Source organism: Arachis hypogaea, chromosome 16, assembly GCF_003086295.3.
Source record: "Arachis hypogaea cultivar Tifrunner chromosome 16, arahy.Tifrunner.gnm2.J5K5, whole genome shotgun sequence".
Classification (NCBI taxonomy): Eukaryota; Viridiplantae; Streptophyta; class Magnoliopsida; order Fabales; family Fabaceae; genus Arachis; species Arachis hypogaea.
In genome coordinates, this window is record NC_092051.1 from 92,865,927 (window position 1) to 92,938,015 (window position 72,089).

The 72,089-nt window shown below is 38.5% G+C and overlaps 1 non-coding gene across 1 annotated transcript; it reads left to right on the forward strand.

The window, feature by feature from the left end:
* Positions 1-29,307: 29,307 nt before the first annotated feature.
* LOC112761471 (small nucleolar RNA R71) lies at positions 29,308-29,411 on the forward strand. Its single transcript, XR_003181866.1, has one exon. It is a non-coding gene; the product is annotated as a small nucleolar RNA R71 (small nucleolar RNA).
* The last annotated feature ends 42,678 nt before the right edge of the window (positions 29,412-72,089 follow it).

Sequence of the window (72,089 nt, forward strand, 5' to 3'; positions counted from 1 at the left end):
TATGTAATGCCGAGTACTCATGAGACGGATATCCCAGCTGCTATGATCACCCTCCTATGGTATGTGATGGAGGGTAAGGACCTTTATCTGCCACGCTTTATCCGGCATTATATGGCCAGGGTCCACGTCCGAGGCACCCTCCCTTTTCCGTATCTGGTTACACAGCTAGGTCGTCGAGCTGACGTGCCATGGGAGGATGCCGATGAGAGACCACCAGCGGCAGACTGCAGGAAGATCATTCCTCATAGTAGGAACTTCCTAGCTTTGGGCTACATACCACCACCCTTCCCTGCTACTGATGAGACAGCCCCACCGTCTGCTGGACCCTCTTCATCCACGGCTGCACCTACTGCCCCTGCTGCCAACACTGCACCTCCACCTTCCTCTGAGCCTGTATACCGCCTCGTGCACCGCCTATTCCGACAGCTTGATCAGATGGAGTGTTGTAACCGGCGCCGGTATGAGAGATTGGAGCGTCGCAGCCAGCGACGCTATTCACATCTGAAGCTGATGATCCGACAGGGTGGTGACATCCCCTCCGAGCCCGATACACCATCAGAGCCTTCAGAAGAGGAGGAGGATGAGCCCCAGGAGGAGACCCATCCGCAGGCAGGCACAGAGCAGGCTGCACCACATCAGGAGGTTACGCATCAGATCGAGGCTGCAGATCCGGAGATCCCGATCCAGTCAGCACCGCCTCTACAGCAGCCAAACCCTCAGCCCACCATCACCACAAAGCCTCTAGCTACCATCCCTACCAGTGATGACTCCCCTTCACACCCGGCTTGACTAAGCATCAGGGATGATGCTTCATTTTAAGTGTGGGGAGGTCGCCATCTCTGGCGTTTTATTTTGGTGAACCACTACATCTCTTTTTTCTTTTATTTTGGATATTTTTTTTTGTATTTTTCTTTTTACTGTTATTTTCTGAGTACTTATACATTGCTACTTTTGTGTATTTTTACTCTATTTCTGCATTTTGCATTTTTAGTTCATATTTTTAATTATTTAGTTTAGTTTTCAATTCTGACTTATTAGTGGATTAATTAGTATAGTTTACCCTTTTTAGCATAAGATAGCATAGTTTAAATTGAAAAATATAAAAAGGAAGTAAGCTAGGAAATTGAACATAAAAGATTTAAATCCATAAACCTTGTATATATAGCATTACATCATATAGTTAAGTGGTGCACGAAATTGTGATCTCCAGGCTCGAACAAATCCTGGTAATGGCTCCAAAGCTTGGTGCTCTGATCTTAATTCATGATTGTCACAACTTCGATACAACTAACCAGCAAGTGCACTGGGTCGTCCAAGTAATACCTTACGTGAGTAAGGGTCGAAACCCACGGAGATTGTTGGTATGAAGCAAGCTATGGTCACCTTGCAAATCTCAGTCAGGCAGATATAAAGTGATAATGGTGTTTTCGAATATTATATAATAAAATAGGGATAGAGATACTTATGTAATTCATTGGTAGGAATTTCAGATAAGCGAATGGAGATGCTTTTCGTCGCTCTGAACCTCTGCTTTCCTGCTATCTTCACCCAGTCAGTCTTACTCCTTTCCATGGCTGGCCTTATGTGATACATCACCACTGTCAATGGCTACTTTCGGTCATCTCTCGGGAAAATGATCCAATGCCCTGTCACGGCACGGCTAATCGTCTGGAGGCATCACCCTTGTCAATGGCTTCATCTTATCCTCTCAGTGAATAATATGCTCACGCACCCTGTCACGGCACGGCTATTCATCTGTCGGTTCTCGATCATGCTAGAATAGGATTTACTATCCTTTTGCGTCTGTCACTAACGCCCTGCAATCGCGAGTTAGGAGCTCGTCACAGTCATTCAATCATTGTATCCTACTCGGAATACCACATACAAGGTTTAGACCTTCCGGATTCTCTTGAATGCCGCCATCATTCTAGCTTACGCCACGAAGATTCTGGTTAGGAGATCTAAGAGATACTCATTCTAGCTTATTTCATGTAGAACAGAAGTGTTTGTCAGACACGCGTTCATAAGGGAGAAGGATGATGAGCGTCACACATAATCATCACCTTCATCACGTTCTTGGGTGCGAATGGATATCTTAGAAGCGAAATAAGAAGGATTGAATAGAAAACAGTAGTACTTTGCATTAATCTTTGAGGGACAGCAGAGCTCCACACCTTAATCTATGGAGTGTAGAAACTCTACCGTTAAAAATACATAAGTGAAGGTCCAGGCATGGCCGAGATGGCCAGCCCCCTAAAATGTGATCAAAGGATCATAAGGTAATCCAAAGATGCCTAATACAATAGTAAGAGGTCCTATTTATAATAAACTAGTCACTAGGGTTTACATGAGTAAGTAATTGATGCATAAATCCACTTCCGGGGCCCACCTGGTGTGTGTTTGGGCTGAGCTTAAGTGTAGCACGTGCAGAGGCCATTTGTGGAGTTGAACGCCAGTTTTTGTGCCAGTTTGGGCGTTCAACTCTGGTTTTGGATCCTTTTCTGGCGCTGGACGCCAGATTTGGGCAGAGAGCTGGCGTTGAACGCCAGTTTACGTCGTCTATTCTTGGAAAGCCCTGGATGTCTACTTTCCAACGCAATTGGAAGCGCGCCATTTTGAGTTTTGTAGCTCCAGAAAATCCACTTTGAGTGCAGGGAGGTCAGAATCCAACATCATTAGCAGTCCTTCTTCAACCTCTGAATCTGATTTTTGCTCAAGTCCCTCAATTTCAGCCAGAAAATACCTGAAATCACAGAAAAACACACAAACTCATAGTAAAGTCCAGAAATGTGAATTTAACATAAAATCTATTAAAAACATCCCTAAAAGTAACTAGATTCTACTAAAAATATACTAAAAACAATGCCAAAAAGCATATAAATTATCCGCTCATCACAACACCAAACTTAAATTGTTGCTTGTCCCCAAGCAACTGAAAATCAAAATAGGATAAAAAGAATAGAATATACTATAAATTCCAAACTATCAATGAAACATAGCTGCAATCATATGAGCGGGACTTATAGCTTTTTGCCTCTTGAATAGTTTTGGCATCTCACTTTATCCATTGAAGTTTAGAATGATTGGCATCTATAGGAACTTCAGATTTCGAATAGTGTTATTGACTCTCCTAGTTCAGTATGATGATTTTTGAACACAGCTTCTTTATGAGTCTTGGCCGTGGCCCTAAGCACTTTGTTTTCCAGTATTACCACCGGATACATAAATGCCACAGACACATAATTGGGTGAACCTTTTCAGATTGTGACTCAGCTTTGCTAAAGTCCCCAATTAGAGGTGTCCAGGGTTCTTAAGCACACTCTTTTTTTGCTTTGGACCTTGACTTTAACCGCTCAGTCTCAAGTTTTCACTTGACACCTACACGCCACAAGCACATGGTTAGGGACAGCTTGGTTTAGCCGCTTAGACCAGGATTTTATTCCTTTAGGTCCTCCTATCCACTGATGCTCAAAGCCTTGGGATCCTTTTTATTTGCCCTTGCCTTTTGGTTTTAAGGGTTATTGGCTTTTTGCTCTTGCCTCTTGGTTTTAAGAGCTTTTGGCTTTTTCTGCTTGCTTTTTCTTCTTCTTTCTATTTTTTTTTTCGCCTAATTTTTTTTTCTTCTTTTTTTTTTTTCTGCAAGCTTTGTTTTTTACTGCTTTTTCTTGCTTCAAAAATCATTTTTATGATTTTTCAGATTATCAAATAACATGTCTCCTAGTCATCATTCTTTTAAGAGCCAACATATTTAACATTCTTAAACAACAACTTCAAAAGACATATGCACTGTTCAAGCATACATTCAGAAAACAAGAAGCATTGTCACCACATCAATATAATTAAGCTAAGTTCAAGGATAAATTCGAAACTCATGTACTTCTTGTTCTTTTGAATTAAAACATTTTTCATTTAAGAGAGGTGATGGATTCATAGGACATTCATAGCTTTAAGACATAGTTATTACTACTAATGATCATGTAATAAAGACACAAACATAGATAAGCACATAACATAGAAAACGAAAAACAGAAGAAATAAGAACAAGGAATGAATCCACCTTAGTGATGTCCTTGAGCTCTTCTATGTCTCTTCCTTGTCTTTGCTGCTCCTCCTTCATTGCTTTTAGATCTTCTCTAATTTCATGAAGGATGATGGAGTGCTCTTGATGTTCCACCCTTAGTTGCTTCCAATAATTGTGTGGAAGAAAATGTATCCCCTGAGGTATCTCAGGGATCTCTTGATTTGCAGTCAAATGTTCTACCACTGAGCTATAGACCCTTGATGGAAGCTTTTGTCTTCCCTTTCCTCTTTCTAGAGGTTTCTCTGGCCTTAGGTGCCATCAATGGTTATGGAAAAAACAAAAAAGCTATGCTTTTACCACACCAAACTTAGAATGTTGCTCGCCCTCAAGCAAAAGAAGAAAGAATAGAAGAATAAGAAGAAGATATGGAGGAGATGGATGGGAATGTGTATTCGGCCATATGGGTGGGATTGGGTGGGAGAGAGATGTTGAATTTTGAAGGTAGTGGGTGTATGGATGTGAGTGGTAAATGGAAAGTAGAAGGGATGATCATGAATGGGAAGAGAGATGATGAGGTAGGTGGGGATACTGTGGGGTCCACAGATCCTGAGGTGTCAAGGCATTTACATCCCTGCACCAATTTAGGCATGTAAAATCCCCTTGCACACAACTCTGGGCGTTCAGTGCCAGGTTGGTGCCCTTTTTGGGCGTTCAACGCCCCTTTGCTGCCATTTCTGGCGTTGAACGCCAGAACCATGCTTGTTCTGGGCGTTCAGCGCCAGGATGCTGCCCATTCTGGGCGTTCAGCACCAGAACCATGCTCTGTTCTGGCGTTTGAACGCCAGACAGATGCTCCTCCAGGGTGTGATTTTTCTTCTGCTGTTTTTGATTTCGTTTTCAATTTTTATATTTATTTTGTGACTCCACATGATCATGAACCTAAGAAAACATGAAAAACAATAAAAATAAGAATTAGATAAACATTGGGTTGCCTCCCAACAAGCGCTTCTTTAATGTCAATAGCTTGACAGTGGGATCTCATGGAGCCTCACAGATGTGCAGAGCTTTGTTGAGACTCTCCAACACCAAACTTAGAGTTTGGATATGGGAGTTCAACACCAAACTTAGAGTTTGGTTGTGGCCTCCCAACACCAAACTTAGAGTTTGACTGTGGGGGCTCTGGTTGACTCTGCTTTGAGAGAAGCTTTTCATGCTTCCTCTTCATGGTTGCAGAGGGAGATCCTTGAGTTTTAAACACAAGGGAGTCCTCATTCCATTGAAGGACTATTTCACCTCTGTCAACATCAATCACAGCTCTTGCAGTGGCCAGGAAAGGTCTTCCTAGGATGATGGATTCATCATCTTCCTTTCTAGTATCCAGGACTATGAAATCAGTAGGTATGTAAAGGCCCTCAACCTTTACTAATACATCTTCTACTTGTCCATAAGCCTGTTTTCTTGAGCTGTCTGCCATCTCTAGTGAGATTTTAGCAGCTTGCACCCCATAGATTCCCAGTTTCTCTATTACAGAGAGGGGCATGAGGTTTATTCCTAAACCAAGGTCACACAGAGCCTTAAAGATCATGGTGCCTATGGTACAAGGTATTATGAACTTTCCAGGATCCTGTCTCTTCTGAGGCAATGTCAGTTGATCCAGATCACTTAGTTCATTGATGAACAAGGGAGGTTCAACTTCCCAAGCATCAATGCCAAATAATTTGGCATTCAGCTTCATGATTGCACCAAGAAACTTGGCAGTTTGCTCTTCAGTAACATCCTCATTCTCTTCAGAAGAGGAATACTCATCAGAGCTCATGAAGGGCATAAGGAGGTTCAATGGAATCTCTATGGTCTCTAGATGAGTCTCAGATTCCTTTGGTTCCTCAGAGGGAAGCTCCTTATTGACCACTGGACGTCCCAGGGGGTCTTCCTCCTTGGGATTCATGTCCTCTCCTCTCCTCACAGGTTCGGTCATGGCGCTTATGTCAATGGCCTTGCACTCTCCTTTTGGATTCTCTTCTGTATTACTTGGGAGAGTACTAGGAGGGATTTCAGTGATCCTTTTACTCAGCTGGCCCACTTGTGCTTCCAGATTTCTAATGGAAGACCTTGTTTCATTCATGAAACTTACAGTGGCCTTAGATAGATCAGAGACTGGATTTGCTAAATTAGAAGCATTTTGTTCAGAGTTCTCTGTCTGTTGCTGAGTTGATGATGGAAAAGGTTTATTATTGTTAAACCTGTTTCTTCCACCATTATTAAAGCCTTGTTGGGGCTTTTGATCCTTCCATGAGAAATTTGGATGATTTCTCCATGTTGAGTTATAGGTGTTTCCATAAGGTTCACCTAAGTAATTTACCTCTGCTATTGCAGGGTTCTCAGGATCATAAGCTTCTTCTTCAGAAGATGCTTCTTGAGTACTGTTGGATGTAGCTTGCATTCCATGCAGACTCTGAGAAATCATATTGACTTGCTGAGTCAATATTTTGTTCTGAGCCAATATGGCATTCAGAGTATTAACTTCAAGAACTCCCTTCTTCATAGGCATCCCATTACTCACAGGATTCCTTTCAGAAGTGTACATGAACTGGTTATTAGCAACCATGTCAATGAGTTCTTGAGCTTCTGCAGGCGTTTTCTTTAGGTGAATGGATCCACCTGCAGAAGTGTCCAGTAACATTTTTGATAGCTCAGATAAACCATCATAGAATATATCCAGGATGGTCCATTCTGAAAGCATGTCAGAAGGACACTTTTTGGTCAACTGTTTTTATCTTTCCCAAGCTTCATAGAGGGATTCACCTTCTTTCTGTCTGAAGGTTTGAACATCAGCTCTATGCTTGCTCAGCTTTTGAGGAGGAAATTACTTGGCTAAGAAAGCCGTGACCAGCTTATCCCAAGAGTTCAGGCTGTCTTTGGGTTGAGAATCCAACCATAATCTAGCTCTGTCTCTTACAGCAAAAGGGAAAAGCATGAGCCTGTAGACTTCAGGATCTACTCCATTAGTCTTAACAGTATCACATATTTGCAAGAATTCAGTTAAGAACTGAAAAGGATCTTCAGATGGAAGTCCATGAAACTTGCAGTTCTGCTGCATCAGAGAAACTAATTGAGGTTTCAGCTCAAAGTTGTTTGCTCCAATGGCAGGAATGGAGATGCTTCTTCCATGTAAATTGGAATTAGGTGCAGTAAAGTCACCAAGCATCTTCCTTACATTATTATTATTTTCGGTTGCCATCTCCTTTTCCTGTTCGAAAATTTCTGAAAGGTTATCTCTGGATTGTTGTATTTTAGCTTCTCTTAATTTTCTCTTCAGAGTCCTTTCAGGTTCTGGATCTGCTTCCACAAGAATGTTCTTATCCTTGCTCCTGTTCATATGACAAAGAAGAAGGCACAGAAAAATAATAATAATAATGGAGATCCTTTATACCACAGTATAGGGATTCCTGTGTGAGTGGAAGAAGAGGGGAGACAAAGAATGTAATATAATGGAAGAAACACAACTGTGAGGATGGAAGAGAGGTGAGATGAGATGTTAGGATATGAATGAATAAATAGAATGAGATGGGGGAGGGATAATTTTCGAAAATTATTTTGAAAAAGAGTTAGTGATTTTCGAAAATGGTTTTTGAAAAATGTTAGTAATTTTTCGAAAATTTTTGAAATCAAAAATGAAAAATAAAAATAATTAGTTAATTAAAAAGAAATTTTTGAAAAAGATAAAAGATATTTTCGAAAATGAGAGAGAGAGAGAGTTAGTTAGGTGGTTTTGAAAAAGTTAAGAAACAAACAAAAAGTTAGTTAGTTAGTTGAAACAAATTTTGAAAAGATAAGAAGTTAGGAAGTTAGAAAAGATATTTGAAAAGATATTTTTGAAAAAGATAAGATAAGAAGATATTTTTGAAAAGATATGATTGAAATTAGTTTTTGAAAAAAGAGTTGATTTTTAAAATCACAATTAATGACTTGATTCACAAGAAATCACAAGATATGATTCTAGAACTCAAAGTTTGAATCTTTCTTAACAAGCAAGTAACAAACTTCAAATTTTTGAATCAAAACATTAATTGATTATGTTATTTTCGAAAATTTGGTATAAAAAATAAGAAAAAGATTTTTGAAAAATATTTATGGAATTTTCGAAAAAAACTAAGAATTTTGAAAAAGATTTGATTTTTGAAAAAGATTTTGAAAAAGATAAGATTTTCAATTTGAAAATTTGATTTGACTCATAAGAAACAACTTGATTTTTAAAAATTTTTGAAAAAGTCAACTCAAATTTTCGAATTTGATGAGAGAAAAAGGGAAAGATATTTTTTTTTTGAATTTTGAAACTTTTATGAAAAACATGAAAATTATGCAATGCATGAAATTTTTAGATCAAAACATGTGATGCATGCAAGAATGCTATGAATGTCAAGATGAACACCAAGAACACTTTGAATGCCAAGATGAACATCATAGACACAATTTTGAAAAACTTTTAATGCAAAGAAAACATGCAAGACACCAAACTTAGAATTCTTTAATGCTTACGCACTAAGAATTCAAGAATGCATATGATAAACATGAAAAGACACAAAACAAAAAATCATCAAGATCAAACAAGAAGACTTACCAAGAACAACTTGAAGATCATGAAGAACACTATGAATGCATGATATTTTCGAAAAATGCAAGATGCATATGCAAGTGACACCAAACTTATGATATGACTCAAGACTCAAACAAGAAACACAAAAATATTTTTGATTTTTATGATTTTCTAAATTTTTTTTGGATTTTTATTTTATATTTTTCGAAAAAATCTTTTGAAAAAGAAAATAAGGATTCCAAAATTTTTAATATGAATTCCAGGAATCTTATACTCTAAAGCTCCAATCAAAGGGTCAGGCATGGCTTAATAGCCAGCCAAGCTTTAGTATGTAACTCAGACATGACACGCCTGACATTCCTTACATTCAACAGCCAATTGGCTAAGAAAGATAAAGAAGCTCTTCTCTTGAGTATAAGAATTGAGACATGGCTTTACAGCCAGCCAGGCTTCAACATGCTCCATGAAACACTAGAATTCAGTCTTAAAAATTCTGAAAAGAAAATATATTTTTGAAAATATTTTTATTTTAAAACCCTCTCTTTTTTTTTTTTTCGAAAACAGGTGAGAAAATTTTGAAATATTTTTGAAAAATTTTTGAAAAGAAAATAAAAAGAAAATTACCTAATCTGAGCAACAAGATGAACCGTCAGTTGTCCAAACTCAAACAATCCCCGGCAACGGCGCCAAAAACTTGGTGCACGAAATTGTGATCTCCAGGCTCGAACAAATCCTGGTAATGGCTCCAAAGCTTGGTGCTCTGATCTTAATTCATGATTGTCACAACTTCGATACAACTAACCAGCAAGTGCACTGGGTCGTCCAAGTAATACCTTACGTGAGTAAGGGTCGAATCCCACGGAGATTGTTAGTATGAAGCAAGCTATGGTCACCTTGCAAATCTCAGTCAGGCAGATATAAAGTGATAATGGTGTTTTCGAATATTATATAATAAAATAGGGATAGAGATACTTATGTAATTCATTGGTAGGAATTTCAGATAAGCGAATGGAGATGCTTTTCGTCCCTCTGAACCTCTGCTTTCCTGCTATCTTCACCCAGTCAGTCTTACTCCTTTCCATGGCTGGCTTTATGTGATACATCACCACTGTCAATGGCTACTTTCGGTCATCTCTCGGGAAAATGATCCAATGCCCTGTCACGGCACGGCTAATCGTCTGGAGGCATCACCCTTGTCAATGGCTTCATCTTATCCTCTCAGTGAATAATATGCTCACGCACCCTGTCACGGCACGGCTATTCATCTGTCGGTTCTCGATCATGCTAGAATAGGATTTACTATCCTTTTGCGTCTGTCACTAACGCCCTGCAATCGCGAGTTAGGAGCTCGTCACAGTCATTCAATCATTGAATCCTACTCGGAATACCACATACAAGGTTTAGACCTTCCGGATTCTCTTGAATGCCGCCATCATTCTAGCTTACGCCACGAAGATTCTGGTTAGGAGATCTAAGAGATACTCATTCTAGCTTATTTCATGTAGAACAGAAGTGTTTGTCAGACACGCGTTCATAAGGGAGAAGGATGATGAGCGTCACACATAATCATCACCTTCATCACGTTCTTGGGTGCGAATGGATATCTTAGAAGCGAAATAAGAAGGATTGAATAGAAAACAGTAGTACTTTGCATTAATCTTTGAGGGACAGCAGAGCTCCACACCTTAATCTATGGAGTGTAGAAACTCTACCGTTAAAAATACATAAGTGAAGGTCCAGGCATGGCCGAGATGGCCAGCCCCCTAAAACGTGATCAAAGGATCATAAGGTAATCCAAAGATGCCTAATACAATAGTAAGGGGTCCTATTTATAATAAACTAGTCACTAGGGTTTACATGAGTAAGTAATTGATGCATAAATCCACTTCCGGGGCCCACTTGGTGTGTGTTTGGGCTGAGCTTAAGTGTAGCACGTGCAGAGGCCATTTGTGGAGTTGAACGCCAGTTTTTGTGCCAGTTTGGGCGTTCAACTCTGGTTTTGGATCCTTTTCTGGCGCTGGACGCCAGATTTGGGCAGAGAGCTGGCGTTGAACGCCAGTTTACGTCATCTAGTCTTGGCCAAAGTATGGACTATTATATATTGCTGGAAAGCCCTGGATGTCGACTTTCCAACTCAATTGGAAGCGTGCCATTTCGAGTTCTGTAGCTCCAGGAAATCCACTTTGAGTGCAGGGAGGTCAGAATCCAACAGCATCAGCAGTCCTTCTTCAACCTCTGAATTTGATTTTTGCTCAAGTCCCTCAATTTCAGCCAGAAAATACCTGAAATCACAGAAAAACACAAAAACTCATAGTAAAGTCCAGAAATGTGAATTTAACATAAAATCTATTAAAAACATCCCTAAAAGTAACTAGATTCTACTAAAAATATACTAAAAACAATGCCAAAAAGCGTATAAATTATCCGCTCATCATTAAGTTGACAACATTTCATCAAGGAGGAACATTAAAACTTTAAAGGCTACCCTAAATAATTTTTTTATGAGAATAATGGGAATTTTTAACTAAACCTGCATAACATATATGAATGATATATGATGCTTGAGTTAGAGAACACACAACGTGTGAGTCTTGAGCTTAATTGTATGGTTGCATTCAAACCATAATTTCATTCCTGTGTGTTTCGCTTCTTTTTATTCTGATGTTCTTTACTTTGCTTTAATCTATATGTCCAATTATAGAATATAGATACATGCCAAAAGAATGATTGAGGCCATCATTTGATTTTAGCTCACTTACCCCAAAATAACTTACCTTTCACATCACCCTTGTTAGCCCCCTTGAGCCTTTAAAACCCCTTTTATACTATTTAGCCACACTACTAGCCTTAAGCAGAAAAACAAAATAAAATCCCAAGTTGAATCCTTGGTTAGCTTAAGATAGAAAATTATGAATAGATTAAAATGTGGGAAACCTATTGGGAACATGGATGATAGACACAAAAGGTAGAAAAGTTAAAAGAAATAAAATAAAAATTTGGGAAGCATGCTCATGAGAAATCAAAGTGATTCAATTACCATGTGCAAAAAAAAAAGTTATTTTTCAGCATTTAATAAAAGGGGATACAAAAGAATTCCCCAATGCAAAATAAAAGCAATGCACATGGGATAAAAATAAAATTAAAACATGAGCATGTAACAACAAGTGGGATAATGTGGGAAAATTGGTAAAGAAGCTTGTTCCACTAAATATGTATGTTAGGTGAGATCTTAGTCTAATTAAGGATTCACTTATTAGCTCACTTAGCCCTATACATATATCCTTACCTTTACCTTGGCCCCATTACAACCTTAATTAAAGACCTCCTGACTTTTGGTATGACTGTACTCTATAATTGTTGATTGGTTAGATGAAGAACAAAGTTATAGAAAGTAAGAATAAAAGGAAAAGTAGAGTGAATAAACCCAATAAACACTGAGTGACTAGAGGGTAAACACAAAATTCAGTGAGGGTTCAATAACTCATCAACATATATCTGTGCTTAATTTACTAATTGTTTTGCAAGTTTGTACAATATTTTTATTTCCCATCTCATTTGCTAAAATGATTTATTATTTAAGGGTTGGCTATATATATATATATATATATATGACTCCTTGAGAATGTGAATTAATTTGACTACATGTAAGCTTTATATATGAGTGGATAAATTGGAATTGCATGACTCATTTAAGTAGATGCATTTAGAATAGGTTGCATTGCATAACATTCCACCACTTTAACCTTACTCTTTACCATGGATTTAGCATGAGGACATGCTATTGTTTAAGTGTGGGGAGGTTGATAAACCCATATTTTATGATATATTTTGTGCTTAATTTGAGTGATTTATTCAATCCTTCACCCACTTATTCATATTAATTGCATGGTTTTACTTTCCCTTCCTTATTATGTGATGTATGTGAAAAACATGTTTCCTATGCTTTAATATTAATTATTTTAATTACCTTTATTTCCATTCGATGCCGTGATTAGTGTGTTGAGTAGTTTCAGATCTTCTAAGGTAGGAATGACTTAAATGATGGAAAGGAAACATACAAAAATGGAAGGAAAGCACAAAACGGAGCTTCTGAAGAAACTGGCATCCATGCGATCGCATGGACGAAGCGATCGCGTGCCAAGCGCGAATCAGCAGCGACGCGGCCGCATGACTGACGTGACCGCGCGCCTTAAGCAGAACGCACATGACGTGGTTGCATGACTGATGCGACCGTGTGGCAAGAAAAGCTCCGAATGACGCGATCGCGTGACCCACGCAGACACGTGACAGGGGCCACGCACCAGAAATTACAGAAAATGCTCATAGCAAATTCTGAAGCCCTTTTTGGCCCAAATCCAAGTCCAGAAGGCATAGACCAGAGGTTATAAAGTGGGGGAATGCATCCATTCAAAGGGGAGCTCGCATTTTTTATTACTTTCCATGATTTAGATTTAGTTTGAGAGAGGTTCTCTCCTCTCTCTCTTAGGATTAGGATTTAGGACTTCTCTTAGTTTTTAAGAGTGACTCTCGATCCAGATTTAATATTTACTTTAATTTATGTTTCTATGCTACTTTTACTTTAATGCCTTTATTCGTATCTACAGATGTTGCCCAATTGGCTTATGAACCCCTTTCCATGTTATGATTTGAATTAATGATTATTTGAGGTATTTCAGTAATTGATTGCTTTCTCTTTAATTTGTGTTGCCATTGCTTTCCATCTAAGGACATTTTTATTCCAACAATTTTACTTTTTCCCCTTTTGGTATTGGTTAAGAAATCAGTAACTCAACATTATCAAACTCAACATAACTGATAATTGCTATCTTGCTAATTGAACTGAACTTCAATTATCCCAACTTTTTCTTAGGAAATAAATAGGATTCGAAGGTCAAACTAATTAGTCCCTTGACTTTCCTTTGCTTTAGTAAAGGTTAACTAAGTGGAATTTAGATTCAACTTTCATTATTGTTGAGAGAGATAATTAAGTTGGACTTCCAATTTCTCTTACCTTGCCAGAAGTTTGCTTTACAGTATTTATTTATTTTAATTGCCATCTACTTTACTTGTCATTTAAATCACTTGCTTCTCACCTTCTAAACCCCGATTAAATTCTTTATAGCCAATAATAAGAACATACTTCCTTGCAGTTCCTTGAGAAGACGACCCGAGGTTTGAATACTCGGTTAACAATTTTTAAAGGGGTTTGTTACATGTGAGACCCAAAACATTTGTATGAAAGGACTTTTGAAGGTTTAGAAACTATACTTGCAACGAGGATTTATCCGCAAATTTCTAGACCACGCAAAGTTCTCTCATCACTAACATTGCATGATTCCTGGAATTCTTATTAAAAGTTTTGATTCTCTTTATTTTATTTTCTATATAATTTTCGAAAATCACAAAAAAATTTATAAAACCATAAAAATCAAAAATATTTTATGTTTCTTGTTTGAGTCTAGTATTAATTTTTAAGTTTGGTGTCAATTGCATGACTTTCTTCTTCTTGCATTTTTCGAATTTATACATATTGTTCTTCATTAATCTTCAAGTTATTCTTGATGATTTCATTGCTTTGATCTTTAAATTCTCTTGTTTAGTGTGTTTTGTTGTTTTTCATATGCATTTTTACATTGTTATAGTCCTTAGTATACAAACATTTAAGTTTGGTGTCTTGCATGCATTGTTTACTTGATCTTAGTTGCATTTTTATTATTTCTCATCATCAAAAATTCAAAAAATATTTTTTCACTATGTCTTTTCAAGTCAATAATACAGAGAATTGAAGATTCAAAACATTCAGCAGAGGAATCAAACAGAAAAAGCTGGGTGTTCAAAACGCCCAGTGAAGAAGGAAAACTGGCGTTTAAACGCCCCTGGCTGGGCGTTTAACGCCCAAAAAGGTAGAGATTTGGGCGTTAAACGCCAGAATGGGCACCATTTTAATGCCAGGATGACACTGGAGGGAAGATTTTGTTTTTAATTCACATTTTTTTCAAGTTTTCATAATTTTTTGAAATCAAATCTTTTTCAAATCATATATTTTCAATCATATCTCTTTCAAAATCAATTTCTTTCTATTTTATATTTATTTTTACCATTTTCAAAAATCCTTGCTTCAATTAAAGATTTACTTCAAAACTTTCAAGTTGTTACTTGCCTATTAAGAAAGGATCAAACTTTAAATTTTAGAATCATATCTTTTAATTTCTTGTTAGTCAAGTAATCAACTTTAATTTTAAAAATTTTTCTTTTTCTAAATTGATTTTCAATCATATCTTTTCAAACATATCTTTTCAATCACATCTTTTTTAAAATTAATTTTTTTCAATCATATCTTTTTCTAATTTCAAAATCTTTTTCAAAAATCACTTTATTTCTTTCCCAATCTTAGTTTTCGAAAATCTCAATCAAATTTTCAAATTTCTTTTTAAAATCTTTTAATTAATTTTTGAAAATTCTTCCCCTCTTTTCACATCCTTTTATTTAAGGGACTAAGACTCTTCATCAAGGTGCAATTCGAACTCTGTCCCTCTTGATAAGTTCGAATTCCCTCTTCTCCACCTCCTCCTTCTATTCTTCTTTTCCTTTGACACCTCAACGAATCTCTATACTGTGACATAGAGGATTCCCTACTTTCTTGTTCTCTTCTCTTTCATATGAGAAGGAACAAAGATAAAGGCATACTTGTTCAAGCTGATCCTTAACCTGAAAGGACCTTGAAGAGAAAGCTAAGAAAAGCTAAAGAACAATTCTATTTAGAGGGCCTAACAGAACTCTTCAAAGAAGAAGAAACCATGGCAGCCGAAAACAACAACATTGCCAACAATACAAGGAAGGTGATTGGTGACTTTACTGCACCTACTCCTGATTTCTATGGGAGAAGCATCTCAATCCTTGCACCTACTCCGTGGGATCGACCCTTACTCACATAAGGTTTATTACTTGGACGACCCAGTGCACTTGCTGGTTAGTTGTGCGGAATTGTGACAAAGTGTGATTCACGTTTGAGAGCTCCAAGTCTTTAGCGCCATTGTTGATGATCACAATTTCGTGCAGCAGAAACCTAGCGCAGTCGCGCACCCCTCTTCTCTCTCTTCTTCAACGTTTCGTCTCTTCTTTTCCCTCCAACCTCCATAACTCCATAACTACCACCTTCAACCACCAACAGCCGGCGACCTCACAGTAACCGCCGCCGCCCCCTTTCCTCACTTCCCTCCTTCTTTCTTTTTTCCCCTCTTTCTCACTCTCACAGCTCACTGTCTCTCTCTGCTCTCCGTCCGACCGCCTCCATTGCCGCCGGCGAGCACCCAACCGCCATCACCACCTCCACTAACTCATTTTCTTCTACCCTTTCCCCTCGTCCTCTCTGCTCTCCTCCTTGCTCTGTCTCTCACCCTCCGCTCCGCGCTGCTTCCCGGCGCCGCCGCGAGCACAACCGAACCGCCGCCACTGCTGGGCGGCGCTTGATAAACCCATATTTTATGATGTATTTTGTGCTCAATTTAAGTGATTTATTCAATCCTTCACCCACTTATTCATGTAAATTTCATGGTTTTACTTTCCCTTCCTTATTATATGATATGTGTGAAAAACATGTTTCCTATGCTTTAAAAATATTAATTTTAATTGCCCTTTATTGCCACTCGATGCCGTGACTTGTGTGTCAAGTGTTTTCAGATCTCCCAAGGCAGGAATGGCTCAGAGAACAGAAAGGAAACATACAAAAGTGGAAGGAAAGCACAAAAATGGAGTTTTGAAGAAAAGGGCAGCGACGCGAACGGATGGACGACGCGGCCGCGTGCCCAGCGCGAAAAGGCAACGACGCGAACGCGTGACTGACGCGGACGCGTGCCTTGAGCAGAACGCAAATGACGCGTACGCGTGACCGAAGTGAACGCGTGACAAGAAAAACTCCCAGATGACGCGACCGCGTGACCCACGCGGACGCGTGACAGACGCCACGTGCAGAAACTGCAGAAAATTCCCCCAGCGATTTCTGAAACCCTTTTTGGCCCAGATCCAAGTCCAGAAAGTACAGATTAGAGGTTATAAGGTGGGGGAATGCATCCATTCAAAGAAAGTCATCAATTATTCACTTTTCATAATTTAGATATAGTTTTTACTTTCAGATACTTTAATGATTTTATTTAATTACTTATGTTGCCAAATTGGCTTATGAACCATTCATGTTAGGATTTTCTTTATTTAATATAAATTGAAGTATTTCAGATTTATGATTCTTATTTAGCTTTTTATATTCTTGGCTTTAATTGATTAACTGGAGACTCTTGAGTTATCAAACTTATCGTGGTTGTTAATTGTTATTTTTGCTAATTGAATTGAATTCCGATAACTCTAGTCTTTCCTTAGGAGTTGGCTAGGACTTGGGGATCTAACTAATTAGTCCACTTGACTTTCCCTTGCTTTCGTAAAGGTTAACTAACTGGGATTAAACTCAATTCTCATCACCGTCGATAAGGATAACTAGGATAGGACTTCCGAAATTTCATACCTTGCCAAGAGTTTTATTAGATATTAATTTATTAATTCCTGCAATTTATTTTCCTTGTTCAAACCTTTTAAAACCCAAAAACATTGTCTTCCATAACTAATAATAAGAACACCTCCCTGCAGTTCCTTGAGAAGACGACCCGAGGTTTGAATACTTCGGTTTATAAATTTCATTGGGTTTGTTACTTGTGACAACCAAAACGTTTGTACGAAAGGATTTTTCTGTTGGTTTAGAAACTATACTTACAATGCGATTACTTTCATTCTTTACCGATAGAAAAACCCGTTCGTCAAAATGGCGCCGTTGCCGGGGAACTGCAAACGTGTGCCTTATTATTGGTTATTATAAATATTTTTCTTTTACTTGTATATTTGTTTTTGTTTTTCCCTTATATTTCTATTAGCTACCATGAATTCTCACCCCTCTCGCTTTGAGTTTGGTTCTAAATTTGTTGAAAGGAGTGGAAGCTATAACAGGAATATGCATCAAGGTCCAAGCAATCAAAGATGGATGGAGCCAAGAGGATCTGATCAACCCTTTTGGCAACAACACCCTCCAAGATATCATGGGCAAGGACCATTCTACAATGCATGCCAAAGCAATAGATATGATGGACCCCCTTGTAATTACCAACAAGCCCCACCCTGTGCTTATAGATCATCCTCTCAACATAGCTTTGAACCGCCACACTCACAAGTTCCTTTTTACCATTCGTCACCGTATGACCCTTATCCACCACAATCCCAATCCAATCACTCCCAAGAACCACCACATTCTTATTATGAACCCTCTCTCCCAATCAATGAACCCTCATATCCACCCCAATCCCCAATGAATGACAACCTTCGTGTTCTTCTTCAAGGGCAAGTGAAGATGCAAAGGGACGTACTGGAACTCACTACTGCCTTAACCGAGGTAGTAAATATAATAGCTTCCCGACATCTGAGCACTCAAAGTACTCCCATGGCTACATGTGGAGAATCAAAAGAAGAGCGAAGCATGAAGGAAACACTAGAAACTTTGGTGGACAATGAGGAGCATGGCTTTGTATTGGAACAAGTGGAGGAAGCAATAATAGTTGTAGAGGAAGAGGTGGTTGAAGATTTAGGAGATGCTGAACCTCCAAGGGAATCGAGAACTGTAAAGGATTCCGTCGAGACGTTCGAATTTGATGCCAAGGAGGATAGTGTACAACCTCCAATGCATATACCTTGTGAAAAATTGGACAGAATAGACCAAGAAATTGATTCCATAGGCAGTAATGATCATGAATCAAGCTCTCCTAGTCACGAACTTACATCCGCAACTAAACTCCTTGAGCCTGAAGAACCTTATCCAAGTGAATACGAAGATGATGTAGAGGTAGATTTCTCTCAACCTCCAACGTATGACTTGAGTGACGAGGAAGACATAGAAGACTTTGATCAGGACGCAGTTGCAGTTGAAAAATTTTGCAAAGAAGTGGAGGAATTCACAGGAGAATACAAGGGAGTAGAGCTTACAGAACCACCGAAAACACCTATCCCAAGGCCAATACCACCTAATACAAGCTTCAAATGGGTACAATCCTTAACCTTTATCTTTACTTTTCCACTTGAATATCATTTGCTTGAAACAGATGGCCAGCTTAGAGCTCTCTGCGGCTTTAAGAGTAAGAGGAAAATGGCTCGTACTCAGAGCTGGTGTGCAAGATTCAATAAGGTTCCACACTTCAATTCGAAGTGCACGGATTGGTATCAAGTTCAATTGAATGGGTCTCGAAAGGCGTTTGGTCATCTTGGTGAGAATACAATTTCTAAACCGCCCGGATGGAAGAATATAAATCAAGACAAAGACGGATTTAAAAGCAAAGTTTGGGATCCTAGAATCTACTCTGACATTCGTCACCCCGGGAGCCTGAGAATCTGTTTAAAGTTGTTCAGAAGCTTTACATGCCTAGTTTGGGATCCCAGAGGCTGTTGGCATTCCAAACATTGGTGGAGATTTCTGGATGAATTTAAGCATAAGCCACCATAACAGGAAGCTCATCAAATGTCCAACTTAAGGACTTTAACTAAAAGTGCTAGGTGGGAGACAACCCACCATGGTATGATCGTTCCTGTTTCAATTTTATTTCGTTATGTTTGTTTTTATGTTATTTTATTTTCATTGAACCTGGAATTATTCATAGCATCTACATTAGCACTGCATGTTGCATACTGCATAATTGCATATGAACAAAAAATAAATAAATAAATATCACCCCACGCGAGCGCGCAGGCCACACGTGGGCGTGAGAAGGAAATCGGCGTAAAGATCCAACGCCCAGAAAGTTGGGCTGGAATCGTGCGGCTGGTGTGCGTTTAGCACAAACGGCCCACGCGTTCGCGTCCCTGACGCAAACGCGTCACTTGCAAAACACTCATCCTACGCGAAAGCGTGAGCGACGCGACCGCATCGCGTGGATATTATGGCCTCTAAATGGAGACAGAGAATTGCGCTGAAATGACACTGGAAGTGTGCGTCTAGCACAATTTTCAGCGATGCGGTCGCATGCCTCACGCGTCCGCGTCACCCATATTTTACCCAACCCACGCGATTGCGTCAATCACGCGACCGCATCGAACCCATTTCACCCTAGTCACACGATCGCGTGCCCGACGCATTCGCGTGGATTTGAATCCACTAACCCCATGTCACGCGAACCCTAACCCCATCGCGTCGCCCATATCCCCTTCTCCTTCTCTTCTCTGCAACCCCTCCTTCCTCTACAACCCAACCACAAACACTTCCAGCCACCACCGCCGACCACCGCGCCATCCCACCACCGCACCCCATCACCGAAAACCACCCTCTCTCTCCTTCTCTTCTTTCTTTTCTTCCTCTACCACTCCCAACCTTCCCTCTCACCCACCGCTGCCCTCCTCCGCCACTGCCCCCCCCACCACGGCCAACCTCCGACCGCCGTAACCCACCACCACAGCCCCCACAACCCTCACCCCCTTCTTCCTTCCTCTACCAACTCACCCAACCCAAACCCCAACACCCAACCCGCCCCTGCTCCACCACCGCGCCGCCATGCTCCCTCCTAGCGCCGCCGCATCACCACCACCATCTCTCTGCCGTCACCTCTGTTCATACACATACCAAGTTCTGCCAAACACCTATTTCTCTATCACTTGTAGTTATTTACTTATTTTTCAGATTATGTTCAAATTAGGCTAGTTAGAGATGCATGTTTGTAGTGGATTCTAGGTGGTTCGGTAGCTAGGATGTGGTTAGTGGATTTAGGCCTGATAATTGTGCCATTCTTGCATGTGATGATCATATTGTTCATATATTGTTCTTCCATGTTTCTTGCTGCTGTTACACTGCTCTTTCATGTTCATATTATTTGTGTCTATTTAGACCTCTATTTAAATTTATATGAACTGATTTTTCCTGCTGTTTATTACCCGGGAACATCCAATTTTAGCCGGAATGCTGACCAATTTTCTGCAAATTGTTTCATTTTCATTCATGTATTGGTTTTGGCAATTTCACATTTTTAGCCATAACCAAACCAATTCATGAATGCACGGGCTCACATTCTTATTCCTTTTGTTTCCCTGGTTACTAACTTGCTTTATTGATGATTTCATTTTAATTTTAGCTACTCCGGTACCTATATGAATTATCATCAATAACCTGATATCCTTGCTTAACTATGACTTGGTTATTCTTTAAACTTGTGAAATTTACTGTTAACTAGGAAACCGTTATCATGCCCCCTATTTTAACTTCCTTTCTCCTAACTCACTACTTTCCACATTCTAACGTCTTTTTCACTCCTAACCATTTTAACTTTCAAACTTCTATATTTGCTTTCTAACTAACTACTTTTTCTTTCTAACTCAAGGCATGATTATTGTTTTTCCTAATTAACATGAATTCTACTATATTTTGGATTGTGATTTTTCACCTCAGATTTTTCACTCAAATTCAGTCCAAAATGTATATATATTTAACTCATTTCATAATTCTACTGCTCGTTTGCCTTTATGCTTACATTGATAAATCCTATTTGCCTACTTGTTTTCCTACTTTTGTTCTTCAATTATATCCTGGAATTTCTGCTTTTCAGGATGTCTGACCCTCAGCGCAAAGAAAAAGGCAAAGCAATCACTGGCAAATAGAAAAGAGGCGAATCCTCTATGTCCATCCTGGACATTTTGCATGATGACTCCTGGCGGGAAAAGCACTTTACCCCGCAGGAGAAGGCTGACCAGCTCCTCACTGCCAATGATCCAGTTAAATTTGCAAACAGATACTGTGAGCTTAAGTATCCAGTGTTTGCCACTTCCAGGAACCTGTACCTAGAAAGAACTCTAAAAATTCTAGAAGAACTACAGTAGGACATGGTGCACAAATTGTGAATCACACTTTTCACAACTCGTACCACTAACCAGCAAGTGCACTGGGTCGTCCAAGTAATACCTTACGTGAGTACGGGTCGATCCCACGGAGATTGTCGGCTTGAAGCAAGCTATGGCTATTATGTAATTCTTAGTCAGGAAATCAATGATAAGAGTGATTATATTTATGAAGAGTAAAAAGCTAAATTAAATAATACTTGTTATGCAGTAATGGAGAACAGATTGAGGATTTGGAGATGCTCTGTCTTCCGAATCTCTGCTTTCCTACTGTCTTCTTCTTCACGCACGCAAGGCTCTTTCCATGGGAAGTTGTATGTTGGTGGATCACCGTTGTCAGTGGCTACCATCCGTCCTCTCAGTAAAAATGGTCCAAATGTACTGTCACCGCACGGCTAATCATCTGTCGGTTCTCACTCATGTTGGAATAGGATCCATTGATCCTTTTGCGTCAGTCACTACGCCCAGCACTCGTGAGTTTGAAGCTCGTCACAGTCATCCCATCCTAGATCCTACTCGAAATACCACAGACAAGGTTTAGACTTTCCGGATCTTAGGAATGGCCGCCAATAGTCCTAGCCTATACCACGAAGACTCTGATCATGAACCAAGAGGCTAAGAGATACACACTCAATCTAAGGTAGAACGGAAGTAGTTGTCAGGCACGCGTTCATAGGTTGAGAATGGTGATGAGTGTCACAGATCATCACATTCATCACGGTTAAGTACAAGCGAGTGTCTTAGAATAGAAACAAATGTGATTGAATATAAAACAGAAGTAATTGCATTAATTCATCGAGACACAACAGAGCTCCTCACCCCCAATCATGGAGTTTAGAGACTCATGTCGTAGAGATACAATGTAAAACGTGAAAATGTCATAAGGTACAAAATAAATCTCTAAAGGTTGTTTAAATACTAAACTAGTAACCTAGGTTTACAGAAAATGAGTAAACTATGATAGATAGTGCAGAAATCTACTTCCGGGGCCCACTTGGTGTGTGTTGGGGCTGAGACTTGAGCTTTACACGTGCCTAGGCTATTTCTGGAGTTAAACGCCAGGTTGTAACCTGTTTCGGGCGTTTAACTCCAACTTGTAACCTGTTTCTAGCGTTTAACGCCAGAATAGGGCAGAGAACTGGCGTTGAACACCAGTTTGCGTCATCTAAACCGAAAAAAAAGTATGGACTATTATATATTCCTGGAAAACCCTGGATGTCCACTTTCCAAAGTAATTGAGAGCGCGCCATTTGGACTTCTGTAGCTCCAGAAAATCAACTTCGAGTGTAGGGAGGACAGAATCCAACAGCATCTGTAGTCCTTTTTCAGCCTCTAAATCAGATTTTTGCTCAGGTCCCTCAATTTCAGCCAGAAAATACCTGAAATCACAGAAAAACATACAAACTCATAGTAAAGTCCAGAAATGTGATTTTTATTTAAAAACTAATAAAAATATACTAAAAACTAATCAAATCATACTAAAAACTATGTAAAAACAATGCCAAAAAGCGTATAAATTATCCGCTCATCACAACACCAAACTTAAATTGTTGCTTGTCCCCAAGCAACTGAAAATCAAATAGGATAAAAAGAAGAGAATATACTATAAACTCCAAATATCAATGCAACTTAGCTCCAATTAAATGAGCGGGACTAGTAGCTTTTTGACTCTAAACAGTTTTGGCATCTCACTTCATCCTTTGAAGTTCAGAATGATTGGCATCTATAGGAACTCAGAATTCAGATAGTGTTATTGATTCTCTTAGTTCAGTATGTTGATTCTTGAACACAGCTACTTTATGAGTCTTGGCCATGGCCCTAAGCACTTTGTTTTTCAGTATTACCACCGGATACATAAATGCCATAGACACATAACTGGGTGAACCTTTTCAAATTATGACTCAGCTTTGCTAGAGTCCCCAATTAGAGGTGTCCAAGGTTCTTAAGCACACTCTTCTTTTTGCTTTGGACCTCGACTTTAACTGCTCAGTCTCAAGTTTTCACTTGACACCTTCACGCCACAAGCACATGGTTAGGGACAGCTTGGTTTAGCCGCTTAGGCTAGGATTTTATTCCTTTAGGCCCTCCTATCCACTGATGCTCAAAGCCTTGGATCCTTTTTGCCCTTGCCTTTTGGTTTTAAGGGTTATTGGCTTTTTTCTCTTGCCTTTTGGTTTAAAGAGCTTTTGGCTTTTTTTGCTTGCTTTTTCTTTTTCACTTTTTTTTCTTTTTTTTTTTTTTTGCTATTTTTCTTTTCTGCAAGCTTTGTTCTTCACTGCTTTTTCTTGCTTCAAGAATCAATTTTATGATTTTTCAGATTATCAAATAACATGTCTCATTTTCATCATTCTTTCAAGAGCCAACATATTTAACATTCATCAACAACAAATTCAAAAGACATATGCACTGTTCAAGCATTCATTCAGAAAACAAAAAGTATTGTCACCACATCAAAATAATTAAACTAATTTCAAGGATGAATTTGAAATCATGTACTTCTTGTTCTTTTGTTTTTAGAACATTTTTTTATTTAAGAAAGGTGATTGATTCATAAGACATTCATAACTTTAAGGCATAGACTATAATCTTTATTTATTATTTAATGGAAATAATATAAATTAGGCATAAAAGCAGACACTTAGCATTAAAAGAAAAGAAACTAAAGACATAAAGACAATTGACTCTAATTTTAATACTTATATACTCTTAAAATAGATAAAAGGTTATCACAGAGTTAGGACTCAAAAACCTTTGCTTTGGGAGGTAGATGCCTCTTTAGTCTGTGGGGTGCTTGGCCCTTCAAGAGATAGCTTCTGGCGCCTCAGTTCTTTCAGTTCATGCCCCTGTTCTTCTTGTTCCCTAAACAGTTTGCAGAGAATGCTGTTTTGATTTTGCTGTTCTTCCTTCAGTTGATCCATAGCTTCTTGTAACTTGGTGATAGATGCTTCTAGGCACCCCCAGTATTCAAATTGAGGAATTTCCGGGAAGAACTCCTGTGCTCTCCTCTTGATGGAGTCGTCCTGCACTTGTCCTTCCATTGACTTTTTGGTGATTGGTTGCTCAACTGAAATATACTCATCTACTCCTATTTTTACTCCAGCATCTTTACATAACAGGGAGATCAAGCTTAGATAAGCCAATTTGGCATCTTTGGAGTTCTTGTTTGCAATTTTGTAAAGCTCACAAGAAATCAGTTGATGAACTTCCACTTCTTTTTCCAGCATAATGCAATGAATCATCACTGCTCTTTTGATGGTGACTTCAGAGCGGTTGCTAATGGGCAGTATAGAGCGCCCAATGAAGTCCAGCCAGCCTCTGGCGACTGGTTGGAGATCTCCTCTTTTGAGTTGGTTTGGGACACCCTTTGTGTTGGTTGTCCATTTGGCTCCAAGGAGGCATATGTCCTCTAGGATTTTGTCCAAGCTCTGATTTGGTCTCATCATTCTTCTATTAAAGGAGTCTGGGTCATCTTGCAGTTGAGGTAGCTTAAAGATCTCCCTTATTTTGTCAGGGTGGGTGTGAACGATCTTCCCTCTGACCAGAGTTCGATAGTTATAGAATGCAGTTCCAGCTATTCTCTGCCTGTCTGTCTGCCACAGATTAGAGTAGAATTTCTGAACCATGTTTCTTCCCACCTTTATTTCAAGATTAGCTAGGATTTCCCAGCTCCTGTTTCGAATTTGCTCTTGGATCTCTGGATATTCGTCTTCTTTCAGATCGAATTTAACTTCCAGGATCACTGACCTTAGACCCATTATTTTGTAGTAATGGTCTGAATGTTCTTTGGTTAAGAACTTTCCTTGATTCTAAAGTGGTTTTGGAATATTCTCTTTCTTGCCTCTTGAGGTGGTTTGATTTCCCTTAGGAGCCATGATCTTGATGGGTATTGGCTTAGTGATCACAGATAAACACACCAAACTTAGAGGTTTACTTGTCCCCAACCAAAAGAAAGGAAAGGAGAGGGATAGAGGGAGAACCAAGTTCGAATTGTGGAAGAGAGGAGGAGGCCGAACGAGGATTTAAAGGGAAGGGGGTGGGTTTTCGAAAAAATTTTAAAAGATATGATGGAAAATGTGATTTGGAAAAGATAAGTATGATAGGAAAATATGTACTTTAAAATTGAAAAGATATGAAAGATATTTGAAAAAGATAGATTTTTTCTAAAAATATTGTGAAGATTTGAAAAAGATATTGTTGAGTTTGAAAAAAAATTTGAAGAAGATAGATTTGTTTTGAAAAAGATTTGAGAAGAGGTTGAAGAAGAATTGAAAAAGATTTAATTTTAGGATTAAGATATTTTTAAAAAAAATTGGAAAAAATTTGAAAAATAAAAGTATGGGAACATGTTTATGCAAGAAAAATGGATGGAGATATGAAATTTTGAAAAAAAATCAAGTTGGGAACAAAAACTTCCTCCCCTCCACAATCCTGGCATTAAACGGCCAACTGCTGCTTGTTTTGGGCATTTAACGCCCATCTGTAGCCTGTTTTGGGCGTTTAACGCCCCGCTGTTGCTTCTGGCTGGCGTTAAACGCCAGAAATCTTTCGTCACTGGGTGTTTTTCTGAACGCCCAAGATGCTGCAGGTATGGCATTAAACGCCCAGAATGGTGACTATTCTGGCGTTTAACGCCCAAAAAGGTATCATTACTGGTGTTAAACGCCCAGTAGATGCTTCTTTTGGGCGTTTAACGCCCAAATATACCTCTTACTGGCATTTTCTTGCCAGTGAGCTCTTTCTCCCTGTTTTGTATTCTAAATCCTTCTGTAACCCTGTGAACTTATGCAATTGATTCTTTACCTTGAAAATTATTTATATTAAACTTTTATAATTAAAAATAAATAATTAAATAAATAAAATGAAAAGCTTTGCTAATGGCTGGGTTGCCTCCCAGCAAGCGCTTCTTTATTGTCTTTAGCTGGACCTTGCTGAGCTTTTAATCTAGCCTCAGCCTTGAGCACTCTTGCTCAACATTGTCTTCAAGATAATGCTTGATTCTCTGTCTATTAACAATGAACTTCTTATTAGAATCAATGTCTTTAAGCTCCACATAGCCATATGGTGACACACTTGTAATCACATATGGTCCCCTCCACCAGGATTTCAGTTTCCCGGGGAATAGCCTGAGCCTAGAGTTAAACAGCAGAACCTTCTGTCCTGGTTCAAAGACTCTAGATGATAGCTTTCTGTCATGCCATCTTTTTGCTTTCTCTTTGTAAAGCTTGGTATTTTCGAAAGCAGTGAGTCTTAATTCCTCTAGCTCATTTAGCTGGAGCAATCTTTTTTCCCCAGCTAATCTGGCATCATAGTTTAGGAATCTGATTGCCTAGTAGGCCTTATGTTCCAGTTCCACGGGTAGATGACAGGCCTTACCATACACAAACTGGTATGGAGAGGTCCCTATAGGAGTCTTGAATGCTGTTCTGTAAGCCCACAGAGCATCATCTAAGTTTCTCGCCTAATCCTGTCTACAGGTACTTACAGTCCGTTCCAGGATTCTTTTTAGTTTTCTATTAGAGACTTCAGCTTGCCCGTTTGTCTGTAGATGATATGGAGTTGCCACCTTGTGGCTAATTCCGTACCGGACCATAGCAGAGTAAAGCTGGTGTGAAGAAGAGAGAGAGTGAGTTGAGGTTGGTGGGGATCCTGTGGGGTCCACAGATCCTGAGGTGTCAAGGATTTCTCATCCCTGCACCAATTAGGCTTGCAAAATGCCCTTTGCTGCCAATCCTGGCGTTAAACGCCAGGTTGCTGCCCATTTCTGGCGTTTAATGCCAGCTTCTTGCCCTTTTCTGGCATTAAACGTCAGTCTGGTGCCCATTTCTGGCGTTAAACGCCCAGAATGGTACCAGACTGGGCGTTAACGCCCATTCTGCTGCCCTTATTGGCGTTTAAATGCCAGTAGGCTTCTCCTCCAGGGTGTGCTATTTTTCATTCTGTTTTTCAGTTTGTTTTTGCTTTTTCAATTATTTTTGTGGCTTCACATGATCATCAACCTACAAAAAACATAAAATAACAATGGAAAATAGAAATTTAACATAGATAAGTAAAATTGGGTTGCCTCCCAACAAGCACTTCTTTAATGTCAGTAGCTTGACAGTGAGCTCTCATAGAGCCTCACAGATACTCAGAGCATGATGATGGCCTCTTAACACCAAACTTAGAGTTTGGTTGTGGCCTCCCAACACCAAACTTAGAGTTTGAATGTGGGGGTTTTGTTTGACTGTGTATTGAGAGAAGCTTTTCATGCTTCTTCTCCATGGTTACAGAGGGAGATCCTTGAGCTTTAAATACAAGGGAGTTGTCATTCACTTGAAGGACCAATTCTCCTCTGTCAACATCAATCACAGCTTTGGCTGTGGCTAGGAAGGGTCTGTCAAGGATGATGGATTCATCCATACACTTCCCAGTATCTAGGATTATAAAATCAGCAGGGATATAGTGGTCTTCAACCTTTACCAAGACATCCTCTACAAGTCTATAAGCCTGTTTCCTTGACTTGTCTGCCATCTCTAGTGAGATTCTTGCAGCTTGTACCTCAAGGATCCCTAGCTTCTCCATTACAGAGAGAGGCATGAGGTTTATACTTGACCCTAGGTCACACAAAGTCTTCTCAAAGGTCATGGTACCTATGGTACAACGTATTGAGAACTTTCCAGGATCTTGTCTCTTCAGAGGTAATTTCTGCCTAGTCAAGTCATCCAGTTCTTTGGTGAGCAAGGGGGGTTCATCCTCCCAAGTCTCATTACCAAATAGCTTGGAATTTAGCTTCATGAATGCTCCAAGGTACTTAGCAACTTGTTCTTCAGTAACATCTTCATCCTCTTCAGAGGAAGAATACTCATCAGAGCTCATGAATGGCAAAAGTGAATTCAATGGAATCTCTATGGTCTCAGTGTGAGCCTCAGATTCCTATGGTTCCTCATTAGGGAACTCCTTGGAGGCCAGTGGACGTCCATTGAGGTCTTCCTCAGTGGAGATCACTGCCTCTTCTTCCTCTCCAGGTTCGGCCGTGTGGGTTATGTTGATGGCCTTGCACTCTCCTTTTGGATTCTCTTCTGTATTGCTTGGAAGAGTACTAGGAGGGAGTTCAGTAACTTTCTTACTCAGCTGACCCACTTGTGCCTCCAAATTTCTAATGGAGGACCTTGTTTCAGTCATGAAACTTTGAGTGGTTTTAATTAAATCAGAGACTACAGTTGCTAATTCAGAGTGGTTCTGCTTGGAATTCTCTGTTTATTGCTGAGAAGATGATGAAAAAGGTTTGCTATTGCTAAACCTATTTCTTCCACCATTATTGTTGTTGAAGCCTTGTTGAGGCCTCTGTTGATCCTTCCATTAGAGGTTTGGATGATTTCTCCATGAAGAATTATAGGTGTTTCCATAGGATTCTCCCATGTAATTCACCTCTTCCATTGCTGGGTTCTCAGGATCATAAGCTTCTTCTTCAGATGAAGTTTCTTTGGCACTGACTGTTGCTGCTTGCATTCCAGACAGACTTTGAGAAATCATATTGACTTGCTGAGTCAATATTTTGTTCTGAGCCAATATGGCATTCAGAGTATCAATCTCAAGAACTCCTTTCTTCTGATTTGTTCCATTATTCACAGGATTCCTTTCAGAGGTGTACATGAATTGGTTATTTGCAACCATTTCAATGAGTTCCTGAGCTTCTGCAGGTGTCTTCTTCAGATGAAGAGATCCTCCAGCAGAGCTGTCCAATGACATCTTGGATAGTTCAGAGAGACCATCATAGAAGATACCTATGATACTCCATTCTGAAAGCATGTCAGAAGGACACCTTCTGATCAATTGCTTGTATCTTTCCCAAGCTTCATAGAGGGATTCACCTTCCTTCTGTCTGAAGGTTTGGACTTCCACTCTAAACTTGCTCAATTTTTGAGGTGGAAAGAACTTTACCAAGAAGGCATTGACTAGCTTTTCCCAAGAGTTCAGGATTTCTTTAGGTTGTGAATCCAACCATGTTCTAGCTCTGTCTCTTACAGCAAAGGGAAAGAGCATAAGCTTGTAGACCTCGGGATCAACCCCATTGGTCTTGACAGTGTCACAGATTTACAAGAATTCAGCTAAGAACGGATGAGGATCTTCCAATGGAAGTCCATGAAACTTGCAATTCTGTTGCATCAGAGAAACTAATTGAGGCTTAAGCTCAAAGTTGTTTGCTCCAATGGCAGGGACTGAGATGCTTCTCCCATAGAAGTCGGGAGTGGGTGCAGTAAAGTCACCAAGCACCTTCCTTGCATTGTTGGCATTGTTGTTATTTTCGGCTGCCATGGCTTCTTCTTGTTTGAAAGTTTCTGTTAGGTCCTCTATAGAGAGTTGTACTTTAGCTTTTTTGAGCTTTCTCTTCAAGGTCTTTTCAGGTTCAAGATCAGCTTCAACAAGAATGCCCTTATCCTTGCTCCTGCTCATATGAAAAGAGAGGAGAAGAAAATATGGAATTCTCTATGTCACAGTATAGAGATTTCTTGAGGTGTCAAAGGAAAATAAAAATAGAAGAATGAGGTAGAGAAGAGAGAATTCGAACTTATCAAGAGGGATAGAGTTCGATTGCTGATAATGGAGAAGTGTTAGTCCTTTAAATAAAAGGATTTGGGAAGAGGGGAAGAATTTTCGAAATTAAAGTAAAAAAATTTGAAATAATTAAAAGAAATTTTAAAAATTTGGTAAATGATTTTCGAAAACTAAGATTGGGAAAGAAATTAAGTGATTTTTGGAAAAGATTTTGAAATTAGAAATCAAAAAGATATGATTGAAAATTAATTTTGAAAAAGATGTGATTGAAAAGATATGATTGAGAACCAAATTAAAAAGAGAAATTTTTAAAATTAAAGTTGATTATTTGACTAACAGGAAATTAAAAGATATGATTCTAGAATTAAAATTTGATCCTTTCTTAATAGGCAAGTAACAACTTGAAAATTTTGAGTTAAATCATTAATTGTAACAAGGATTTTCAAAAATAATAATAATTTAAAAAAATGGAAAGAAATTGATTTTGAAAAGATATGATTGAAGAGATATGATTTGAAAAAGAATTGATTTTGAAAAATTATGAATATTTGAAAAAGATTTGAATTAAAAACAAAATCTTCCCTCTAGTGTCCTCCTGGCGTTAAACGCCCAGAATGGCATCCATTCTGGCGTTTAACGCCCAAAATGCTACCTTTTTGGGCGTTTAATGCCCAGCCAGGTACCCTGGCTGGCGTTTAAACGCCAGTTTTCCTTCCTCACTGGGCGTTTTGAACGCCCAGCTTTTTCTCTGTAATTCCTGTACTGCATGTTCTGAATCTTCAATTCTCTGTTTTATTGACTTGAAAAGACATGGTTGGAAAACTAAGATTAAACAAATAATGCATGTAGGACACCAAACTTAGAAGTTTGTATACTAAGGACTATAACAATTTGAAAATGCATATGAGAAACAACAAAAGACACAAAACAAGAGAATTTAAAGATCAGAGCAAGGAAATCATCAAGAACAACTTGAAGATCAATGAAGAACATAATGCATGTAATTTTCGAAAATTAGAAGAATGCAATTGACACCAAACTTAAGATTAGACACTAGACTCAAACAAGAAACATAAAATATTTTTTATTTTAAGATTTTATAAATTTTTTTTGTAATTTTTTCGAAAATTAAGTGGAAAAAGAGAAAAAAAAGGACTTCAAAATTCTTAATGAGAATTCCAGAAATCATGCAATGTTAGTCTAAAACTCCGGTCCAGGAATTAGACATGGCTTACTAGCCAGCCAAGCTTTCAGTGAAAGCTTCGGTCCAAAACACTAGACATGGCCAATGGCCAGCCAAGCTTTAGCAGATCATTATGTTCAACAGCAAGATTGATAGAAATCAACAAGCCCTTATGATGATAAGTTGAAACCTCGGTCCAAAAGATTAGACATGGCTTCACAGCCAGCCAGACTTCAATAGATCATCATGAAACTTTAGAATTCATTCTTAAAAACTCTGAAGAACAGAATAGAAAATTTTTTTTTGTATTTTTTTGAAAATTTTTTCGAAAATAAAAAGTAAAAAGCTTAAACATAAAATAAAATTACCTAATCTAAGCAACAAGATGAACCGTCAGTTGTCCAAACTCGAACAATCCCCGGCAACGGCGCCAAAAACTTGGTGCACGAAATTGTGATCATCAATGGCGCCAACAACTTGGTACGCACAATTGTAATCTCAACCCTTTATCACAACTCTGCACAACTAACCAGCAAGTGCACTGGGTTGTCCAAGTAATAGACCTTATGTGAGTAAGGGTCGATCCCACGGAGATTGTCGTCTTGAAGCAAGCTATGGTCATCTTTTAAATCTCAGTCAGGTGGATTCAAATGGTTATGGAGAATTGATAATCAAAATATGATTAAAACATAAAATAAAGATAGAGATACTTATGCAATTCATTGGTAGGAATTTCAGATAAATGTATGGAGATGCTTTGTTCCTTCTGAACCTCTGCTTTCCTATTGCCTTCTTCCAACATTCATACTCCTTTCCATGGCAAGCTGTATGTTGGGTTTCACCATTGTCAATGGCTACCTCCCGTCCTCTCAGTGAAAATGTTCCAAATGCGCTGTCACCGCACGGCTACTCAGCTGTTGGTTCTCGATCATGTTGGAATAGGATCCATCGATCCTTTTGCGTCTGTCACTACGCCCAACACTCGCGAGTTTGAAGCTTGTTACAGTCATCCCTTCCCAGATCCTACTCGAAATACCACAGACAAGGTTTAGACTTTCCATATCTCAGGAATGGCCGCCAATTGATTCTAGCCTATACCACGAAGATTCTAATCTTAGATTAGAAACCCAAGAGATACTCATTCAAGCTTGTTTGCATGTAGAATGGAAGTGGTTGTCAGGCATGCGTTCATAGGTGAGAATGGTGATGAGTGTCACGGATCATCACATTCATCATGTTGGAGAATGAATGGATATCTTAGAACAGAAATAGGCTTGAGTTGAATAGAAAAACAATAGTACTTTGCATTAATTCATGAGGAACAGCAGAGCTCCACACCTTAATCTATGGTGTGTAGAAAATCCACCGTTGAAAATACAAAAGTGATAATGGTGATCATTGGCTTCGGCCCCAGAGAGGGAACCAGAAGAACCAAGATCAAAAGTATGATCAAGTGTGTCTAAAGTCTCCAAATACAATAACAAAAGGTCCTATTTATAGAAAACTAGTAATCTAGGGTTTACAGAAATGAGTAAATGATGCAGAATCCACTTCCGGGCCCACTTGGTGTGTGCTTGGGCTGAGTATTGAAGCTTTCATGTGTAGAGGCTTTTCTTGGAGTTAAACGCCAGATTTTGTGCCAGTTTGGGCATTTAACTCCAGCTTTTATGCTAGTTCTGGCGTTTTGACGCCAGAATTTCTATGCTGACTTGAAATGCCAGTTTGGGCCATCAAATCTCAAGCAAAGTATAGACTATTATATATTTCTAGAAATCCCAGGATGTCTACTTTCCAACGCAATTGAGAGCGCGCCAATTGGGCTTCTGTAACTCCCGAAAATCCACTTTGAGTGCAGGGAGGTCAGAATCCAACAGCATCTGCAGTCCTTTTTCAGCCTCTGAATCAGATTTTTGCTCAAGTCCCTCAATTTCAGCCAGAAAATACCTGAAATCACAGAAAAACACACAAACTCATAGTAAAGTCCATAAATATGATTTTTATTTTAGAAACTAATAAAAACATAATAAAAACTAACTAAAATATACTAAAAATATACTAAAAACAATGCCAAAAAGCGTATAAATTATCCGCTCATCAATGGCCTTAGAGGCTTACTTGAGAGATAAGTTGTATAAGTTGTTTTACCTCCAAAACTCTGCATTTTACTATTTGTAACTAGTCGGCTTAAACTCCGCAAGCTAGGCTAGTTCTCTATGAATAATATATTCTTATATCCATATATGTTCTATTTTCTTGCATCTATATCTCGTATCATATGCGTTAGCTTCGTGTGAATGTTTTGCACTTTTTTAATTCTGTCTTTGAGCTTAATCCTTCATCGGGCTTCTAGAATATATTATTTTCTTCTATATATAAATATGTATAAGCCTTAGAATTGTCATGACCCTTGATTAACCTTTGCTTTACGAATAGAGTTAAGGCATAGGGTAATTAGGGTGTTACATTACTCAACTCCTTCATGAACTTGGAATAAAGAGGCATTTACTCAAAGGCCTCTGCAAATGAAATGTTGATTTCAAATTTCTTAAAGATTTCTAAAAATTAGGAAAATTACTTGTCCTTAGATGCTTTCTGAAGTCTCTGAGGGTATGGCATTTTAGCCTTGTACTCTAGAGCCTTAGGTAAAGGGTTATCTAGATGCCTTATGGGGGAATTCTTTGAGTTTTTATTGGCATCCAGCACCCTTCATGATGGGCGTTCAGCGCCCTCCCTGGTGCTCCCTGCTGGGCGTTCAACGCCCTCCCTAGCACTATTTGTTTCTGCAATTTTCCTCTCTCATGTCTCTTTTTCAACTAGCTCCTCACTACTGTTAGGTTGAGTGACTACAGTCTTGCCACTTCTCAACCGAACAACCTAGTACTCTTCCCTGGAATTTGAAACTATGTCGCTGGGTTTCTCTGGTGTTTTCTTGTGCACTTGATCCATTCGCATCTCTAAATTTCAGAGTGAAGCTCTAATTTCTTGCATAAAGTTGTGTTGGCTCTTAATGAGTTTTGCAATCATGGATGCCAAGTCAGGGCCATTCTGGGGTTGAGGAGGTTGAAAATAAAGATTGTTAAATTGATTCTGATTGACCCTGCCCTGAAAATTGTTGGCATGAAGTGGTTGTTGCTTCTGAGGTTGCTCTCCCCACCCAAAGTCTGAGGATAAGTGGAATCATTAAGAATTTTGGAGGAATTTTCCATGTAATTGACTTGCTCAGGCATGTACTAGCTATAACTGCATATCTTACCTTGAGGGAATCCACCACTCATATCATAAGGAGTATCTGGGGGAACATGTTGAACATTAGCAACTGAACTTTGCATCTCATTCAAATGTTGAGTAATGAGGCTCATTTGTTGAGATAAGAGCTTGTTTTGAGAAAGAAGTGTGTCTACAACATCCACCTCCATGACTCCTTTCTTCATTGAAGTCCTCTTAGAAGAGTATAAGTACTGGTTATTGGCAACCATCTCAATAAGCTCATTAGCCTCTTCAGGCATCTTCTTCATGTGCAAATAACCATCTGCAGAACTGTCCAGAGACATCTTGGCTATATCAGAGAGTCCTTCATAGGAAATATACACCCTGATCCAGTCTGAGAACATGTCAGAGGGATATTTTCTAAGCATCAGCTTGTACCTCTCCCAGGCTTCATAGAGGGACTCATTTTCTCCTTACATGAAGGTCTGAACATCTGTCCTTAGCTTGGTCAACCTTTGAGGAGGGAAGAACTTTCTCAAAAACTTGTTAACCACCTTATCACAAGTGTCCAGCCTTTCCTTGGGTTGTGCATCAAGCCATTGCTTTGCTCTGTCCCTCACAGTAAAGGGGAAGAGCATGAGCTTATAGACAATAGGATTCACTCCACTAGTATTCATGGTGTCACAAATCTGTATGAAGTTGGAAATGAAAAGACTGGAATCTTCCTGAAGGATCCTGTGAAACTGGCAGTTTTGTTACACCAGAGTAATCAGCTATGGCTTTAGCTCAAAATCATTTTCTCCAATAGAGGGTACAACAATACTTTTCCCATAGAAATCAGGGGTGGGAGCAGTGTATGAGCCCAAGGTCCTTCTAGGTTGTCCATTTCCATGTAGATCCATGATGAACGTCCTCCTATTTCTGCACACACAAACAGAAAACAAAGCAAAGTAGGAGTCTCTATGTCAGAGTACAGAGAACTCCTAGTGAGATATCCTACGTAAAAAGATAAAATAAAATAAAGCAATTAAATAAACTAAAAAGGAAAATAAACTTAGAAGTTTGAAAACTACACAAGGAAGATTACTAGGATTTTTGAAAATTGTAGAAAATGAAAATTACTAAGGGGATACCAAAATTAATTTTAGAAATTAATGAAAAATAAATAAGACCTAATTCTAAAGTTAAAAGAGAAATAAACAAATAAAACTAAGAAACATACCTAATCTAAGCAACCAGAAAACTGGTAGTTGTCAATTACCGTCAGTCCCCGGCAACGATGCCAAAAACTTGGTGCAGATTTTTGAATACCCACAAACTAACCGGCAAGTGCACCGGATCGTCCAAGTGATACATCAGGTAAGTGAGGGTCGATCCCATGAGGACTGAGGAACTGAGCAATAATGGTCAGCTGATTGGCTTATTCAGGCAGACAGAAAAGTTGATTTGGTGGGTTTTAAAATGCATTAAATAGTAGAACAAGAATAAAGGAAGCAAATAATGAGTTTGGTGTGAAAACATTAAGAGAAAACAATTAAGGTATCAAAGATGTTTGCTTTTTTCGAATTACATTTTCTTGCCAACTATTTTCACAATGCAAGATTCATTCCATGGAAAACTGTAATTGACTAAACCCTAATGTCTTAGTGATTTAGTCTCCTCTAACCTTCATCAACCACCACTATTGTGGTCACTTGATTCCGATTAGAGGGTTAAGTTCAAAACTAGTTTATGACCACAAAAATCCTAATTGCCCAAAGCTAACAGGATTATATGTTACATATCCCAATAAGTTTATGTAATTTGCGATTTAGGAGGAATTTACTTTCAAGTTATTGTTCAAGCGAGATAACTCTTTCAAGAATAACAAGAATGCATATAAAAAAATGGGTCATACTTTCGTTCCATGCAGATTCATAGAATAAAGTACGAAAGTAATCCTTGAAACTGAATCAATACATTAATCAAAATAGAAAAGCAATAGTCTTAATCCATAGAAAATAAATAGAGCTCTTAACCTTAACCAAAGAGGTTTAGTGGCTCATGACTTATAGAGAAAAACTAGGGTTTTGAAAAGTATGCCAAAAACAAAAAGGGTTCGAATCCTCTAAAATAGAGAATCTTTTTCTTTCATATCTAACCTAATTTGATGTGCAAATAAAATAAAATATTAAATTCTAAAACATAAAGATACTGTTTTTAAATAAAAATTACAAAAAAAAAAAAAAGATAACAACTAAAACTTAAATCTACTAAAGATGATCCAAGAGGGTGGATTCGGGTTGGGCTTGCTAGCGCTAAATGCCTTGAAGTTTAGCACCCAAAGGGGGAAGGTCTAGCTCTATTCTTTTTTGCTCCAAACTCTGTCAGATTGCTTCGAATTTTACCTGAAATTATAAAAATACTAAAACAATTCAAAGTAACATCCAAAGAGGATTTTTGAACTAAAATATAATAAAACTTAATAATTACTAACTGAAAATGACCAGAAAACAAGTAGAAAAAGGGTACAAGATGCTCACGCATTAGGAGGACAGCCGAGGGGAGGATCTTCAGATCCCTCACGTGTCTCTCTTCTTCTTCTTTTCATTTGCTTCATTTTTCAATTCACTATGACTCATCAATTTCTCTGTCAAAGGATTAGGAGCTCTATTTATGTTTCTATGAATTATTAATCTAATTTTTCTTCTATTTTAAAGTATTGCATTGATCTATTTTATGATTGAGTGTTTCATTTTTCATCCCTAAAGGATTAGTAGTGTCAACAGGCATGCTAATTCCGTTTTGAATTTGTTTATTGCTTCGACAGAACTAATATCCGAATTATGTTTGAAAACTCTTTCACATAACTTTTTGAATCGACTAGACATAGTGGATTTTAAAGTGTTCGATACGATACATGATTTTCAATCACCCTATTTTAAATACGTGACATATAATTCGGATTAGGACAACTTTTGAAAATTCTATTTTCTCATAAGATTCAATCAGAATAGACTAGCTTAGATATGTTATAACCTAAGGACTAATTTTGAATCTTAGAAGGAACTGAATCAGTTTTTGCACTTAACCTCTTCGATTAATCGATTGACCAAAACATTGACAGTTGGTTAATTGAAGACAAACCGATGAGCCAAGACATTGAAAATCGGTTAATTAAGATTCTTCGTGAAAAGATCTTTACTTGCTTTAGAAAAGGGAAACAAAGTTTGATTTTTCTAAGGACTTAAACATCTCCGAAATCTTTGACTTCTCTATTATATATTCTCTTTCAATTAACTACACGTTCACCACCCTCAAGAAATCCAATGTTTAAGCCCTTTATGTTTTCAGAAAGTTTCAACCCTAATCATTACAGGTTCCGTTGATCTAATTAGTTATTTAATTCGATATTTGCGTGCTCAATCCTTTAATCCTCATAAAAACAATATCAACTTACCGTGGTATTACTTGAACAATCTGGTGTACTTGCTCGTATATGTGAGCCTTACCTTTCACTCATCAAAGTGCGCAACATCACAAGAGAACTGCATTCAAATATCACTTCCTCTTCACCATTTTTTATCACACTATTCAGATAAACAACCACAAAGAAAATGAGTTTAGCGAGAAGAGAATATAATGTATGAATAGAATGTGATAACTTACGAGACATGAAGCTACTCTTGGTGTTTGTGAACTCGAGATAGGCACATGTCACCCAAAAATAATTTATCTCAAGTGCACCCGAAATATTTTTATCAAACATGTTACACATTTCGAAGTCACAATATCTAAGATATTGGTTTAATTTTCTTCTACCCTATGTATCCGAGATGTGTAATAGCTATCTAAGATATTGGTAAATAAATTATTCATTTAATTTAAATAAAAAATTTGTCAATTTCTGTATGTTTTTAATTCATTGAAGGATATGTTTTAAGAAAAGTTTTCCTAACTAGTATCATTAAAATATTCTTTGGCTAAATTATTTTTTTACATGGTGACCAATTTTACAAATCAGTACAAGGGTTCATTGAAAGTGAACTTTTGCAGTAGCATTCAAGTAAATTCAAGCATAAAATTATTATATTCTAATACTTATCATTCTCAGACTGATGATCAAATTAAAATAAACGTTAGGAACCTTATTGTATGATGTTGTTGGTAAGAATTTCAAAAGCTGAAAAAATTGCTTACCTTTTATTGAGTTTGCTAATAATCGGACTATTCATTCTTTCACAGATTTTTCTTCTTTTGAACTTGTAAATGGTTTTAGTTTTTTAACTATTTTGGACTTATTACTTTTATCTTTGAGTGATCTTGTTAATTTAGATGTAGAAGGTAAAGCTAAAAAGGTTAAGGTAATGCACTTGAAAGCACATGAATTGATTGAAAAGAAAATAGGTTGATAGTTCAAACAGTAAATAAAGGTTGAAGAGAACTTGTCTTTGAACCTGGTGCTTGAGTTTGGGTTCATTTGAAGAATGAGAGGTTTCCTACTCAAAGAAAATCCAAATTAGACCCAGGGGTGATGGTCCATTTCAGGTGCTAGAAATAATCAATGACAATGCTTACACAATTGACCTTCCATGTGAGTATAATGTGTGAGCTACTTTTAATGTCTCTAACATATCTCCTTTTGATTGTGATGCAGATTTAAGGACGAATCTTTTTCAGGAGGGAGGAAATGATACGAGCTCTGTAAGACAAACTAAGAATTGTCATATGCCAATTGGTCCAATTTCAATAGCAACATCTAAGAGAATAAATGAGAATTTTGTAAACATGAATAAATTATTTGTTCAAGATATGCATCAAGAATTAGTTAAGACAGTGGTCAATGATAATAGAAAACTAAATATTTTACTATTTTCAAGTTACATTGAAGGCTCTAATTAGTCAAGTTTAATCAAATAGCATCACCTTATTAGTATTTATTTTAAAACGTATCTTATGTTTATTTTATTTTTAATATTTTAGACCCAATTATGATTTGACCCATTTTATTTTAGTGAATTTATGCATTAGAGTTTTTGAATTAAGAGGTATAAAAACCTTTAAAATTTGTATCTATTTTTTCTTTAATTTTTGTATGAATGAAAAATTTTTTGAGTTTCTTTAAGAAAATTAGGTGTTAACAGGAGAGGTAGAATAATTTCTTTAATAATTGTATCAGAAAATCAAATTAAGGTAGATGAGTCCCATTCTTTGATTTTCATCTTATTCTGGGTTCCATTTTATAACCTAGATTCTTATTTTTTTTTTTTTAATAAGTTACCATTTGTACCCATAAAAGATACAGACGGTGACAAATGTACCCATGTAAGAATAAAATGATAATTGTAATTACTGAAGATGGCCTTCGTGTGCCAAGAGTATCCAGACGTTGGTTACTTAATTAGTCCGTTAGGATACTCTTGGCACACGGAAGCTATTTTTCGTGATTACAATTATCATTTTATTCTTACATAGGTACATTTATTTTCATGGGTACAAATAGTAATTTATTTATTTTTTTTTTTTTTATGTTTGTTTGTCGGGTGCCTAGAATTTTTTATAAGGGCCAAATATGATGGCAAGCAAAGCCCATAACAGAAATGAGCTGAAACATACTATATCGAAAAACAATAGAGTCCTTTATCTTTTGAACAGGTAAGATAATATAGTCCGTGTTTATTCATTATCCATTATAAATCAAAATAGAAAGATTCCTATCAGACCCAAAAAATAAAAGTAAAATAAAAATTAAAAAATAAAGAAACCAGAGAAACTAACCTAGTGGTTAGACAAAAGAGATGAAATTATTAAATGTTTTTTTCTGATTTTACCACATTATTATTAAATTTTTATTTTTATTTTTATTTTTTTTTTTTTTATGAATTGCTAACTTGTTACTACTCTTAGATAACATATCAAACTCAAACCATACATATATAATTAAGTAAGACTTTTTTTTGTCGTCGTGAATTTGAATTTTATTTAAGGGTCTTCTACTAATTAATAGGTTGGTGTATATATAAAACGAAATTCGAATTTCCAAAATTTACTTAAGCAGATAAATGAGTTGACTACTTGAACAATTCAAATTGATTATATAATTAAGCAAATCAAAAAAACGTTAGTTGATAAAATGCTTCTGAATGAATATGTGCACAATTAAATAAATATTGAGTGTGTACTTGGAACTAGATTTCTTAATGTTCAAATCCAAACAAAAGAATTGTCATTCTGAATCCTTACGAATAATCCTTAATCTGCAAAGAGACGTAGCTTCTTCCTTTCAAACTTCCTATTTCCGATTTTAGGAGAACAATAAAGCTAACGTATTAAAAGTAAAACGTATGTATAGGTTCATGTTCGTGAGTTTCAAAGTCAGTTAGTTGGGTAGACTCTCTACCTCAGAAGAAATGACATGATTATATTATGGACATTATTAGGGTTACAATCATCTCAACATCAATCATTTATTAATATCATTAATTACGATACAATGCGTCAACTTTATCTCTTGCTCGTGCAGAGATTGTCTCCTTCATCTTTAGATTTTGGATTACTGAAGATTTCATTTGATTATTCATATCATTCGCTCTATATATATTTCACTTTCTTTAGATATACGCATTAATAAAAATTTGAAAGAGAAATATCGAAAAATTAACAAAATTTATTATTTTTAGTCGGAGTTAATTATTAACGTATAAAAATATGGGTTAAAAATATATTATTAAATTAATAAGTTAAAAAAATTATATTAATAACTAAAAATATTTACTAAAATTAATAAATTCTGTTATGTCTTAAATTTTTTTCAATTTGAAATTCAAGATGTTATAGTAACTTTTTTATATATATTAAATAATTGCAACTAAACTTTCTTACTTTCTTGAGTCAACATTGTTTTCAATTGAATCGTTTACTTTTGATTATTATGGGACCTGACTTTGTCAATATATTATTTTGGTAAAGATGCAGAATTTTTCCATAGTTCCACTTACAAGATGTGCCCCAGCCCTCAAGTGTGTTGCCTCATCCCTCACAGCTGCGTCCGTAATAAGGGAAAAAATTTTTATATAAATAAATTAAATATTTTATTTATCAATATATGTAATTTATGAGGTATTTATTAATTTAAGTAATATTATTTATTTTTTTTACACTGTAAATGAGATAATTATGAATATATCTTGTTTATTGTGTAAACAAGATATGTAACGTTTTTATTTGGCTTTATCTCATTTGCAAACGAAATAGGTAGAATTTTAAAAAATACACATATCTCGTTTACAGTGTATACCATTATAAAAAAAATTATGATCTAAATGTTATTAATTTAAATTTTTAGCAATTACTAATATCTTGGTATGGTTATTAATACTAATATCTTGAAATCGTTACACTACTTATTTAATATAATTTAATTTTAAACTCAAAAAGGGTATATAATCCAAAACTATCGTGTAGTTTTTCTTTTTTTATTTTATCGAAAATAGGGAGACTCGAACCCGCAACCTCTTAGATAAGTATGGGGAGACTATGCTATTTGAGCTATAATTCATTGGCAAAACTATCATGTTCTTATTCCTTGAATTAATATCTCAATTAATTTTTAAGAGAGTACAAAAACAATTTGTTATATATCTTTCAAATTTTTTTGTTATATGACTGATGTGAATTTTACAAACCACAAACTATCAGCAAGTGTACCAAATCGTTTCAAATAATACCACGAGAGTGGGTTATCGTTCCCACAAGGATTAACAGATTAAGCAAGCAATAATCAATTGATTATTCTAGTCAGACAATCAAAATCAAGGGTTTCAAGAGCAATTACATAAAAACAATGAATTAAACAAAAGCAAGTAGTAAATAATTGAGAAAGTAATATGATTCAAAAGAGTTAAGGTTTAGACTTATGGAAAAATGCTTTTTACTCTCTACTTTGATTATGCAAAGATGTACTTATGGAAAATCATAAATAATCAAACTCCAATTCCTTGGTATTCAATTTCTCTCATCCTAATTAATTATTAGTTCCTTGATTAATCAACTGTGACAAGAGGTTAAGAGCGTTCACTGATTTAAAAACCACACAATTCTCAAGAACCAAACTTGATTGATTCGATGTCACTTATCAAATCTAAGTTCAAAACCTAAGAATCATGAGAAGAAGTTTTTAAACTTAATTTAATTAATTAAATTTTTCAAGATATTAAGAGAATTCAAGTCAGAAGAATTGTATTCCAACACATTCAAATCCTTTAGATGAAGAACGAAAACTCTTTCTTAAGAAAATATCAGTGCATTAGTCAAAGTAGAAAAGCTATAACATTAGTTCGTGGGAATCAAGGTACAGAGCTCCTAACGTTAACCGAGGAGATTAATTACTCATGCTAAACTTCAAAATCAAAAACTCATAACGAAAAAGGCCAAAAAGGACTTGAACGTAGGTTCTTAGAAACCTTATATACTCCGTTAAAAGAACTCTAATCATTAAATTCAAACTTAATTAGAACCAAAACAAAATCAAATCAAATCTTCTGCATTTAATTTTCAACTTTCAACTGTGATTCAGGTTCAAGGCTTTTAGTGATTCAACTTCTCGTCATCCAATGTGGGCTTGGCTTTGAATGGAGGCTTGCACTTGCTTGGGTCAATGGCGTGTTGGACGCCCCATATATGACGTGTTGCACGCCAACCATTTTCTTCACAATTGGTGGCTCGAAGGCATTCCAAAATGGCATGCCCTTGTTGTAACACCTTAATTAGCCTAAGCTTTACCTTGCATCGTAAAGCAAAAGTTAATCAGAGATTACGACAATTCTAAGCTCATACATATAATATATAGAAATGATTAATATAAACTAGAAGTCCGACGAAGGATATAGCTCAAAATAGGATTTGAAAAGCGCAAACGTACTATCGAAGCTACTAACTTAAAGCACAAGATATAGACAAGATATATCAAAATATAATAGTGCAATAATATCACAAGAATCTAGCCACAGCTCGCGGAGTTTAAGCCGGCTAGCCATATATACAGACATACAAAAAAAAACTGACAGTAAAAATAGCTTATACAAATTTTGTCATCTCAATACATGCCTTTAGGCAAAACAAGATACAAAACTGAGAGATGTATAGCAAAATAAATCAAAAGACTCAAAAGGTATCCAGATCCTCCGCTTCTGTCACCATCCTAGCAACTCACCGAGGTGAGTTACGACCTGCATCTAAAAAGCAAAACAGAAATATGGTATGAGAATCAGAGGTTCTCAGTATGGTAACAGTGCCCAGTGATGTAGGATATAAGATCTCGGGACGCCAAAGGCAATCCTAGCCTTTATATCCATCACAAAAATTTAATCTTAAGGCATACTAAAACAAATAAGAATAATTATATAAACCTTAATATAAATAAACCGGGTAATCTATCTTAGGGGATTTCTACTCTAACCAAACACCGCTGTCCCACAGCCTTCACCAACCTATCCTCCATGGGATCCCATCGCCACCGCGTTCCGAACCTCCTCAATCCCAGTAGAAAATCACAATTATATACAATGCAAGTAAAACACAAGTATTGGCAAGTAAGGCAATTAATTCAAATAGCAATTAGGCATGTTATACAAATAGGCAAGCCATTACAAGTAGTCAAAGCATACAAACAGATAGAAAATGTATATGATGAATGCTTGTCCTACTGGCTATGATATCACATTGTCGGTTCAACTGCCAACCCGACACATCTCCATGGAGATGTCGCCCTTCGGAATCATCAATGGGAACACCCGAGATATAGTGCTCGGATCACTGTCCAGGGTTTTGCGCCTGCACGATCTATTGATCCGAAGGGATGCGAGCGGTATACTCTTGCCTCAGACCTCACATCTCAACGTAAGCGGGATTAACCACCGTCCTTACGCCGCTGCCGCTACCTCGACAGGCGGGATTAACCACCGTCCCTGCCGGGCGCATAGCGTCTCAAAATCTCAGTACAAATCAATACTTCAGTGGTTTTTTAGAAAACATTTTCAGTATACATGGGTCCATCATCTCATTCAGAGTCCTCGACTCACCTCAACCACTGTAAATTCACATTTCAATTCCGAACTCAATAGTTTCTCATTTCTCATCTCATATATCAATCATCCTTCACATACCATTAAACCACCCTCAGTACACCCGAGACCTAATCCTCCGTTTTCTAATTTTTCATAAAAATCATCAACTAAAACCGTTACATTATATCTCATGCTCTCATACCCAAAATCAAGCCCAAAAGTCTTTAAATGGTGTCATAGAAGCTTACAATCTTGTTGGGAAGGTGAAATAGTTGAAAACAAAGTTAAATTTGAGAAATAGGGCGTGTGCGTCCGCACAGGGGTGTGCATGCGCACGCCCAGGAAGATTTTTAAAAGTGTGCGTACGCACAGCGTACGCACAGGGGTGTGCGTACGCACAGGTACGAAAATTCACAAGTCTGTTCACTCGCACAAGCTGTGCTAGCACCCCCAACAGACTCCCCTTCCCAACTTGTGTGTGCGCACAGGGCCGTGCGCGCGCACAGGTGACGATTGGATTTTTGATGGTTTAGAATTCACAAATGAATTCTCGTTGCAAGTATAGTTTCTAAACCAATCACTAATCCTTTCATACAAAAAGTTGTTTGTCACTAAAACAAACCCCTAAATTTATAAACCGAAGTATTGGACCTCGGGTCGTTCTCCCTAGGAATTGTAATGAAGTGTCTTGTTATTGGTTGTGAATTATATTTGGGGTTTTTAAGCTTTTGGACAAGAAATATAAATGGCAAAGAAAATAAACTAACAACTAACAAAGCTCTTGGCAAGATATGAGAACTAGAAGTCCTATCCTAGTTATCCTTCTCAATTGTGATGAGAATTGTTCATTGCTACCACTTAGTTAACCCTTACTAAAGAAAGGAAAGTCAAGTGGATGAATTGACTTGAGCCACAAGTCCTAGCCAACTCCCAAGGAAAGAGTAGCTTTAGTGCACTCCAAACCAATTAGCAATCTCTCCAATTATCAATCAACAAAGGAATTAGATAACTCAAGTGTCACTATTTACTCTACCTAGGCCAAGAGGAACAAAATCTAACTAATAGCTATAAGAGACATTTCATCAAAAACATAGAGTGCAATACAAGTAAACACATAAATTTGCAAGAATTAAAGAGAGATCTAACTACAAAGGCAAGAGGTCCACAATAGAAAACTAAATCAATCATGAAACAACAAAGAACTTACCAATTGCATTGAAGGAGAAATGTAGATCTACAAAAGAGAATTCACAAACTACAAACAAAGGAATTACATTAGAAGAAGAATCCTACAAGTGCAATAGAGGAGAGGAACGAAAATTAGAAGAGAGAATAAGAAGAAATAGATCTAGATCTAAGAACTAATCTAATCCTAATCCTAGAGAGAAGAGAGAGCTTCCCTCTCTAGAAACTAACTACAAAGCTAAACTAAACTAATTGGTAACTAACACATGTTTCCCTCTTCACTCCTTGTGTTAAATAGCATCAGAAATGAGTTGGATTGGGCCCACAAGGCTCTAGAATTCGTTGGCCACGTTTTGCTTTAAGTGAACTAGGTGGCAGCAACGGCGCGTGCACGTACTTTGCGCGTGCGCGCCACCATACGTGTAGCAAATATGGCAAATCTTATATCGTTTCGAAGCCCCGGATGTTAGCTTTCCAACCCAACTGGAACCGCATCAATTGGACCTCTGTAGCTCAAGTTATGGTCGTTTAAGTGCAAAGAGGTCGGCTTGACAGCTTTCCGGTTCTTTCATTTCTTCATGAGTTCTCCACCTTTTCATGCTTCTTTCTTCATTCCCTTGATCCAATCTTTGCCTTCTAAATCTGTAATCACTTAGCAAACATATCAAGGCATCTAATGAAATCAAGGAGAATTAAATTTAGCTATTTTAAGACCTAAAAAGCATGTTTTCACTCTTAAGCACAATTAAAGGAGAATATACAAAACCATGCTATTTCATTGAATAAATGTGGGTAAAAGGTGATAAAATCCCCTAAATTCAATACAAGATAAACCGTCAAATTGGGGTTTGTCAACCTCCCCACACTTAAACCAAGCATGTCCTCATGCTTAAGCCAAGAGAAAGCAAAGGGCATCAACATTTATTCAATGTAACCTATCTATATGCATTCTATCTACATGAATGCAACTAGATGCAAAATGGTTGTACCTACTTGGTTAAAAATAAATCAATCCTCCAAGTCATACGTGCACAAGTAGGGTCAAGATCATATAACGATTCATGAATCCTACCAATTCAAATATAAAAATTGAAGTTCAAGTAGACTTGCGAGAAGAACGCTCATGAAAGCCGGGAATCAAGGAATTGAGCATCGAACCCTCACCGGAAGTGTTTGCACTCTAGTCACTCGGTGTTTGGGGTTGATTCTCTCAATTCTCCCCTAATCATGCTTCCCAAGATTTTTTTTTCATCTAACAATCAACAATTATTCAATGCATGCATACATGTATCATGAGGTCTTTTCTTTAGGTTGTAATGGGGCTAGGGTCAAGGTAAGATCATATATGGCTAGTGGACTTAGGATTTGAATCTTTGATTAACTTAAACTTTCCCACCTAACCTATATAATAACCTATACAATTAAGTACTAATCTAACTACCCATTCCTCACTTTTTCACATACTCATGCATTTTCTTTTTATTTCACAACACTTATGCATTGATTCTTATTGAGCTTCACTTTGGGGCATTTTGTCCCCTTTATTGCTTTTCTTTTTTTTTCTTTCTTTTTCTATATACATTTTTTTTCTTTTCTTTTCTTTTTTTCTTTTTCACTTTTATTTCTTTTTCTTTCAAACTATATACAAGAACATTAATGCATAAGGTCTATACATTTAATCAATACATGAGTATGTACCAATTCCCCAATATAAAAATACAAAACACAAACACCCTTTTATCCCAACCAATGTCCCAAAGTTTTCCCACTCTTGGATGACACTCACACTCACTAGCCTAAGCCAATCAAAGATCCAAATAAAGGACATTCATTGTTTTCCGCTTTAAGGCTTGTAATGTGCTAAAATAAGAACAAGTGGGTTAAGCGTAGGCTCAAAATCGGCTAACAAAGGAGAGTAAAAGGTAAGGCTATTTGGATAAGTGAGCTAATGAAATGATGGCCTCAATCATATAAATGCATGAATACACCAAGTAATGGACATAAAGAATCAAACAAATCAAAGATCACAATCATAGAAGGAGAATAATGCACACAAGAAGGAAAAATAAGTGGTTATAAGATGTAACCACACCATTAGGCTCAAATCTCACAAGCTTATGTTCTTAGCTCAAAACCATCTTCCAAAATAAATTCTTTCAAGCAAATTCAACAAAAATTTTCAAATTGGTAGGTTACCCTAAAAACAATTTTCTTGGAAAAGAAATCATCACCATAACCAAGTAGTCCTAATATGAAAGAAGTGGTAAGAATATGTACAAATTCTAACTAACATGCAACCTATCATGCAATGCAATAGCTACTCTAACAAAGAAAAATAAAAAAAAAATTTGGTGTTGAAAAGGAAATTGTTACCCATGGAGATCGGTCGAATGACCTCCCCACACTTGAAGATTGCACCGTCCTCGGTGCATGCAAAGAAGAGCAAGGTGGATGGGTTGCTACAATTGATGAGCTTCTTCGAAAGGTTGTGCGGATGACTTGTTCGTTGCCCCATTTAAAAGCTTTTCCGTTTCCTCCTTTCTTGGTGGCCAGCCTAAAAGGAGAGAAAAAGAAAGAAAATTAAGCCTACAACAAAGATATCAAAGTAAATAGAACATAGGCGGGGGCTAATGCCAAATAAGAGTATGATTCTCTACTACATGGTAGCTACAACATGTGAGTGAGAAATCAATATAAGCAAAAGGCATATCAACTGATACTTGATGCAAGAGTAAAGTTAAAGCATGGAGAGTATATTGAGCATCAAGATCAAATAAGAATTGACACAAACAAGATTAGTGATACGCATGAAAGCATTTGATTCTATCCTAACTCAATGATGAAGCGGTACAAGAAAAAAAACAAAGGGTAATGAATTAGGAAGGATTAAAGCACTAATCTTGTGTGTTGACAAATATTACAATTAATGTAACAAGTCATGAAGCACCAAAACAAATGCAAGAAATTCTCAACAATTGGGTGAGAGAATTCAACACCATTATTAAAATGAAAAATTTAGAAAATAAAATGAGAACAAATAGAATTAAAATGCGAAGAATAAAAGTATGCAAATGTAATAGACAAAAGGAAATGGAAGAAGAGACAAAAATTTTTTTTTTATATATTTTTAATTTTTTTTCTAGTATTTTATTTATTTATTTATTTATTTATTATTATATATTTTTTTTTATTATTATTAATTTTTTTTTTTTACATTAAAAGAGAAAAGAAAAAAAAATCTTTCAAGAGAGGAAGAAGAAAAAAAATGAGAAAGAAAGAAGAAGAGAAGAGGAAAGAAGGAGAAAGGAGGAAGGAGAAAAACAGGGTGCAAATCCGCGCGCGCGCGCACAGCGCGCTCACGCGTGGATGCAGCAGGGACGATCCGCGCGCGCGCGCACAGCGCGCTTACGCGTGGATGCAGTTGTGCTCCAAGCACAATGCTGGCACAACGCGCGCACAACTCTCTGGTTTTTGTACCAGAAGTTGCGGAAGTGCAATGTGCGCGCGCGCGCACAGCGTGCTTACGCGCCGATGACCGTTTTTTTTTTTTTTTTTTCAGAAGAAAAACTTGCTGGGTGCTCCCCTTAGTGTTCACAACTCTTATTCACGCAACCATCATACAATTCACAAAAATGTAATTTTTGATATTATTCATCTACTACTAAACACAACATGCATGTGACTAAGCTAACAATTAAGTTGTACAAACAAATTCGTATGAAACATCTACCTACAATGGTAACTCAAATCACTTATTAAGTAAATTTAAAAGAGTGGAAAGAGTTTACCATGGTGGGGTGTCTCCCACCTAGCACTTTTAGTTTAAGTCCTTAAGTTGGACATTTTGAGATGCTTATTGTCATGGTGGCTTATGTTTGTACTCATCCTTGAATCTCCAAGGATCTTTGCTACTCAATTGGTTGACAGAATTTCCAACCCTTTTTATCAAGCTTGGGCAAAGTTCTACCCAAGATATGAGTCCCCATAGTTGGTCTTCACATAGCGAACCGGGATCCCATATCTTGTCTTCACACCCATCCGTTAGTTGAGGTTCATGGTTTTGTCGGATGAGCGGTTGACACAAAGGTGATTGACACAGAGAATTCTCTTTACTCCACTAATGCTTCCTCCTAGATCCATATAAAGCAATTCTTGTCCCAACATCATCCCTATACCTTGAGGCCTTGGCCTTGACAAGCTTAACATCTATTCTCCAACCACTACACAACTCGTTTTTACGTTTAATTCCACAAAGAGTTCTAAGTTGGCCATCCGTTTCAATCAAACCATATTCAAGCGAGAAAGTAAAGCTTATGGATAAGAATTTTACCCACTTGAATGTTGTGTTAGATGGTGACTCGGGAAGGGAGGCTTCCCCACACTTAGACAGTGCATCCTTGTGCTCTTCTTTGTGTATTTCCACCTCTTTGCGAGCTTCCTTGATTCCAACCTTTCCCCTTTTATCACATAGCTTGGTGTTGTCTTCAAGAACTTTGATTTCTTGTCTAATGGGAGGTGGTTCAATTTTGGATATAAATTCATTGATGAATAGATCCATTTCTTGGTCAACCTCTTCATATTCTTCAATTTCGATATACACCATGCCAACGTTTTCCTCTTGGTAGCTCTCTTTCTCATTGCTCACCAAGGGTATGGGAGGTTGTGCACACTCTTTTATACTTTCAACTCTATGTCCAATGGGAGAGGATTCCATTGTAGAGAGAAATTCATCCATGATTGAATCCATCTCTTGATAAGCCCCTTCCAAGTCTCCAACGATGATATGTCTTGGAGATTGTGCACCTTCTTCAACTTCAACATCAAGCTCCTTGGAAGAGTGCTCCATGAGACTACATTCCCTTGGACTTTCAACATCTCCTAAATCTTCAACCACCTCTTCCTTTTCTTCAATGATCATAGGCTCCTCCAATTGTTCCAACACAAAATTTGACTCCTCCTTCTCCACCGAATTTTCCAATTTCTCCTTCATGCTTTGCTCTTCTTTTGACTTTTCACATGTGGTCACGGAAGTACCTTGAGTATTCAAGCATTGGTGGGCTAAAGTGTGCACCACCTTGGTCAAATTGGTCACAAACTCAAGTGTATCCCGCTTCATGGCTTCTTGTCCTTGGAGTAACAAAGTGAGAGGATCGTCTATTGGGGCTTGGGGTGAATAGGAAGGTTCATTATTTTGGAGAGAGGGTTCATAGTAGGAAGGTGGTTCTTCTTGGTAAGGGTATGGAGATGGTGAGGGTTGAGGTGGTTCATGGTAGTAATCTTGATAAGGTTGTGGTGGTTCTAAAGGTTCTTGCTCATAATGATCACAAGGATGTGGTATGGGTGATTGGTTATATGATGGATAAGGGTCACATAAAGGTACTTGGTAGAAAGGGGCTTGTGAGTATGGTTGAGGTTCATGTTGAGGATAAGAATCATAAGCATATGGTGGTGGTGCTTGATCATCACAAAAGGAGTCACCATAGCCATTGAATTGACATGTATTAGGATGGTATTATACCTATAAGTATCCGGAGGTTGATGCCAATAGGAGTGATCAATTCCTTGAGACTCCTCCCATCTTGGAGTGTTCCATCCTTGGTACATGTTGCCATTAAAGTCCACATTTCCTACAACACACTTAGAACCAAACTCAAAGCCAAAGTGGTGAGAATTCATAATGAGAGAACAAAATAAAACTAACAAAAATTAAGAAACAACAAAAGATAAACCTATTCACAATATTCACATATGTACAATAACCAATAACACAACACCATTGCAAATCCCCGGCAACAGCGCCATTTTGACGATTGGATTTTTGATGGTTTAGAATTCACAAATGAATTCTCGTTGCAAGTATAGTTTCTAAACCAATCACTAATCCTTTCATACAAAAAGTTGTTTGTCACTAAAACAAACCCCTAAATTTATAAACCGAAGTATTGGACCTCGGGTCGTTCTCCCTAGGAATTGTAATGAAGTGTCTTGTTATTGGTTGTGAATTATATTTGGGGTTTTTAAGCTTTTGGACAAGAAATATAAATGGCAAAGAAAATAAACTAACAACTAACAAAGCTCTTGGCAAGATATGAGAACTAGAAGTCCTATCCTAGTTATCCTTCTCAATTGTGATGAGAATTGTTCATTGCTACCACTTAGTTAACCCTTACTAAAGAAAGGAAAGTCAAGTGGATGAATTGACTTGAGCCACAAGTCCTAGCCAACTCCCAAGGAAAGAGTAGCTTTAGTGCACTCCAAACCAATTAGCAATCTCTCCAATTATCAATCAACAAAGGAATTAGATAACTCAAGTGTCACTATTTACTCTACCTAGGCCAAGAGGAACAAAATCTAACTAATAGCTATAAGAGACATTTCATCAAAAACATAGAGTGCAATACAAGTAAACACATAAATTTGCAAGAATTAAAGAGAGATCTAACTACAAAGGCAAGAGGTCCACAATAGAAAACTAAATCAATCATGAAACAACAAAGAACTTACCAATTGCATTGAAGGAGAAATGTAGATCTACAAAAGAGAATTCACAAACTACAAACAAAGGAATTACATTAGAAGAAGAATCCTACAAGTGCAATAGAGGAGAGGAACGAAAATTAGAAGAGAGAATAAGAAGAAATAGATCTAGATCTAAGAACTAATCTAATCCTAATCCTAGAGAGAAGAGAGAGCTTCCCTCTCTAGAAACTAACTACAAAGCTAAACTAAACTAATTGGTAACTAACACATGTTTCCCTCTTCACTCCTTGGGTTAAATAGCATCAGAAATAAGTTGGATTGAGCCCACAAGGCTCTAGAATTCGTTGGCCACGTTTTGCTTTAAGTGAACTAGGTGGCAGCAACGGCGCGTGCGCGTACTTTGCGCGTGCGCGCCACCATACGTGTAGCAACTATGGCAAATCTTATATCGTTTCGAAGCTCCAGATGTTAGCTTTCCAACCCAACTGGAACCGCATCAATTGGACCTCTGTAGCTCAAGTTATGGTCATTTAAGTGCAAAGAGGTCGGCTTGACAGCTTTCCGGTTCTTTCATTTCTTCATGAGTTCTCCACCTTTTCATGCTTCTTTCTTCATTCCCTCGATCCAATCTTTGCCTTCTAAATCTGAAATCACTTAGCAAACATATCAAGGCATCTAATGGAATCAAGGAGAATTAAATTTAGCTATTTTAAGATCTAAAAAGCATGTTTTCACTCTTAAGCACAATTAAAGGAGAATATACAAAACCATGCTATTTCATTGAATAAATGTGGGTAAAAGGTGATAAAATCCCCTAAATTCAATACAAGATAAACCGTCAAATTGGGGTTTGTCAACAGGTTGTAAATTTCCATTGGTGTGTGCGCGCACAACCTCTGCTAACACTGCAACCAGAAAGCCCTCTCCTGCCTGTGCGTACGCACAGGTCTATACGTGCGCACAGGTAAACATTTTCGCAGGGTTGTGCGTGCGCACAAGGCTGTGCGTGCGCACATACCAGAAATCATAAAATTCTGTAACTTAGCAGAATTTTAGATTTTTACATCAATCTTTGAATGATCATAACTTCCTCTACAAAAACCCAAATTTTACAAACTTTATATCGATTTAAGGGTTTTTAATAAGCTTTAATTCCATACCAAATTCAACAAATTTTGAAAACCAAGGCAAAAGTTATGATCAGACAAAGTTCACCAAAATTTCACTTTTACCAAATTTCACAATTTCCACAATTTCTTGTAAAACACAACCAAAACCATACCAAACCATTCCAAACTCTATTTCTCATCAAAATCAACCATTTGTGTCATATTATGCCAAGCTTACCACATTTTCCTTCACCTTTCATTATCCTCAATCTCAACATGAATATATCACATTATAATCAATCCTCATTAACATTTTCCTAACTACATTACCAAATCATCAACATTAACATCACATATATCAACACAAATCACTTCTCAACTTCACAAATCATTCATCCTCATAATATCATTATCAATCATCATAATCAAACTCAACAATCATCAATTCGTCATAAATCATCACATAGCATCATTCAACAACTCAACAACCATTTAAATCCAAACATATCCTATGGTCACTAGCCTAAGTGTCTATGAATATTATATACTACATAGAGAAAACCGAAACCATACCTTGACCGGTTCCCAATATGCCCTTAACCCAAAATGAGCAAAATAATGATCACCAACAAGCTTTCCAACACAATCCAAGCCACCAACAATCACCAAAGGCCTCCAACTCACAATTATTCAAGCTATATGTACATAAACTATCACAAATCAACCTAGAGTTCAATATAAACATAATCTCACAAGGGTTTAATACCTCTTACCTTTTGCAACAGCTTTGAAAGCCAAAAATCAATGCTAAGCAAGGATTAGAGTGAACCTAAATATCCAAAATCACAAAAACTCACTTAATCAAAATCCCTAAAAACCCGATATTTTGGATAGAAGAACTAAAAGGGATTCGAGCTTTCTTTATCAGTTTCTTAAATGGGTTTTGTAGAGCTCTTCACAAGGAACGCGTAGCCGAAAACGGTGCAACGATCGGAGCTCTATAGCTCAAGATATGAGCTTGGGAAGTTAAGAGTGAATAGTGTTAATGGAGGGTTTTCTTCTTCCTTCTCATCTCAGCTGTGTGGGTGTGTTTGTTAGTGTGTTATGTTGAAATTTGTTCATTAATGAACCTTTTATATTGTTGTATGCAAACTCCACCAATGGCATGTAACGATCCCAACTCCCGGGTTGATCCAACAGACATGCTCTCAGCATATCTTCTAATGTCTGAATAGTCCTTTCTGACTGTCCATCAGTTTGCGGATGATATGTGGTATTGAGACATAACTTCGTACCAAAAGCACTTTGAAAAGCTCCCCAAAATCTTGATGTGAATCGGGGCTCACGGTCCGACACTATGCTCGATGGCACACCATGCAACCTTACTATCTCCTTGATATACAATCTCGCCAACTCCTCCATAGAACATTTCACTGGATAGGCAGGAAATGAGCAGACTTGGTTAAGCGATCCACGATCACCCAAACCGCATCAAATCCCGACCTAGTCCTCAGTAAACTGGTCACAAAGTCCATCGCAATTCCTTCCCACTTCCACTGAGGAATCTCAAGTGGCTGTAACATTCCCAACGGTTTCTGATGCTCTATCTTCACCTTCTGACAAGTTAAACACTTGGATACCATGGTAGCCACATCACCTTTCATCCCAGGCCACTAGAACATCTTCTTCAACTCATAATACATCTTTGTACTTCCAGGATGAATAGAAAACACACTGTTGTGAGCTTCCGACAACAAATCTTGTCTCAAACTTCCGACATTCGGTATACAAATCCTTCCCTTATATCTCCATAATCCTTCACCATTCTTAGTGAATTCTTCACGCCTCTTATCACCAACTGGTTGAAACAATTGCGAAGCTTCTGCTCATCTTGCTGAGCCTTTTGAATCTCTATTTTAAAGGTACTCGAGATCTGCAACTGATTCAAACAAGCTCTTCCGACAACTTCACCAATATCCAACTTAAGATCCACAAACTTATCAACTAACTCCTCCTTGATTCTCATCCAAGCTATTGTCAAAAATTTCTGACTTAATGCTTCTGCTACCACATTCGCCTTTCCAGGGTAACAACTCAACTCAAAATCAAAGTCCTTAAGCAACTCTATCCATCTCCTCTGATGCATATTAAGCTCTTTCTGATCAAAGATGTACTTAAGACTCTTATGATCAGAAAAGACGCTAAACTTTACTCCGTACAAGTGGTGTCTCCAAATATTCAGTGCAAACACAATCGCCGCTAATTCCAAATCATGAGAGGGGTAATTCACCTCATGCGGTCTCAGCTGACGCGCCGTACAAGTGGTGTCTCCAAATATTCAGTGCAAACACAATCGCCGCTAATTCCAAATCATGAGAGGGGTAATTCACCTCATGCGGTCTCAGCTGACGCGATGCATAAGCTACCACATTCCAATGTTGCATTAATACGCAATCTAAACCCTTCAGAGAAGCATCACAGTATACTTCAAACGGTTCATGCGGTTCCGGCAAAATCAAAACTGGCGCTGAAGTTAATTTCTGCTTCAAAGTTTGAAAACTTTCTTCACACTCCGATGTCCACACAAAAGGCACTTCCTTCCTTGTCAACTTCGTCATTGGTAGTGCAATCGGGAAAAACCCTTCAATGAATCTCCGGTAATATCTGTCTAAGCCCAAAAAGCTCCTGACTTCCGTCACAGTCGTCGGTCTTTCCCATTCCATCACCGCTTCTACCTTAGAAGGAACCACAGCTATCCCTCCTTTGCTCATCACGTGACCTAGGAACTTTACTTCCTCCTTCCAGAACTCGCACTTCGACAACTTAGCATACAACTTCCGCTCCTTTAAAATTTGCAACATAATCCTCAAGTGTTCCTCATGCTCCTTCACCGTCTTAGAGTAAACTAAGATGTCGTCTATGAAAACCACCACGAATTTGTCCAAAAAGGGATGAAAGACTCTGTTCATGTAATCCATGAAAACAGCAGGTGCATTCGTTAACCCAAAGGACATTACCGCAAACTCGTAGTGTCCATAACGCGTCCTAAACATAGTTTTAGGGATATCACCCTCCTTCACCCTTATTTGATGGTACCTGGATCTTAAATCAATCTTGGAAAATACTCCAGCTCCTTGTAGTTGGTCCATCAAATCATCTATCCTTGGCAGCGGGTACTTGTTCTTTACAGTCACTTTGTTTAACTGTCGATAATCCACGCACAATCGCATTCCTCCATCCTTCTTCTTCACCAATAAAACTGGCGCTCCCCACGGTGATACACTCGGTCGAATGAACCTCTTGTTCAGAAGCTCTTCCAATTGAGTTTTTAACTCTGCCAGCTCTATCGAAGCCATTCTATACGGCGTAATAGACACTGATCCGGCTCCCGGTACCAATTCAATTGCAAACTCAATTTTCCTTTGAGGTGGGAATTCAGGGATATCATCCGGGAACACCTTCGGAAAATCTTTAACCACCGGTATCTGATCTAAGTTCTGGGCATCACCCAACGCATTAGCAGCCAATAGGATATAACCCTGACACGCTTCCCTACTACAATGCACCATTACAGAGTTCAGGTAATACCCCTTGATAAACTCCGATTTTGTGGTTTATCTTGTGTTTATTTTGGGGGATTTTATCAATATTTCTTACACTTATTCGCAAGAAATGCATGGTTTTGTGTTCACTTCCCAATATTGCTCCATGACAGAAAACATGCTTATTTTGCCTTAAAATTGCCATATTTTAATCCTCTTATATTGCCATTCGATGCCGTGATATATTTGTTGAGTAATTTCAGGAATTATAGGGTAGGAATGACTTAGAAGAGAGGGAGAAAGCATGTACAAAGAGGGAGGAACATGAAGAATTGAAATCTTGGGAAAAGTAGCATCGGTGCACCCGCGCACTCCACGCGGACGCGCGGATGGGATGGCTAGAAGCAGCACGCAAGGATGGACGCATCCGCGCGGATCAGAAGATTCCTATCAACGCGCACGCGCACGCATGCATGGCGCACACGCGTGGGAAGCTGCACGTGACCTCATTAAAGGAAATCGTGCCTAGCAATTTCTGAGGCTCATCAGGCCCAATTTCAAACTGTTTCTGCATGGAAAAGACCCAAAGATGCTAGGGGAAAATGGGGGATCAATCATTTTTACACTAAGACATAATTTTAGCAAGTTTTTGGTTCTTTGGTTATTCTAGAGAGAGAAACCCTTGTTCCTCTCTAGAACTAGTTTTAATTTGATCTTCCCTTGTTGATTTATGAATTGGATCTTGTTAATTACTAGTTTTAATTGTTCAATTTGAATTCTTTGTTACAATTTTGCTTATATCTAGTGATTGTTTTATGAATTCTTGTCAATTGTCATTTTATACCCATTTCATGAATGTTGTGAATCTTGACTTGTTGATGTTACATTGATGATTTTTATGTTTAATCTTGTTGTTTGGATGATTGTATGTTGATAATTATTAGTGGGTACTTGTAGATTTCAATTTAATTGCTATTTTGAACATGTCTTTTGTTAATGCTTACCAAGTGTTCGATGAATTGTTTACTTTGATTATGGAGTAGTCTTCTTTACTCTTGGCCTAGGTAAGGGGAATTGGGTAAACTTGAGTCATTGGGTCTAATGGATTTGATGATTTGGGAGCCCTTGGTGGTCAATTTGATACTCATTGTTGCCAACCCACTACTAATCCAATTAGTAGGTAGGTTGGGACTTATGGGTTGATGTGATCAAAGCCATTTGACGTACTTCAAGTCTAGGATTAGATATCACGTACTTAAGACTTTGAGGGTAGACTTAATGAGCTTGGTTCCTCATAATTGTCAAGATACGGTTGTTAGACAAGGATTGTGACCCCAATTCCCATGCCTAGCCAAGAGTTGCTTTTATTATTCATATTTGAAAACTAATTTTCCCAAATTATTTGCTTTAGTTACAGTTACTTGCTTGGTTTATAATAGAATTAAGTGGAATGTTTCTTGTTCATTGGAATTGCTCATGTTTTGCTTAGATAGTTGAATTAGTTTGTTGCAATTTAAGATTACTTGCTTGTTAAGATTCCCATTTATTTTCATGCTCATAACTCACAACCCCGGATTTCTAACCAATGTTGAAGCACATGTTTGTCCATTCCTTGTGAGACGACCCGAGGTTTGAATACTTTGGTTATTTCTATTGGGGTTGAACTTGTGACAACCAAATCTCTCTCTAAATTTGACCCATGAGGATTGTTATTGGTAGAGCTATACTTGCAACGTGGTTTTATTGGAGAAAATCTTTAGCAATACACCCTTGGGAGCCTGTCAAATTTTTGGCGCCGTTTCCGGGGAATGGTTGCAACATATGCCTTGATATTGGTTATGTGAATATATGAATATTGTAGATATTTTACTTCTCTCAATACTTAGCTATAGTTTAGATTTCTTTTGCATTTGTGCTATGACTTTCAAGTTTGATGACTCGGTCTCAACCGAATTCTAGCTTAGCCAATGTTGATCCCGAGATCGAAAGAACTTTGTTACACACTCGGCAAGCTAGACGGCGGTTGGACTATACGCCTAGTACTTCGGCCTCTCTTGAGGAAAATACCGAATCACTAGACGTCACCGAAAGTCACTTGGAGTCCGCTACTTCCTATTCTTCTGTTGACACTACTAATACATCTTTGCATCCTACAGGTGAGCTACACATGGCGGAGCCACGCCGGATCACTTTGCATGAGCAAGGAGCTCCGGATATCATACTTCAACCGTTGCAAGCAAGGTATCCTAACCTTGATCCAAACTTTGAGTTGAAGAGTAGCTTGATAAATCTACTTCCTAAGTATCATGGGTTTCCGGGTCAAGACCCCATCTGACATTTGAAGGATTTTCAAGTTGCTTGTTCTACGGCTCGAAGGCATGGAGCCGATGAGGTAGCTATCATGGTTTTTGCATTCCCTTTCTCTCTTGAAGCGCAAGCAAAAAGATGGTTCTACTCGCTACCGGATGAGATTGTGACTAATTGGGATTTTTTGAGAAGAAAGTTTCTTGATAAGTTCTTCCTACCGGAGAAGACCGACTACATCCGGAAAGAGATTTCGGGTATAATGCAAAGAGACCAAGAGAGTTTGTACGAGTATTGGTCTCGGTTCAAGAGGCTATTGGAGTCATGTCCACACCACGGAATGACCACTCACTTGCTCATTAGCTACTTTACCGGAGGTCTTTGTGCGGAAGATAGAAGATTGCTCACCGCTTCTAGTGGCGGTTCCCTTTCGAAAAACAAGACGGAGGGAGAAGCTTGGAATTTGATAAAGGATGTTTCCGAAGCTACACAACGTACAAGGGTGAGAAGTAATCCTCTCAAGGGTATGGTAGAACCATCCCCCTCCGAAGCAAGTCTAACCAAGGCACTTGGGGATATGACCACCATCCTTACACAAATCCAAAGGGATCAAAAGGAATACTACTCCATCCAAGGCGTCCAAGCCCCACCTCCGGTTGCTCAACTTGAAGGCCCTCCTAGAATTTGTGGTTTGTGCTCTAGCACCACACATTACACCGACCAATGCCATCGAATTCAAGAGGAACATGCCCTTGTAGTAGCCAATGTGAATTACAACAACCGTCCACCCTACCCTTCTCAAGGTCAAAACAACTACCATCAAGGTGGTAATCAACATCAAGGGTGGAGAGATAATGCACAAGGAAGCAATCAAAACCAAAGGTGGAACAACTCTTCTTCTCATCATAACAACAACCAATCTTCATCCCAATACCACCATAACAACACCAACTACCAAGCCAACCAAGGCCACTCCAACCAAAACCAAAATAACTACACCAAGTACCAAGCACCACACCATAGACAACAAAATCAAAACACAACTCCTCCATCTTCCAACAATCAAGTTAATGAGCTTAGAGCCACTATGGAAAAACGAGATGAGAGCAACGAGGCTCAATTCGAGGCCTTGAATACTCAATTGGCCAACCTCACCAACATGCTTTCAAAGATGAACATGTCAAGCCAATCACCAACCCCCAATAACAACACCAATCAACCCTCAAGTTCCTCTAACCTTCCATCCCAACCCCAACCAAACCCAAGAGGCAGTCTCAACGCCATCACTCTACGGTCGGGAACTACATTAGAGAAGATACCTCCAAGGGTCATGGGAGAAATTCATGAGGAAGAGGTAGTTGTTGAAGCTCCACATGAAGAAGAGGTGGTAGAAAAAAGGCATGAGGAAGAAGGAGTAAACCTCAAGGAACCCAAGAGGAAAGCTATAGTGGATGAGTTAATTCATATTCCATTTCCTTCCATGGTGAAGAAGGCGAAGAAGACACCGGAGTTTGATTTGAACATGCTTCAAGTGTTCAAAAAGGTTGAGGTAACCATACCACTCCTTGATGCTATTCAACAAATTCCAAAGTATGCAAAATTTTTGAAAGACTTGTGTACACACAAAGATAGGATAGGAAAATTGGAGACATTATCCTTGGGTAGTTCAATTTCTTCCTTGATGGAACCTATTCCAAGAAAATGTGGTGACCCTGGACCGTGCTTAGTGTCTTGTTGTATTGGTGGATACACTTTTCATGATTATATGTGTGACTTGGGAGCTTGTGTAAGCATCATGCCACTTTCTATCTATGTGCGGTTGAATTTAGCTCCATTAAAGAAGTCGGCGGCGAGGTTTGCCTTAGCCGATAAGAGTGTGATCACAGTGATGGGGATAGTGGAAGATGTACTCGTGGCAATTAAGGATTTGGTTTTTCCGGTTGACTTTTACATCTTTGAAATGCCTCCAACAGAAAATAGAAGCTCCTCCTCCGTTCTACTCGGTAGACGCTTCCTCAAAACCTCCAAGTTCAAGTTAGATGCCTTTACCGGTATATATTCCTTTGGGGTTGGTGACAAGACTATCAAGTTCAATTTAGAGGAAGCCATGAAACATCCTCCCAAAGAAAATTTCGTGCTCCGATGTGATGTGATTGATGAAGTGGTAGAGGAAGTGCAAGAAGAAGACCATGACAAGTTGTGCTACCCCATTGTTGAGGAGACGGATGACCAAGAAGATGAACATGAAGAAGTTGTCGAGAATGAATCCCATAAAATTGATGAAAAGGAACCTCAACTTGAGATAAAAAGTGAATTGAAGCCCCTTCCATCTCATTTGAAGTATGCTTTCTTAGAGGATAACCAAAGATTTCCAGTCATTATTGCTAGTGAGCTCTCAAGTGAAGAAGAGAGAAAGCTCCTAGATGTTCTCAGAAAGTACAAGAAAGCAATAGGATGGAGCCTAGCGGATATTGTGAGAATTGACCCCCGCAAGTGCATGCATAGGATATTTCTCCAAGATGGAGCTAAGCCGGTTAGGCAACCGCAAAGGAGGCTCAACCCAACCATCCTCGATGTAGTGAAGAAAGAGGTCACCCGATTACTAGATGCGGATATCATATATCCAATTTCCGACAGTGAGTGGGTGAGCCCGGTTCAAGTTGTCCCCAAGAAGTCGGGCATCACAACGGTCGAGAAGGACGACGGTGAAATGGTCACTAAAAGAGTACAAAATGCGTGGCGATTATGTATTGACTACAGAAGATTGAATGCCGCCACATGGAAGGACCATTACCCCTTACCCTTCTTCGATCAGATGCTAGACCGCTTGGCAGGTAAATCTCACTACTGCTTTCTTGATGGATTTACTGGATACTTCCAGATATATATTGCTCCTGAAGATCAGGAGAAGACCACGTTTACTTGTCCGTTTGGCACCTTTGCCTATAAAAGGATGCATTTGGACTATGTAACGCACCCGCTACTTTTCAGCGGTGCATGACGAGTGTCTTCTCCGATCTAATGGAGAATTGCCTGGAAGTCTTTATGGACGACTTCAGCGTTTATGGTACTTCATTCGATTTTTGTTTAGAGAGCTTGGCCAAGGTCCTAGCTAGATGTGTTGACACTAACCTTGTCTTAAATTTTGAAAAATGTCACTTTATGGTACAACAAGGTATAGTGTTAGGACATGTAGTATCTCATGAAGGCATTTCTGTAGATCCGGCCAAGGTCGATGTTATCACTACTTTGTCTCACCCTTCATCCGTGAGGGAGGTCCGCTCATTTTTGGGACATGCAGGATTTTATAGGCGCTTTATCAAGGACTTCAGCAAGATTGCTTTGCCATTGTCGCGCCTACTCTAAAAAGATGTGGATTTTGAGTTTGATGGTGAATGTGTAAAAGCTTTTGAAGAGCTAAGGAGAGTTCTTACCACGGCACCAATTGTGCGAGGCCCCAACTGGACGTTGCCATTTGAGATAATGTGCGATGCGTCAAACCATGCTGTGGGTGCCGTGCTTGCACAGCGCGATGGTAAACTCCCTTATGTCATTGCTTACTCTTCTAAGACACTAGATACGGCACAATCCAACTATACCACTACTGAAAAAGAACTCCTAGCTATTGTTCATGCTTTAGATAAATTCATATCTTATTTGCTAGGTTCAAAGATAGTGGTATACACGGATCATGCAGCTTTAAACTACTTATTAACAAAGAATGAGTCAAAGCCTAGACTCATACGTTGGATCTTGCTTTTGCAAGAATTCGACATTGGGATTAAGGACCGGAGTGGATCTCAAAATCTGGTTGCGGATCATTTAAGCCGCATTGAGAATTTAAAAATTGATCCATTTTCTATCAATGACTCATTCCCATTGGATAGTTTGCATGCTGTGTCGGATAGCTTTCCTTGGTTTGCCCCAATGGCGAACTACTTGGTTGCAAGAATCTTCCCTCCCAACTTTTCGAAAAACCAAAGGGACAAGTTGAGGAGTGATTCCAAATACTATATTTGGGATGACCCTCACTTGTGGAAGAGGGGCGTAGACCAAGTAATTCAAAGATGTGTCCCGGAGTCTGAATTCCAACCAATTCTTGAAGCTTGTCATTCGTCCGAATGTGGTGGCCACTTTAGCCCACAAAGGACCGCTAAAAAAGTGTTGGATTGTGGATTCTGGTGGCCAACCTTATTCAAGGATGCTAACCGGTTATGTGTGTTTTTCCATCAGTGTCAGAAGTCAGGAAACGCATCCCAAAAGGATGAAATGCCTCAGCAACCTATGTTGTTCTGTGAAATATTTGATGTATAGGGCATTGACTTTATGGGACCGTTTCCCAACTCTAGTGGGTATCTGTATATTCTGTTAGCAGTTGACTACGTGTCAAAGTGGGTACAGGCTATACCTACCCGCCTTGACGACGCCAATGCCGTTGTTTCTTTCATTAGGAATCACATTGTATGCCGTTATGGGTCGCCACGAACAATCGTGAGCGACCAAGGATCCCACTTTTGTAACAAGATGGTAGAAGCATTGCTCAAGCGCTATGGAGTGTCGCATAAGGTTGCTACTGCTTATCATCCGCAAAGAAATGGACAAGCGGAAGTGTCCAACCGGGAAATCAAGAGAATCTTGGAGAAAGTGGTCAATTCACAAAGAAATGATTGAAGCCTCCAATTAGGAGATGCACTATGGGCATATAGAACGGCCTACAAGACTCCGATAGGGATGAGTCCTTTTCGGATCATCTACGGTAAGGCGTGCCACCTTCCAGTAGAGATTGAGCATCGAGCCTATTGGACGGTAAAGCAGTGCAACTGATGAGCGGATATTTTATACGCTTTTTGGGGATAATTTCATATAGTTTTGAGTATGTTTTAGTTAGTTTTTAGTTTATTTCCAGTAGTTTTTAGGAAAAACTCATGTTTCTGGACTTTACTATGAGTTGTGTATTTTTCTGTAATTTCAGGTATTTTTCTGACTGAAATTGAAGGAGCTGAGCAAAAATCTGATTCAGGCTGAAAAAGGACTGCTGATGCTGTTGGATTCTGACCTCCCTGCACTCAAAGTGGATTTTCTGGAGCTACAGAACTCGAAATGGCGTGCTTCCAATTGCGTTATAAAGTAGACATCTAGGGCTTTCCAGCAATATATAATAGTCCATACTTTGCACAAGAATTGATGACGTAAACTGGCGTTCAACGCCAGCCTTCTGCCCAAATCTGGCGTCCAGCGCCAGAAAAGGATAAAAAACTGGAGTTGAACGCCCAAACTGGCACAAAAACTGGCGTTCAACTCCACAAATGGCCTCTGCACGTGAATTGCTTAAAGTCTCAGCCCCAGCACACACCAAGTGGGCCCCAGCACACCAAGTGGGCCCCAGAAGTGGATCTCTGCATCATCCATCATAGTCCACTCATATTTTGTAACCCTAGGCTACTGGTTTAGTATTTAAACAACTTTTAGAGACTTATTTTGTATCTCATGACATTTCAGATCTAAACTTTGTATTCTCTGACGGCATGAGTCTCTAAACCCCATTGTTGGGGGTGAGGAGCTCTGCTGTGTCTAAATGAATTAATGCAAGTATTCCTGTTTTCCATTCAAACACGCTTGTTCCTATCTAAGATGTTCATTCGCGCTTAACTGTGATGAAGGTGATGATCTGTGACATTCATCACCTTCCTCAAACCATGAACGTGTGCCTGACAACCACCTCCGTTCTATATCCGATTGAATGAGTATCTCTTAGATTCTTTAATCAGAATCTCCGTGGTATAAGCTAGAACTGATGGCAGCATTCATGAGAATCCGGAAAGTCTAAACCTTGTCTGTGGTATTCCGAGTAGGATTCAAGGATTGAATGACTGTGACGAGCTTCAAACTCCTGAAGGCTGGGCGTTAGTGACAGATGCAAAAGGATAGTAAATCCTATTCCAACCGGATCGAGAACCAACCGGTGATTAGCCGTGCTGTGACAGAGCGCGTGAGCGTAGTTTTCACTGGAAGGATGGAAGGTAGCCATTGACAACGGTGATCCACCAACACACAGCTTGCCATAGGAGGACGTGCGTGCGTGAATCAGAAGACAGAGGAAAGCAGAGATTCAGAAGACAAAGCATCTCCAAAACTCCAACATATTCTCCATTACTACACAACAAGTAACTTTTAATTTATGCTCTACTGGTTATTCATAATTCAACTGATAAACATAATTGATTTCCTGACTAAGATTTACAAGATAACCATAGATTGCTTCAAACCAACAATCTCTGTGGGATTCGACCCTTACTCACGTAAGGTATTAGTTGGACGACCCAGTGCACTTGCTGGTCAGTGGCACGCGTTGTGAAAAGTGTGATTCGTGATTCGTGCTACCAAGTTTTTGGCGCCGTTGCCGGGGATATTTCGTGTTTGAACAACTGACGGATTATTTTGTTGCTTAGATTAGGAAAAATCTTCTCTTTTTTTGGTTTAGAGTCTTTTATTATTTATCCCTTGTTAAAACACTTTAAATTTATAGCTCAGTTAATTAGAACGTGGTGTTTATGTTCATGGTAATTGGCTATCATATTTTAAAAAAAAAAAAAAAACCTTTTTCAAAAATAATTTTTCTATTAAATCCTGTGCCAAACTTTAATAAGGTCCCATAACTCATTTGGCTAGAACATTAATTTGATTGGGTTAGAATCTTTTAATACTCTTTTCAAAACCTTCTTTTTCAAAAATATTTTTTCTATTAAATCTTGTGCCAAACTTTAAGTTTGGTGTTTTCTTGTTGATTCCCCTTTGATTTTCAAAAATTTTGGTTTGGTTTTCTAAAAATTTTAAGTTTGGTGTTCTTCCTTCATGTTCTTGTGTTCTTGTGAGTCTTCAAAGTGTTCTTGAGTTTTCCTTGTGTCTTGATCTTAAAATTTTTAAGTTTGGTGTTCCTTGGTGTTTTCCCTCCAAATTTTTCGAAAACAAGGAGCATTAGATCTAAAAAATTTTAAATCTTGTACTATCTTATTGTTTTTCTCTCTCCTCACTAAATTCAAAAATATCTTTTCAAAATATCTCTTCTAACTTCCTAACTTCTTATCTTTTCAAATTTGTTTCAACTAACTAACTAACTTTTTGTTTGTTTCTTAACTTTTTCAAAACTACCTAACTAACTCTCTCTCTCTAATTTTCGAAAATATCTTCCCTCTTTTTTCAAAAAAATTTCGTTTTTTTTTTTAACTAATTATTTTTAATTTTTTTTACGAAAAAAAAAAATAATTTTCAAAATTCAAATTCTTTTTAGTTATTTTATTTTATTTAAGTATTTACTTCTTATAAAATAAAATAAATAAAAAGATAAATCAGTCCAAGTTATATCCATAGAAATCCATCATGGACATAAGTGGAAATGAACAGTCCAGGAGGACTCTGGGGTCATATTCTAACCCCTCTACTGCTTCATATGGGAGTAGCATATGCATACCCTCCATTGGAGTTAGTAGCTTTGAGTTGAATCCTCAGCTCATTATCATGGTGCAGCAAAGTTGCCAGTATTCCGGTCTTCCACAGGAAGAACCTACAGAGTTTCTGGCACAGATTCTACAGATTGCTGACACAGTACATGATAAGGAAATAGATCAGGATGTCTACAGACTATTACTGTTTCCATTTGCTGTAAAAGATCAAGCTAAGAGGTGGTTAAATAACCAACCTAAGGCCAGCATAAGAACATGGAAACAGCTTACAGAAAAATTCCTGAATCAATATTTCCCTCCAAAAAGGATGACACAGCTAAGGCTGGACATCCAAGGCTTTAAACAAGGAGATAATGAATCTCTTTATGATGCCTGGGAGAGATACAGAGAGATGCTACGAAAATGCCACTCTGAAATGTTTTCAGAGTGGGTTCAGTTAGACATCTTCTACTATGGGCTTGCAGAAGGAGCTCAGATGTCTTTAAATTACTCAGCTGGTGGATCTATCCATATGAGAAAGACAATCGAAGAGGCTCAAGAGCTCATTGATACAGTTGCCAGGAATCAGCATCTGTATCTAAGCAGCAACCCTTCCATGAATGAAGAGGTTAAAACAGTAACTGCTGAATTCAGTACTGTAAAACAAGCTGCTGAATTCAATCAGCAATTAGATTTTCTAACAAAGCAGCTAGCTGAATTCAAAGACAGGTTACAAGAGACAAGGATAGCTAATATACATATGGAAGAACAGTTTAAGCAAACAAAGCAGTAGCTATCAAAGCAAATAGCAGAAGAATGCCAAGCAGTTCAATTAAGAAGTGGGAAAACATTAAATACCCTACCTCAAGGCATCAAAAATTCAAGAAATAAGCAACCCACCAAAGATTCCCTTGAGGACAGTAAGAGCCCAGGGAAAAATAATTCTGGCACCAAAATGCCAGAAAATGGGTGGAAGGCTGGCGCTGAACGCCCAGACCATGCCCAAAACTGGCGTTCAGCGCCAGAAACAGACAGTGAGCTGGCGTCTAACGTCACTCCAGCTTCTGACTCTGGCATTCAATTGCCAGTGAGGGATCAGACACACACAAGTGCTGATAACAACCCCTCTAAAAAGGCTTCTTTAACCACTAAGGTTGAGGAATATAAAGCCAAGATACCTTATCCTCAAAAACTCCGGAAAGAGGAGCAGGATAAGCAATTTGCTCGCATTGCAGATTATCTAAGGACTCTTGAAATAAAGATTCCTTTTGCAGAGGCACTTGAGCAAATACCTTCTTATGCCAAGTTCATGAAAGAGATCTTGAGTCATAAAAAGGAGTGGAGAGAAACAGAAAGAGTTCTCCTCACTGAAGAATGCAGTGCAGTCATTCTGAAAAGCTTTCCTGAAAAGCTTAAAGACCCTGGGAGTTTTCTGATACCATGCATATTGGAAGGTGATTGCACCAAGACAGCCTTATGCGATCTTGGGGCAAGCATCAACCTAATACCTGCATCCACTATCAGGAAGCTTGGCTTAACTGAAGAAGTTAAACCAACCCGGATATGTCTCCAACTTGCTGATGGTTCCACTAAATACCCATCAGGCGTGATTGAGGACATGATTGTCAGAGTTGGGCCATTCGCCTTTCCCACTGACTTTGTTGTGCTGGAAATGGAGGAGCACAAGAGTGCTACTCTCATTCTAGGAAGACCCTTCCTAGCAACTGGACGATCCCTCATTGACGTCCAGCAGGGGGAAATAACCCTGAGAGTCAACGATGACGAGTTCAAATTGAACGCTGTCAAAGCCATGCAACATCCAGACACATCAACAGACTGCATGAAAGTTGACCTTATTGACTCTTTGGTAGAAGAGATCAACATGGCTGAGAGTCTCGAATCAGAGTTGGAAAACATCTTTAAAGATGTTCAGCCTGATTTGGAGGATTCAGGGGACATGAAAGAGCCTCTGAACTTTCTTCTGAAAGAGGAAAAACCTCCTAAACCAGAGCTCAAGCCACTGCCACCATCCTTGAAATATGCATTTCTAGGAGAAGGTGACACTTTTCCAGTGATCATAAGCTCTGCCTTAAATTCACAGGAAGAGGAAGCACTTATTCAAGTGCTAAGGACACACAAGACAGCTCTTGGGTGGTCCATAGGTGATCTTAAGGGCATAAGCCCAGCTAGATGCATGCACAAAATCCTATTGGAGGATAATGCCAAACCAGTGGTTCAACCACAGAGGCGGCTAAATCCAGCCATGAAGGAAGTGGTGCAGAAAGAGGTCACCAAATTACTAGAGGCTGGGATTATTTATCCCATTTCTGATAGCCCCTGGGTGAGCCCTGTTCAAGTCGTCCCAAAAAAGGGAGGCATGACAGTGATTCATAATGAAAAAAATGAACTGGTTCCTACAAGAACAGTTACAGGGTGGCGCATGTGTATTGACTACAGAAGGCTCAATACAGCCACCAGAAAGGATCATTTTCCTTTACCATTCATAGACCAGATGCTAGAGAGACTAGCAGGTCATGATTATTACTGCTTTTTGGATGGCTACTCAGGCTATAACCAGATTGCAGTAGATCCCCAGGATCAAGAGAAAACAGCATTCACATGTCCATCCGGAGTGTTTGCTTATAGAAGGATGCCCTTTGGGCTATGCAATGCACCTGCAACCTTCCAGAGATGCATGCTCTCTATTTTCTCTGATATGGTGGAAAAATTTCTGGAAGTCTTCATGGATGACTTCTTAGTATATGGAGACTCATTCAGCTCCTGTCTTGATCACTTGAAACTTGTTCTGAAAAGATGCCAAGAAACCAACCTAGTTTTAAACTGGGAAAAGTGTCACTTCATGGTGACTGAAGGAATTGTTCTTGGGCATAAAATCTCAAACAAGGGAATAGAGGTAGATCAAGAAAAAATAGAGGTAATTGAAAAATTACCACCACCTGCCAATGTTAAGGCAATCAGAAGCTTTCTGGGGCATGCAGGATTCTATAGGAGGTTTATAAAGGATTTTTCAAAAATCGCAAAACCCCTAAGCAATCTGCTAGCTGCTGACACGCCATTTGTGTTTGACACAGCATGCCTACAGGCATTTGAAACGCTGAAAGCTAAGCTGGTCACAGCACCAGTCATTTCTGCACCAGACTGGACATTGCCATTTGAGTTAATGTGTGATGCTAGTGATCATGCCATTGGTGCAGTACTGGGACAGAGGCATGACAAGCTTCTGCATGTCATTTATTATGCCAGTCGCGTTTTAAATGATGCCCAGAAAAATTACACAACCACAGAAAAGGAATTACTTGCAGTGGTTTACGCCATTGACAAGTTCAGATCTTACTTAGTAGGATCAAAGGTGATTGTGTACACTGACCATGCTGCTCTTAAGTATCTACTCACAAAGCAGGATTCAAAACCCAGGCTCATCAGATGGGTATTGCTTCTGCAAGAGTTTGATATAGAAATAAGAGACAGAAAAGGGACAGAGAACCAAGTAGCTGATCATCTGTCCCGGATAGAGCCAGTGGAAGGGACGTCCCTCCCCTTCCTTGAGATCTCTGAGACGTTCCCTGATGAGCATCTATTTGCCATTCAGGAAGCACCATGGTTTGCCGATATTGCAAACTATAAAGCTGCAAGGTTCATACCCAAGGAGTACAATAGAATACAAAAAAAGAAACTAATTACTGATGCAAAGTACTACTTGTGGGATGAGCCCTATCTCTTTAAGAGATGTGCAGACGGAATTATCCGTAGGTGTGTCCCCAGAGAGGAAGCACAGAGAATCTTATGGCATTGCCATGGATCTCAATATGGAGGTCATTTCGGAGGTGAGCGAACAGCCACCAAGGTCCTCCAATGTGGCTTCTATTGGCCCACACTCTATAAAGATTCCCGAGAGTTTGTACGTAATTGTGACAGTTGCCAAAGAGCTGGTAACCTGCCTCATGGTTACGCCATGCCTCAACAAGGGATCTTGGAAATAGAGTTGTTTGATGTATGGGGAATTGACTTCATGGGACCTTTTCCACCATCATACTCAAACACTTATATTCTGGTGGCAGTTGACTATGTATCAAAATGGGTTGAGGCTATCGCCACACCCTCCAATGATACTAAAACAGTGCTGAAATTCCTCCAGAAACATATCTTTAGCAGGTCTGGTGTCCCTAGAGTGTTAATCAGTGATGGGGGCACTCACTTCTGCAATAAACAGCTTTACTCTGCCATGGTTCGGTATGGAATTCGCCACAAGGTGGCCACTCCATATCATCCACAAACCAATGGGCAGGCTGAAGTCTCTAACAGAGAATTAAAGAGAATCCTGGAACGGACAGTAAATACCCGTAGAAAGGATTGGGCAAGGAGCTTGGATGATGCTTTGTGGGCTTATAGAACAGCATTCAAGACCCCTATAGGGACCTCTCCATACCAACTCGTGTATGGTAAGGCATGCCACTTGCCCGTGGAACTGGAACATAAGGCCTACTGGGCAACCAGATTCCTAAACTTAGATGCCAAATTAGCAGGAGAAAAACGATTGCTCCAGCTAAATGAGCTAGAGGAATTCAGATTCACAGCTTTCGAAAATGCCAAGCTTTATAAAGAAAAATCAAAAAAGTGGCATGACAGAAAGCTGTCATCTAGAATCTTTGAACCAGGACAGAAGGTTCTATTGTTTAACTCTAGACTCAGGCTATTCCCCGGGAAACTGAAATCCCGGTGGAGGGGACCATACGTGATTACAAGTGTATCACCATATGGTTATGTGGAGCTTCAAGATATTGATTCTGATAAGAAGTTCATTGTCAATGGACAGAGAATCAAGCATTATCTTGAGGGCAACATTGAGCAAGAATGCTCAAGGCTGAAGCTAGATTAAAAGCTCAGCAAGGTCCAGCTAAAGACAATAAAGAAGCGCTTGCTGGGAGGCAACCCAGCCATGGGGCAACAATCCTCTAAGCATTTTGCCCTATTTTTATTTTTATTTGTTTATATAAAGTTCACTGACACTAAGGTAAAGAATCATTTGCATAAGTTTACAGGGTTACAGAAGGAATCTACACACAAAACAGAGATAGGGAGCTTACTGGCAAGGCCATTTTGGGCGTTCAGCGCCCAAAATGGGCATCCAGTGGGCGCTGGACGCCAGTAAGGATAGCTATCTGGCGTTCAACGCCAGAAAAGGGCAACAACTGGGCGTTGAACGCCCAGGATAGCAGCAATTGGGCATTGAACGCCCAAAACAGGCAGTGTTTGGGCGTTCAAATGCCAGGATGGTGGGGAGGAGCTCTCCTTCTACCCATCTCCTTCTTTTTCTTTTGCTTGAGGACAAGCAAAGCTCTAAGTTTGGTGTGCTTATCCGTGATCACTAAGATCATGGCCCCTAAAGGAAAACAACCCACTCCAAGAGGAGCAAGGGCGTGATTTAAAGGAACTGAAGCGCCAGAAATTCTCTCTTGAAGGACCAAGCACCTCACAGACTAGAGGAACATCCACTTCCCAAACCTCAAGGTTGTTGAGTTC